The sequence below is a fragment of the Seriola dumerili genome, unplaced genomic scaffold (genome assembly GCF_002260705.1).
Source record: "Seriola dumerili isolate Sdu_G_001 unplaced genomic scaffold, Sdu_1.0 BDQW01000047.1, whole genome shotgun sequence".
Taxonomy (NCBI): Eukaryota; Metazoa; Chordata; class Actinopteri; order Carangiformes; family Carangidae; genus Seriola; species Seriola dumerili.
Window position 1 is genome coordinate 42993 of NW_019174302.1, and position 70019 is coordinate 113011.

The 70019-nt window shown below is 40.5% G+C and overlaps 3 protein-coding genes across 6 annotated transcripts; 2 read left to right on the forward strand and 1 right to left on the reverse strand.

The window, feature by feature from the left end:
* Window positions 1–27781: 27781 nt before the first annotated feature.
* LOC111217811 (collagen type IV alpha-3-binding protein-like) lies at window positions 27782–47713 on the forward strand. Of its 2 annotated transcripts, XM_022739788.1 has the most exons (18): window positions 27782–28441; window positions 29981–30115; window positions 37309–37425; window positions 40155–40262; window positions 40474–40612; window positions 41616–41699; window positions 41872–42029; window positions 42323–42415; window positions 42510–42596; window positions 42733–42825; window positions 43017–43085; window positions 43792–43887; window positions 44086–44218; window positions 44314–44384; window positions 44476–44604; window positions 44696–44825; window positions 45509–45645; window positions 45732–47713. In XM_022739788.1, exons 1-17 carry the CDS (start codon window positions 28331–28333, stop codon window positions 45634–45636), a joined length of 1881 nt encoding a protein of 626 aa, XP_022595509.1. In that variant the 5' UTR covers window positions 27782–28330; the 3' UTR covers window positions 45637–45645; window positions 45732–47713. The 2 variants fall into 2 exon arrangements, with proteins under 2 accessions (XP_022595509.1, XP_022595508.1); XM_022739787.1 differs by lacking the exon at window positions 43017–43085.
* Window positions 47714–48070: 357 nt separating this feature from the next.
* LOC111217813 (3-hydroxy-3-methylglutaryl-coenzyme A reductase-like) lies at window positions 48071–54930 on the reverse strand. Its single transcript, XM_022739789.1, has 20 exons — window positions 54829–54930; window positions 54138–54341; window positions 53931–54042; window positions 53737–53824; window positions 53341–53425; window positions 53122–53227; window positions 52913–53019; window positions 52699–52818; window positions 52463–52596; window positions 52087–52373; window positions 51836–51987; window positions 51545–51739; window positions 50989–51147; window positions 50757–50914; window positions 50559–50664; window positions 50295–50465; window positions 50048–50188; window positions 49680–49838; window positions 49045–49199; window positions 48071–48955 (listed from the first exon to the last, which is right to left on the reverse strand). The coding sequence occupies exons 2-20, from the start codon at window positions 54297–54299 to the stop codon at window positions 48901–48903; spliced, it is 2652 nt and encodes an 883-aa protein (XP_022595510.1). The 5' UTR covers window positions 54300–54341; window positions 54829–54930; the 3' UTR covers window positions 48071–48900.
* Window positions 54931–57843: 2913 nt separating this feature from the next.
* On the forward strand, window positions 57844–60267 carry LOC111217846 (beta-1,3-galactosyl-O-glycosyl-glycoprotein beta-1,6-N-acetylglucosaminyltransferase 4-like). Of its 3 annotated transcripts, none has more exons than XM_022739843.1 (3): window positions 57844–58002; window positions 58096–58163; window positions 58260–60267. In XM_022739843.1, the coding sequence occupies exon 3, from the start codon at window positions 58261–58263 to the stop codon at window positions 59572–59574; it is 1314 nt and encodes a 437-aa protein (XP_022595564.1). In that variant the 5' UTR covers window positions 57844–58002; window positions 58096–58163; window position 58260; the 3' UTR covers window positions 59575–60267. The 3 variants fall into 3 exon arrangements, with proteins under 3 accessions (XP_022595564.1, XP_022595563.1, XP_022595562.1); XM_022739842.1 differs by having other exon boundaries at window positions 58096–58139; XM_022739841.1 differs by having other exon boundaries at window positions 58096–58131.
* The last annotated feature ends 9752 nt before the right edge of the window (window positions 60268–70019 follow it).

The following is a 70019-nucleotide window of genomic DNA, read 5'->3' on the forward strand; positions in this document are numbered from 1 at the left end:
AGATGCACGCACACACACACACACACACACTCACTCACGCACACACACACTCTGCAGGTGCATAGTCCGGGAGCTCGGTAGATGCACTCATACTGCGCAGAGGGAAAATGGAGAAAATGTTTTCTGCAGGACATTAAAAAAGAAAAAGGAAAAAAACTTTCTCAGAACAAAACCGAACACATTGTACATGTGAAGTGATGAAGGGATGAACAGCGCAGGAACATGCAAGTCAGACAAACAAGATCCAGTCTCTTCATGCGACATACTGGTTGACAATATGTAAATGCAAGCGGTGTGTGCAGAGCCCTACAGGCTTTCTGCGGTGCCCACAGATGGCTGCAGTGAGCATTTGCTAATGCACATCGTGTGAATGAAGCCACACGCCAAGATCTGCAGATGCTACACAAGAGAGGTTTAGTTTCTGACAGAGAGGAAGCAGGATGAGCACAATATGAGTTCAAGTCAAATGGAAAAGCTTCATCAGCTTTTTGTCTGTCAAAGTAAGAACTACCATTAAAAGACCGTTAGAAGAAGAATGGTGTTCCTTCAGTTCTTTGTCATTTTAATAAACCGATTGGAAACAGCAGAGTCAGATACCTTAACACAAACTAGCAGATCATCTTCTTCTTTTCTGTCTTTCATTTTTTTTTTCATCACTGTGAGGTCAGGTGAGGCCATTTGATTGGCTCCAGACAAAAAAAAAATGCAGGGCCAACCATCCAAAAAATTGAACCTGACCCAGTGTTTGTCGGGCCGCAATGCGTCATCATCCAGCGCCGCACTGTATTGGCCACTCAAACACAACGAGGTGCACATTCCTGGTATCTTAGTTTGTAACACAGTGATTTATAACTACTGTGCACCTCATGATTGTCCCGATGAAAGATAAAATAATTGCTGCTAAGATCTGAAAAGTCTGACAGGCCTCCAAAACTCTTGGACCTCTGACTTCCTGGGTCACATTTCATCTTCTCACTGGGACCTACCAGTGAAGCTTAGCCTTGTTTATCTTCACACAACCTGTGGAAAATCATTCTGTCAGCCCAAGTTGACCGCAACGTCTGCGAGATCATGAGCGCTGCAAAACCACTGCTGGAAAATGGCGAATAAAAAATAAAAAAAACATTTCTTGATTTTTTTTCCCCCTAAGGCTGGCACGGGTGACTCAATGAGATCAAACCAGTACAGATGGTGATTTGACTGACAGCTTTTCACAAATAACTAAAGACATGCCAGTAAAGTAAAGAGGAACTTTTTAAAAAGGCACCGGAAACGTGTTCTCTGCTTTCCCAAAGGGAGAAACAGGCTGGTGAACAAGCGCTTTAAAACACACAGCCTCGAGGGGCCGTTGAAGTTGCACGACTGCTGGGGGAGCAGTGGAGAGGAGCTTCAGAGTAAAAGTAGCTAATGAGCACACACCACATTATACAGCAGCGTCGTGCCTCACAGCGCCGACATCCACCCAACACAAATGAAGAGCACAAACGCATGAATTCATAACTTTGCAAAAAGCACTGCTGCAGAGGGAACCACCAAACGACGCAGCACTTAACTTGGGTTTCTCCTCCTGATGCACGCACACACACACACACACACACACACACACACACACACACACACACACACACACACACACACACACACACACAGCTGCCTGATTGCTTGTATATAATAATGGCTGTGAGGGTTTACAGACTGCTGGAGCTTAGCCAGCTGCTGTGGGGGTCCCTGTGTTGATGCCCAGAACATGTGTCATCAGTGCAATGTTAAATGTTAAAATGACATTTTGTGTATTTTTAAATGTTGTCGAATCTCGTCTGTATTTCCTTTTTTTTTTGTTTGTGGGAAAATTATGATTATTTATTTTACAGATAAAATTACACCTACATTTTTATTTTTGCTTCTTTTTTTTTTACACTTATTCATTTTTTTCTTAGATGTGAAGATCATACAAAGCTACAGCCAGTTGCTGGTTAGCTTAGCTTAGCATAAAGACTGGAAACAAGGGGAAACAGCTAGCCTGGTTGTGTTAAAAGATAGTATGTGTGTTCAGACAGAAAGCAGCTGCACCTTTGAGTGGCTTGATATTGTTCACCCCTCTGTTCTTCCCAGGCTTTCTGCCCCTCATCATGAAATGTGATGCAGACCTATTCAAGCCAAACCCTCTATTCTTTTTCTATCAAATATATGAAGCTGAGATAACACACACAATAGAAGATGGTTAAACAGACTGAATAGATGCCTGGGATTCTCATCTGCTGAGCTAAAGCAAACACTGAGGTACACAGGCATAAGGCAAACATGAATCTACTGATTATTAAAACTGAACCTTTGTCCAGTCAGAGCACTGCCCTGGAGCAAACACCTGCCTGCTCAGAATTTCGACACGTTTGATCCCATCAAACTCTCCATTCAGCCTGCTGGGACACCTTTATGCAAAACTCATCTGTCACTTTCCTCCTCTTTGTTCCACTTGCACCATTTACTACTGCAGCCTTATTCACAGCGGCTCCACAGGCTGAGCACAGACCACGCACAGGAAGAGAGCATCAATCACCGCGGAGTCTTTTGACGCAAGTCGCGTCCCATAATTAGATTTCGGGCTGTCCTGCTGCCTGGGAATCAATGCTGCGAAGCGGCAGCGGCGGCACAGTGCGCTATACAGTTTGATGACTCTCCCCTCACTGCATCGAGCAACCGACTCCCTGAGTAATGGACGGATCTGCCGCCTCTCTGCGCAGCTCACTGCAGATTCACTCTGACCGCATGTGCGCGCTCCGAGGGGACGGGAAAGCTCCGGGGTTGCCTCCGCCGTGCGTGTGTACCAACTCATCTTACCACGACCATTGATCACGTCAGGACGGTCACACCCCCGCCTCGGCACCATCACCACCAACACCACACACACACACACGCGCGCACACACACATACACACACGTTAGACCCCAGAAGTCACAACATAGCTGCTTACAATGTGCACACACTCATTTTTTCCCCCTTTTCTCTATAAACTTTACCAAAAGAACAAAGAACAAACGAAGCAGGTGCACGATTCAGACTCTGCTGATTAAAATGCACGAGGACCCTCAGATCAAACATAGTTCATGTGGTGTGAATTTATTATTCTGATCACACTCGGGTGATGCTCGTGCTGGACAAGTTAGAAAGTTCCCCAACTTTTCCGTCAATCACGCGCACACAGGCTTTATTCGTGATTTCATTAGCACATTTTCAATCAGCAGGTGCATCAGACAGCTCCTTGTTTCCATTTTGCGTATGAAATGCTCCAAACAGGCGGATAATGATAAGATCTATGTTACACTAAAGCGGAGTGCGGAGGGAGATGAAGTTACAGTTTGGCACATGTAATACTAATAAAAAAAAAAGAGAGAGAGAAATACTTACAATCTACCAGAGAGGATCAGATCCGTCATATTGTGCTCGATCAGTCTGGAGTGTCTGTTTTTCCGATTCCCTCCTCTACACAGCAACAGAGGCAGGAGGCATCGCGCCGAGGGTTTTTTTTTTTTTTTTTTTCTTCTTCTTGTTTCTTGTCTTCTTCGATGCAGCGGTTTCTCTGCTGCAGTCCAAGGAAGACGAGAGAGAGGCTGAAGGGAGGCTGAGGGGAGGTGGGAAGCGTGAGTGTGTTAGGAGGGGGAGGAGGGAGGGAGGGAGGGAGGGAGGGAGAGGAGAGGAGGGAGGGGAGGGGGGAGCTGGAGTAATAGGCCAGACTGAAATCAAATAGTATAGGCCCTGAATGCCAGGGACAATAGTGAAGCATTTCCGTGTAGTGCAACAGTATCTGTGTGCAAAGGCTCCGGTGATGCAGGGAGGTTGGCAGAATCACAGGCGGCTGAGTGAGACTGTAGGAGGAGAAGAAAGAGGAGCAGGAGTGAGGGCTGGAATCAGAAGTTCACTGAGTGGAGCAGGAAACCAGCTGCTGCTTCTGCTGATGCTGATGCTGCTGCTGCTGCTGATGCTGATGCTGATGCTGCTGATGCTGCTGATGCTGCTGCTGCTCAGAGTTCAGTTCAACCGGATCATATCATCTCACCTGTTATCAATGTATCAATTACACTTTATGATCTCAATCTATCATCTTAAAGGTCCCACAATTTACACTTCCCTGTGTTTTATTTGAAGTGTTGATCCTGAAGAAGATTTATTTGTGGTTTTAAGAACCGAAATCCAATCTCAGTGTAGTTTGACATCTCCTCTCTCAGGCTTCTCTCATGGAGCTCTTGTCACAACAGGTTGGTGAGCGAATCAGAAGAGAGGAGGCTCTGAGCCTCTCTTCTGATTGGCTCAAATAAAAAATAAAGCAGATTTCAGGTAAAACACTCAGAGAAACCAAATCCTGCAAGGTTTGGATGGTGGGTCCAGGTGGGCGGGGCTTGGGGCACAGCTGAGAGCGGTGACTGCTTTGTTGTGACATCACAAAGTTACAGACGGCTGGTTTTAAGGCTCAATTTCTTCTCTGTGGACTGAGGCTTTGATACTTTCACAGTATTAATACAGAACCTAGACCTGATCTATAATCAAACAACACCTGGACATCTACCTTCAGACTGTATGGGACCTTTAAAACCACTGGAGCACCAATAAAACTGCCAAAACCCAGAGCTCAGTTCAGCCAAATCAAATCATCTCGGCTGTTATCAATGTATCAGTTACACTTTATGATCTCAATCCATCGTTTTAATGGATTATCATCAAGATTTTATCATTGGCTTCTATGAGGGCTTCACTTAACACTCATTTTCATTATCAATCAATCTTTGTATCTATGTAGGTTTGTATCAGGCGGCGCCAAATGGTTCCCCAAAAAGTTCGAGTTCAGTGCGAACGTCTGGGCAGAGAGAGTAAGTCCCCCCCTCCCCCCCACATCCTATTCTGCATGGCTAGTGAAGGGCCATTATGAACTGCAGTGAATGAGCACTCCTCTCCTCTGCTCTCAGAAATAACCTTTAGGATCTCGAGGAGTGAGGAAGGAAGTCGGGAAGGACATCCCTCTTACTCATTCAATAAAAATGCAGATCCATTTGCATTTCTATCCAGCAGCTGTTGTTGAATTTGAGGGGCTGAAATGAATAAAACCCAAAACACCCACATACGCACACACACACACACACACACACATTATTCATATCAGGACATGCCTGCACACATATGCACGACACGAAAGTACTCGAACCGCCACTAATTTGTTCCTGCATTAACATAAGAGGAGATGTGCTCTTGATGTCAGGAATCACGATCTGGGCAGGCAAACGGATGAACTGCAACATAATGAAGATCTCTCTTTGTCCGTTATTGTCTCTCTTTCTTCCTTTTCCTTTTCATGAACCCTCGCTCGCAGACTTTGATCATGTACAGGATGCAGCGAGTGGGTGGACGCGGAGAATAATACTGGAGAGAAAGAGCAAGATTAAGAGATCTCAAAATTCTGTGTGCTCCTGTAAGACAAAGTCTTATTGTTGAACATGTAATGGACGTGGCTGTGGTAATATTAATGCAATAGATTGAATAATAGCAAATAAGCTGTGAAACTCACAATGAATGAAGTCTCCCCTGAAGGGTCCAGGTGGTGTTCAGTGTAGGAAACAGGGTGTTGCATCCAACTGGTCAGCCCCCACTTCTAATTTTACACGTGAACATCACTTTACTTGTCTTGAGGAGGACTACTCATTTGTACAATGTCTATAATGTTTACCATGATACTTGATGATCCCCTGAAACCCCAGATCATGTTCAGTAGCCATGTTTGGGACACATCATGGTTACGGCTAAATACACATGCGACTGTGACCAACTCTCCTGCATGAAAGTCAGGTATGTTACACGACTGTCAGTTTACAATGTCTTCCCAGTTCTCTTCGCTTCACTATAAAAAGGTCACATTACTTCCTGCACTGACTCAGAGCATTGGCATTGGATGTACAGTACACTGTGAGGTATTGGCTTCATACAGGTCCTACAGGTATGACTTTATGGTGGATGATGGATATGATGGATATTGTAGGATCCACCATCTTTGGTTCCTGGCCATCTCCACTCCTGACACACACACACACACACACACACACACACACACACACACACACACATCACTATTGCATATACATTTTTTGCACAGTATCAACTTCAACTCACACACCTCTGTCTGTCTGACAGTCTTTGTAATGTAATGCTTGTCCAACTGTATAAATATGAATTTAAAAAAAAAGAAGAAGATATTACATGAAAGATTATGTGTGCTTCTGTGTGGCAACTGACTGTTGCACAAGTATCCACACAAACACTTTGTAATATGACTGTAAACACACCACATCATCGCTACTTTAAACTCTCATTTACAGCTGCATCAGTACATGCGCACAACCGTCCTCGTATCCTGTTCAATACTCATGAATAAACTTGACATTTTTTGCACTCTTCTCCAGACCTCTCAATATTACAGCCTTCGGGGAGTACACTTAGATAATATACTGCAAAATTGTTTTGAGCAATTTAGTTGGATGTGTGATATGGAGTTTAATTGATTTCTAATTATATGCCCTGGTGGGCCCATAATTTCATGCGTAAAAAAAACAAAGGGGGTTGTTAGCAAGGTCTGCTTTAGAATCGGGATGCACTACTTTGTTTTCCCTGTAATTACACACTCCACTCATCTTCCTGCTCATACTTTGCACACACACACACACACACACACACACACACACACACACAAACACCTTCGAAAAATGTATTTTTTAGAGGAAGGTAATTACTTCTTTTTACCATAACTTCCAAACCACTGAGTAAATACTTTGGAACAAGACTGACTCATACAAAGTAATGGACAAACTCTATTCCAGGTAGAAATAAACATTACTAAACTTTACTAAAATCATTATCTACACAGAATTTGCTTGAATGAATGAATGATGTCAAAATAGCAAACTTCATTTAAACTGTTTAAGATGATAGTGAACGGAGCTGCTTATTCAGCCAACCACACTACAGTGGACTCATCTCTGGCTTCTGTCTCCGCCCTCTCGTAAAGCTACATAAAAGGGCTTGTGAGGATTGAGATACTGTTGAGTGGTGTGTTAAGTAACAAGACAAATGGCCTCTGGAATATCCCGGCAGGTTAAAGCAAGGTTAATTACATTTCTCAACACATAGGGGCGAAGGGTTACAGAGGAAGAGGCTGCAGGAGGATGAGAGGAGGGGGAGTGGCAACGTTCGAACACAGAGAGGAGGAGTTAAGAGAAGTGACTGTAGCAGAAACCTTGAAAGAAACGGTCAGACATTTTTCGGAGATGTGCGTATTTACTTTCTTGTCAAGAGTAAGTTGAAAGGAGTGATACCACTCTCAGGTTTGTGCATCAACTTTGAAGCAAGACCCAGGGGTTGATTAGCTTTCCTTAGCTTAGTTTAGCTTAGCATACTTAGCTTAGTTTAGCTTCTCTTAGCTTAGCATACTTCGCTTATCTTAGCTTACTTAGCTTATACTATTTTAGTTAAACTAAGCTTAGTTCATCTTAGCATAATTTATCTTAGTTTACTTATATTATCTTAGCTTTGTTTATTTTAGCATAGCTTAGATTGGCTTACATTAGTCTTATCTGAGTTTACTTAGCTTATCTTACTTTGACTAAGCTTAATTTATTTTAGCATAGTTTAGCTTATTTTCACTTACCTTAGATTAGTTTACTTAGCTTATATTATCTTAGTTTAAGTTAGTTTAGTTTAACTTAGCATAGCTTAGCTTAATTTATCTTAGTTTAGCTTGGCTTGGCTTCTCTTAGCTTAGAATATCCTAGCTTAGTTTATCTTATCTTAGTTTAACTTAGCTTACTTCATCTTACCATAGCTTAACTTATTTTACCTTAGCTTACTTAGTTTAGCGTAAAGAGTGCGGGACAGAGGCCAAATTATTATTATAATTATTGTATCATATATTATTATTATTATTATTATTATTATTATCATCACATATATTATGATTTGTATTTTTTATGTTGTTAGATACAACCAGGATTTAGAAGCAAAAGCACTCCTCTGTGGCTCTACTTGAATGTGTGTGTCTTGAGGTTTCAGTCACGTTACCATTGTCCTAATAATAGCAGCCTCAGTGCCATTCATTCTTATTATTACACTTTAATATGGCAGTGTTTTTTCCTGTGTCTGTGAATAAAATAGAGCAATAGTATAATGTTTGCTTTCGATCAGTGGTCACACCTGGGCTGCTCCGCCCGTAATGGAGGATAGAATAAATACAGTCAATGAGCCGGTGGAGATGATATTTTTGATATCTATTCATTTTCCGTAACCTGGGAGAGCTCCATGACAACAGCCTGATTTGCCTTTGCCCTGTGATCTTTTTATGTGTCACGTCTCCAAACCCCACTGAGAGCAGATACTTTTGTCCACAAACCTCCTGCAAATGTCAAAGTGTCAAGTCATTTTCCTCCTTGGAGAAAGAAAAATGACGCAAATGCTTATTTAGAGGCCTGAGAGTTTGTTTGTTTGTCTCTTATGTAAGATAACTGATGTGGAACCAGCTAATGGCAAGTTTACTCTTTGCATCTGTTTACTACCTGATGCTGACACCATATTTCTTTATACATTATGACACTCAACTGTTAAAGTGGCTTTATATTGTGGTTTAGTTGCATAGAAGAACTGAAAATCTGCAAGCAGAAAGCAATCACATTTTGTCTAAGTATAAGAAATTCCTTTTATTCTCCTGCTCACTATCATCTTAGTTTAATATCTTACCATTATCATTTTCTCAGTAATAACTGCATCTTCTTTATAAAAGGTACAAATATAATATCACAACAGACCAGCCTGTTTCCTGAGCATTAAAAGACCCACACAACCCTGTACGACATGAATCTGGTGATGCTGGAAAACGCCTCAGGGCAATAACCTATTCCTCTCTTCTTTCACTTTCTTTTCCCATCAGTTGAACAAATGGAGGGTTAGTAAAGAGAAAAATACCATCTTTGAAGGTCTCTACCCTTAAAAAAAAAAGAGCCACTGGTGTACTTATTACAAGCACTGCAAATGACATCTGTGTGTATGTGGGTGTATAGATGCTGTCAAGTGCATGCGTGAGTAAGTGTCATGTGAAACATAATGCAATGAGGCAAGTGTGGGCGGCGGTATAGCCAGGGCACATCAGTCAACGCAACATGTAATCACACTCAGGTTGCCGAGGTGACCTCTGGACTAGTAGGAGTTTTCATGAGCACGGACAAAAGCTGAATTGACATACAAGTGGTAATTCATAAAACTTCCAAGGAAAGGGATTGTTTGCGCAACATCCTCTGGAGTTGCTAAATGTGAAGTATAAGGAAAAGATATGGAGAGATTAGAGCAGTGAGAGGGAAGAGAGGGGGGGGGGGGGGCCTGGAGGTTGATGGTCCCAAAGATAAGAAACAACATTTGTGGCCCGCAGTGTGCCTAAGGTAAAGCAGAGGAAGACCTTTCTATTAGAGGGGAAATATACCCTCAGGTACAGTCAGTCATACATGTCAGTGTGTGGGGATAAAAAAAACCAGAAGTGGGGGAGGTGGGAAACAACTGGAAAAGAGTTGAGGAAGTGTCCTGAAGGAAGTGACTGTTGCACTAAGATGAGAGGATTGATACCACTCTCATGTTTGTGCATCAACTATGAAGCAAGACCCAGGAGACGATTAACTTAGCTTAGCTTCCCTTAGCTTAGCTAACAGCTCTGGATAATCCACAGTAATATGGATGAACCAAGCATTTAAATAGTTTATAATGACAGTGCTTGTTACTCAGATGATTGCAGAATATAACAGCAGCAAAGAATGTGTTGTACCGCTCATGGTGACCACATCGTAGCATCACTTCACCTGTCATTTATGACATTTATTATCTGTCCAGCAAGTTACTGTGTCCCTGTGATCCCCCTCTGATGCCTCAGATACTGTAACACAAAGCTGCACAGGCCTAGTTTAAATTCTTTCAATGCAAACTACATTGCCCCATTCTGTCCATCTCTCTCTCTCAAACACACACACGCACACACACACACACACACACACACACACACACACACACACAGGAGGGTTTAGGAGGTGGGCCATAGCATCCTATATCACACTCAATAATTTGTCATCTTCCATTAGGATGGAGGATAATAGATGGATAGTGACAGTGATGTTAATTGCTTTCCACCTCCTTGTCAGCCAGAGGTTGGGTGAAGAGAGAAAGAAAGAAAGAAAGAAAGAAAGAAAGAAAGAAAGAAAGAAAGAAAGAAAGAAAGAAAGAACTGACACAATTCGCCTTACCGTTTTCCCACCACTACACTCAGTTACATGTTCTGCTTTATTCTTCCATCTCTTGTTTTCTTCCACTCTCTGTTGCTGTGCCTGGTCGTCTGAAACCATCCTACATCAGTTCCTGTGTTTTTAATCACATTGTCTCATTACTGATCCTGTGCATGACTCCTCTGCTTTTCTGAAGAACTTATTGTTCCATTTCCAGACACACCTGATTACACTGCCATACTAACTGTATAACATTAAAGCCAAGGTTATATATGTGTCGGCTCACTCCGAAAACACGTCGTGCTACAAGAGAAGAACAAAACTTTCAGATGTTTTTTTTTAAGCACAAAAAGCTCTAAACAAAAAGCCTAAAAGCCTCTAAACAACATTAATTGTTTCCGTGTTACAATAGAAAGAAAGCCCATCATATCAAACAGACAACGAAATATGTGTCAAGCTAAATATGTGTGAGAGTTTAAAGAAACAGCACTGAACTACTTGTTTGCCAGTGGCCTAGTTGTTTTTTGCACCAGGAACATTTAGTGACACTGCAAAGTCTCTAATGAAAATAAAGGAAACTGTCTGTTTTATTTAATGGGGAATGTGTTTCTGAACTTGGTGCAGCCTTTTTAAAACTGTTGTGGAGCGTGATGCAGCAGCTTCTCCAAAAACACGACCAGAAGGGCTTTATAATATATATTTTTTATTGACTGGGAATCAATCTTACTAGCTTTCCCTTTCCTAGCAAAGGCGAGTTAGCCTAGTTTGATAACTTTTGCTTTCTTAGCAGAATAAAAAACTTAAAAGCACGAAGGGTAAAGGGAAAGTGTCCTGGCGTAATCAATGCAATCTCTCATTCAACATATCTTTCATCAGTCTGTCTAAAAAAATAATAATAATAATAATTTCTACAAATCTTAAAAAATGGAAAAGTACACCCACAATGGCTGCAGTATATTTACAGTTTATATTTCCAAACACAAAACATGAGGAGAATTCAAATTTAAGTTTGACTTTAAATACCGCTAACCCTACACCTTAATGTGTAGACTGATCTGTACTCATCTCACAAACACAAGAGCTTCATTTAATGCGATTACTGAACGTCAAAGACAATTGAATAGCACATTTCACAACCGAAAAGAATCAATTTCATTATTCGGGAAAGCTTGGTCAAGAAGGCTGCGCACCTTCGGGTGAAATATGAAGCGTGGAGTGACAGTGGCACTATGAAGTATTGACCGCTGCTCACGGGGATTCGTGTTAGATTTATTGTCCGGGGGAGACAAGAAGTGATAAGAGAAGCTAGAGTGAGGGTTAAAGAGGAGACTACAAATATTGATCAGTGGCAGAGTGGTAAACAAAGTGGGGGCAGAAAACGGAGCGATATATAACATCACGGGTGGAAACCGGTGGAAAAGGAGGGCGCTTGTCAATCCATTACTTACGTTTTCTTGTCAGACACTAACCTTCTAAAGAGGTTACAGCAGTGGTGTGTGAATGTCGTACGGACACTTTCGGTTTGGAAGAAAGAGTGTTTGTGGTGGTGTGGGAGTTTTTATACATAATATACAGTATGTAATTGAATCAACGCACAGGGGCCAGTATTACAGTGCAGAGCTTTCCCAGAAATAACTGCATATGACAAGGCTAATCCTATTACAATGCTATTCAAGCCCTGCTCTAACAACCTCACGGTCTACTGATGTCATATGGCAGCAGCTTAGAGGAACAACAGGCGAAAAGCAATCTGCAGTCATATTTCGCGGGAATCACTGACCAGTTTCCTGGTGAGTGTCAAAGACATTGTACCACTGCTGTCAGTGTGACTCAGCAAGAGTTTAGATATAAAAACAGCAGAGTCATGTCTGAAGAGGACAGTGAAGACGGAGACAGAGGAGGTTTGTGATCGTGAGAATCATCGCCATACGTCAGTCCTCATCGTCACTGGAGAAATGAGGCATTGTAAAAGCGATGAGAGACAAGTCATGACAAAATAAACGGATCGCAGGTGAAGTTGACCATTTCCTAAGCCTTGTCCACCCCATACTGCCACGTCTGTAGAGCTTTCTACTGTAGTTCTTGCACACAAGCAGTTCAACGTTGACTTAATGGTTGCAAACAGAGACGTCCTGTCAAAAATGTCAAGGATTCACAGTGACATAAAGGAATCGCTGATCAATGGAGGATTTTCACGGAGTAGAAGTGAAAGCCCACATTGCTCCTGAGAGCCCAACATGTTGCCCACAGTCACTCAGGGAACCTTATCACACAGGCCGCTGATATCGCCGAAGGGAAGCATCTTTGGCTCACCTGTCGAAAATAAAACCTTAATACTTCTCAGGCTCGGCTCTAATGTGCTTTGAGCTTTAACACTCCTTTTATTTACTGCAAGCCATATGGGCTGTGACAATATTGCCGGTGCAGTGACTCCCAAACCATGATAAAAACTGCTCACCTCATGAACACATTCTCATTGTTCAGTGTTCCTTCTAGTTTCCTCCTGTACGCACAATGCCATAAAAGCCAGTTGCATTTGTGAAGGTCACTGGGGTGTTGAGGAAGTTACCCGAACTCCCCCCCCCCCAAAGGCAATGAGCTGGGGGTGGCCATAACTGCTGGAGGGGGTGCTGAGGCCCGAAATGGAATGGATACGTGATCTAAGTGCACAAGTAGCAGCTGGGGCTATTCAGAACAGAAGTGCATTTCTACACGGTCCAATAGTCAATGCACAATACCTCAAGAAGGCTGTATTTATAGTGTCCTTCTACAGCTGAGGGGTCGTCATCACCCCAAGCCTTTGAAATTGTCAAAAAATTGTTAAAAAAATGCTGTCATGTGACTAAACCGGATCCATCAACTCCTCTGTTGAAAGAAGGTTTGAAAACGTACAGGGAATATATTGTATGCATTATATTTGATGTCAAATAAATGTGAAACAGAATACTTGGAAATGTTGGCTGTTCGCTCATTCAGTACCAATGTCACCATGAACCTTTCCAAGATTTCAAAGTGCTGCTGACAACAGCAGGGTAAGCTAGGTGTACTAACACAGAAGGAAAAGGCAAAACGGAGAAACAAAATCAGGTCATATGGTTAAAAGGAGCTTGTACTAGACTTCAAAATGCACGGTTAGACATGTGAAAGATGGAAATACTGTGAACTGTCTTTGCTTTGTGTCATCATGTCTTCACTGACATTGATCAGAGCTGATTTGCATTACACTGAGGATCCCACTTTCATAAACTGAGGCAGATGAGCAGTGAAGGGAATCAAAGATTTCCGCAGGGCGGCTTCCCTCCCACTCCCTAATGTCTCATACAACAATAAAGCGTTGTGTGACTCACAGCTGGGGATTCCTCGGCTGGTGAATCTGGCTGCTACAGTGCATCCTTGGCTCAGCACTTTCATCTGGATTGAGCTGACAGGTTAAAGCCATCAATGAATCCTTCTCTTAATTACTTCCATAATGAGCAGCCATTAGTTTGAGCAAGGGAAGGAGAGGACACTGGTTTGTTACATCCATGAGGGCTGTTTTTGCAGCGGCCATTACAGACCCAGCATAATCATCCAGACCTCCAGTTTCCTACTCACCCACACGCGCAAACTCTTCACTGATTGCTGCAGAGTGTGGAGGAGAAAGGACACTAACAGTGGCATCCTGTGCAGCTCTATACGTATTATAGGGTTGTTTTTATCCTTTCAAATATATCCAGAAGGTGCTAGAAATGCCTGCCACGAGCTCGAAAACAAAATGGCTAAATGAACACAGCTGGAATCCACCATAAAACAACAAGTTCAGCAGGTTTTTAGCCATTATCCGCCAATCTATTTCACATTTCAACCCAAACACGACTTAAACATTGTAACTGTGAACCTTTCTCTCTGAAATAGTCTGGAATCAGCTGGAGTCAGTTTCCACTTTCGAGGAGACAATTATTTTGTATACAGCAAGATAACAACACTGCACAAATTTTATTGGCTACACAATATTTTTTATAGTAACAATGGATCAAATTATAGTGTGGAAAGGGGCTGCTGAGACTAATAAACCCACAGAAAACTATCACCTACTTCAGTTTCTTGCGGCGTTTTAGTGTCTTTTGTTTTTTTTTTTTTGTTCAGGAGTTGGTGGAGACCAAAACAGAGCTTAAAGGTGAACGAATATTAGATTCATCATCAGGTGGACACAAACATGACCCATGCTCCCTTTATCAGCTTTTAAATGTTCCGTAAACGATCGTCACTGCCACTAGGTGTCGCACTATTCAACCAGCATCTCAGACCAAAACAACTGCTCCGTCTGCCTTTTCTCTTTACTGGGAAAATGTACCGTTTGGTATCTTCAATAATAGTATTAACAATCTAGAATCAATTTGGTGATTATTTTAGAGAAATTTCTTATCAATAAATCTGAATTTAGCCATTCTAAACCTTTATTTATGGTATTTGAAAATTAAACCAAACATCTCTAATCTTGATAGACAAAAATATGTAAAATTTTCTATTTGGCCATTTAATTTTGAGCCATACATTTTAAAATATGAGCATATTAGTGGGAAAAGGACAAAAACAGGTCATTATAGCAACAACTTGACAAAAAAATGTTGTGTAAAAATTAATTGTGATTTCATAAACAATGATTGTGTGTTTAAGATTGGAGTGACCATTGGAAAGAAACAGACAAGTGGACATGGCAGCACTTTGGAAGGTCAGGATTTCAGTTTTCCTCACACCTTAGATAAACGGACCATTCTCCCTGAAACCAGGTTATTAACAGTAACTGAATGCAAGGATTTATGACCATCCAGGTAACAACCCAGCACAATGCCATGAAAGTGACAGCCTCTGCCCCCAAGCTATTTTTCTTGGTCCTGTGTGTAATTTAATTAAGATTAAACTGAAAAGGTCTATCTGCCGACTGAAGAAAGGCCTGTACAGCAGATCTTATAGCATCTCTCAGGCTGTTCTGAGTGAACACAGCTCACAGTCAGGGGCGTGTTCATGCGCTCATTCACACACTTTTCTGTATGACTGCATATGAGCTGCGGATCTGTAAATGCAGACTTTATTTTCAGTCCTGCTCTCCTCTTATCAACTGTCAGCGGCCCTCAGAAGGTTAAGTGGTTTCTTCAGTACACACTCCTGTGACTGATTCAGTGACTGACGATGGAAGAGAATCATTAGACAATTCATTAATGAGAGGAGTCATTGTCATGATACATTTCAGACAGTTCCCTTTTTTCAGTCAGTCAGCATTTCCCACAGGTTTCCTCAAACTCAGTGTGCCGTGGAAGCTTGTGCGCAGACATACTTATAGGACTTATTAATATTCACAGCCTGTGTCATCCACAGACACAGAGTTTTAAGAATGCTGTTTCTCTGAGAAAATCTATAGCTTGTCTTCTATCAGAATATACAATGAGTTAGGGTCACTTATCTCATGTTCACAACAGTGCGTCATCTTATATAAGCAGCTCTCCTCCAGTGAGTTAAAGCAGGTTCATAAATCATTCCTGGACCACTCATACACCTGACTGATAAAGTTTGACTACACCCTTACTCACTGACTTTACCATTTTTACCCTGATCTGTTAACTGTCCTGGAGAGTCATGGGTTAAATGTCAGCCTTCCAACAGATTCAAATCTATTGATTATGAACATTTATTCATTTATCAAGTAAATCTGACAGATTTCTCTGTCCATAAAGCACCAAACCTCATTCTTCCACCACTACTTCCAACTTCTGATGAAAATAATAATAATATAATAATAATAATCCTTATTTATAGAGCACTTCTATGTCAAATCTATGTTACAAAGTGCTTAACAAAGCCACAAAGGCAGCAATAAAATTGAATCAATGAAATCAATTGATTTCAAATAGAAGAAAAACAGGCCCTGACTAAACTCTGGAGAGAGCTTTAAAAGTAATCCGAAAAATCTTAAAATCTATTCTAAAACATATTGGGAGCCAGTGTAGACAGGCTAAAACATCGGTTGTGGTTAAAAGCCTGGCAGCAGAGTTCTGTACAGTCTAAAAATACACTCTACATTATGAAATCTAAATACTGTCAGCTATAAATCAGTGATACCTTTAAGAATTTGTTACATAGCCTATTATAACACAGTTAATCTGCAAACCTTTTTCACATTTTGCAGCAGAAAAAGCACCAATGTCATGAGTCTATTTTTGCCAGTCGCAGGTCCCTGGTGTTGTACATGATGATGTCACACTTGCATGACTTTTCAGGACACTTTAATGCAACAAAGCAACTGCTAATGTTATTAGTCTCTATGCTAAGTAACTACAAAAAATGTATGAAATTGCAATTGTTTAATGCGTTTTTTGATGTTTTAAAATATTCAGCACCATGAAGAGAGATAGTCTGTCCCAATAGGCCTTTCTCATGGCAGACATCTTGACTTTGTCAAACGCAGGTGCACATTAACGACATTAATGGAGGCTGCACTTCCACGCCCAGGATTGACTTATGTCTAGCTCAGGCAGCGTGGGACACTTAAGTGGAGCAGATGCATCCTTAATGTTAGTAACACCTGTGCATTCTTTGCTCTGAATATTAAAATGTCTTCAGCAAAAAATTCAAAAATTCAAATGCTTTAATTTGAACTGTCAGCTTGCATTTCTTTTTGGTTTGTTCACATACTGCACTGTATAGTTTCCTTGTTTTATCAGTATTAACACTGACCCAGTGCAAAAGCAGCCTGAGATGAGTAACAATAATAATACATTTAAAAATAACAATTTTTGGTGCATTAACTGCAGATGAGTTTCCAGATCAGCAGTAGTGATTATAGCTTCATCAGTAAACCTGATGAAATCATAACTGCTGTTAGTGTTGTTACAGGAGGAAAAACAAACAGACACAGAGAGAGGAAGAAAGGAACATCATATCTGAGGACAGTGCAGCAGTGTAGCCTACTGGTTGTTTGCTCACAGTCCTGTATGATCATGCAGGGTTTTTTTTTTTTTAATAGAGACTGAAAGCTCATTATGCACACCTGTCACCTGTTATTTATTCAACTTTAGGTTTCAGTCAACCCACTTACAGTCTGCACATTCGCTCCAGTGCTGCCAACAACTATGCATAACACAAACACCATGTCAAAAGCTAGTAAATACACAAAAGTACCAAGTAAAAGGAAGACAAAAGTGACATTACACTCACAGACACACACACCCAAATTAATAAATAAATAAATAATGCGTCATGGTTAAGCTGTGTGTTGTGTCTGCCGCGCTTCTCGGCTGTATAAACGAGGGGAGCCATTCTCGCTCATGCGAATGACGACTGTAATTCGACTAGAAAGAGAAACTGCTGAGTTGGCGATGCCTGCCTGTCTTGGGAAGGTCAAAGCATTCCCGTGTCACTGACAAATGAGCTGTATTTCAGGCTGCCACTCGCTGCCGTTCTGCTCTGTTGTCTTTCAAACAGGGATGGAGGGAGGAGAGCATAGGCGGAGCAAAGTGGCGGCTTATGAGGCTCCAGCCATGGATGTTTTCCCAAAATAATCTTTTATTAAGTTTATTATAACATTATTTATATTTACACCTTAAACTTGGTTTCATTTCCTCTTAGTCTCTCTGACTGGACCAGAAAATCAATGGAGCTCTATTAGTACTGTACTGGGGAATTAGCCATTTATATTATTATTTATTTTTGGCAAGCTGGGCTAGCCATGAGGGGAAATGAGTAAAAGAACGCGGGGACAGGACAGGACAACCTGTGGACCAGGAGAGGAAGCAGGAATAGAAAGGAAGAACCAGGAGGAGAGGGGTGGAGAACAGGTGAGAAGAAGACAGAAGAGGAAGTCTGGATTTGAAGAGTGAAGAAGAGAGTAGAAAGGGAGGATGGTGGGAAAGAGGGATGGGTATGGAGGTAGATTTTGTCTCAATATTTATTTGAACTGATTGACAATCAGTGAGTAAACGTGTGATCTGCAGATATAAAACACCTTCCACAAATACAAAAAATACATCTGTAAACTCTCAAAAGTATCTTGCAAATATAGAACGGATCTACAAACAAATTTCACAAATAAAAACATACCTGTGAATACATTCAATTAATTTACAAATAAATGAAAAACATGAGTGAATATCTTCCTAATATTTACAACTTTCAAACATTTTTGACTCAATCTTTTTTTCTCTACGCTTGTGGATTTGCGTTTTGAGACAAACCTTCTGCCGGTCTGAACGAAAATCAATTTGTATCGGAAAACAAGTGATCGCTTGCTGACGCCGCCATTTCCGCTTTTCAAAGTAAGAGCACACAGTCTTCCTTGAGCTGTTTCACTTCCTCAAATAATCGGCGACAAGTAACGTGCGCTACGTTAACGGTTGTAAGATATTAAGTGACAAAACCTGGTTAAGGTCTTTGATAGTTTGGCTTTTGGTTTTGATATTTGTTTTGTTAAGAAATTACATATTACAATTTCATTGTTCATTGTTAATACGCAGGCTACTAACGTTAACTACTTACCTGGACCTCGTTGCCAGGGTGACAGTAAACAGTCATGTTGAAGACTGAGGGAAGCAGGGTTCGGACAGTCCATACTGATGAAGACTCATTGTAAATAGACCACATTTCATACCCATACAACCTGTAAAGAGATAACTAGTGTCATTTCTTTACCATTGAGTTTATTGTAATCATTCAGTCCATTTGCTGTTTACAGCATAATTGGTATTTTTATTTTTAGGCTATAATCAGTTGGCAGTTATCTTCACTTGTCCTGCATATTCACTAGAACAGCCAACTCATCGTTTACAGGTGGTAATAATAAGGAATATGTCATAATGCAAAATATATACTAAATAAGTGAAAGAAAGGTTACACGGATCATGTATTTATCATTTGACAAAGGGTTGTATAACAAGATGAGACTCCACCACATCTTACTTATTCACTCATTTACAGTATATAATTTTATTTTGTTGGGGTGTAGTCATGCCAATGGCTTACCATTTCTTGCTGGTTGTGGCACTGGCCTGAGGTGGATTCTGGTATCCCTGTGAAAACACATGAATATACAAAATAAAACTTTCCATCGCAGGGAAAACCAGGTCAATTTAGGCAGCTGTTCACAATACATTATGGAGTAACATTTAACTAAAATTCATTACACTTACCATTATTAACTCAAGTCAGGTGCAAGTTATGCAGGAAGCTCCTATCAGTTTCAAATGAGGTAGCCACACAGCTCCAACTGCAGGTACTGTTAACAGGAATCCTGGAAAGATTTTAAAAAGTTGGACTCTGTAATTGGACTGTCATTGTCAAATCAGATTCACGTGTAAAAACATGGTCAAAATTTGTACTTGTAACTACGGTGTTAAAGCAGTTCATCTTTCACAGTGTCTTTGTGGAACCTCATCACTGATACACATTTTAATCACACCATTTTTTAACACAAACATAAATCTCTTTGCTATAAGCACAATTGTTTCTCATGCAGATTTATTTTACAGGATTAAAAAGGTTAATTTACAATTACCAACTTCAGAATTATTTGTGAACATCACTCTACAAGCTCAAAATCATTAGGACCCTAACTTGAGCCTATATGGGAATGGGGTGTAGACTGAGAACTAGGCCTACTTTCAGTCCTGACAAATTAACCGTACTAGAAGAACTAATGCTGTCTGCACTCAAATCAGGCCGCCGCTTCCTTCCACAGGCAGAAAATCCAGCGCGTTCGTATTCTTCTTCTTTGCCAATTTCGGATGGCTGCGCCTGATGCACAGATTGCGATACAGCGCCACTACATTACCATAGCGGCGTACAGACGCAATTGCAGTTACGAACGTCAAATCCACCGAGTTCCGAGAAAACAAGTATTATAAATTTGAATTCTCTATGCAGGAAAAAACCTGATATATATTGGTACTAAGCACTTGTACATACATGCATACAACCATGTATATACATACACAAAGTTATGCATGTACATACATACATACATATGCTATATATATATATATTCATAAACACGTAGGTAAATATGCATGCATAATGTGAGAATAAGTGTATGAGTAAATACTAAAAATTTGTATCGGATTAGATACTCATTTGCAACCTTATCGACATCAAGGGTGCTGTCTTAACCTGCTCCAGTTGACACACAACTTCATACAGCACCACTGCAGACAGGCACACAATCCCTCCCCAACGCTTGTTGATTTTCACAACACTGAGCATAAAACTAAATTAACATGGCAAGTGCTGCTGCTGAAGGACCTTCTCAACCTGTTTTAGTTGAAAATGAAAAAAGCAAAAGTGCCGTTTGGAATTATTTTCCATTATCATTTTACCTGGCCGGCAGCACAGGTTAACGTTAGCCGTTTAACTATTAGCAATTAGCCTGGTACCAAGTCACCAGAAGCTCAGAAAATAAACACTGGTCCACTCCACTGGTCAAAAAACCGGCTAAGACCCGTTAACATCGGACATCACAATTTTTTTACACTGAAGTTTCTGAAACACTGAGCAATGGAGAGAGAAGCCATCACTAACTGCTAAGCTTAAGTAATTAGCAGATGAATAGCATGTGTACGTGTGATCAACCAGATCACCTCATCAGTGAGGAACAGAAAGCTAGCCGGCTAGCCAATATTACTAACAACCTTAAGACAGGAAATACAACTGCTCACATCTCAAACCCATGACAAACTGTTAACTAACATGTTGTTTACAGACAGTTTTAACAGACAGACTGGAAGTGTGATTTAAATGAAGCTATTTAAAGATGATGCACGCAACTGTTTACCTTGTACCGTGAGCGAAAAAAACATTAAACCAAGATGGTGTCCCGCACGGAACGGGATTCCCGGGATTCACCTGGGAAAAAACTGCGACACCCAGTGGCTTATTTAGGCTACTGCCCTACACATGCATAACTGTATGTATACATGTACAGTATATGCCTGATAGTATGCATGTATGTGCAAGTGTTTAGTATCAGTATATTTGTAAGTGCAAGTGAAGTATTCAGTTTTGGTCTAGCAGCTTCTCATAGAATTGACTAAAACTGAGTGACACACATTGATATTGTGGATAATGGCAAACTGCTGTGGCAGCCATGAAAGGGTTTCTCCATTAGGAAGCTTCGCACAGTTCAGTGGCTCAGTGTTTCCTCTGTCAGGAGACAAGTCTGATTCTGTAAATCAATTATGGAAATAGCTCAGCAAGTGTAGCATGACAGAGTACTTTGATGGGGGACTGCAGGTGTGAACGAGTGTGTGTCATGGTCTGCGGTGATGCACACTGTAATCATTGCCATTAGAAACAGCTACTTCTCACAGCGTTGTTGATGCTAAACTACACACATTGACATTCTTTATTATTCTACTGTTTTTTGATTCATATCTCCTTCTAGACGCTTGAACAAAGAAATTCTATTCAATCTTTAAAATGTTCACCTCAATTAGGACATTATGGGATGTATTCAGTTTTTTATATTTTCATACTTTCCAATAATATTCAATGTTTTTTCTTTTCAGACATTTCTTCCTCCCATGATTCTTCAAGATTCAATACAGTAAGATGTCCTGATGGAAGGCTAAGGTTTGCAAAATTTAATTCACTGTGAGGGAAACAAGGCAAAACAGCTTTAGATCCTCATCTGGGTTTTACCAGACCCAGTCAATGTATCATAAATAAACTAAAAGTGTAAAAATAACTAAAATAAATAACTTTTTCCAACTTTTCTCATTTCCACATGAATGAACATGCATCATACACACATGCATCATACACACATACAGTATACATATACTTGGTTTTGACCAGAGGCGGAGCCAGACGTTAATCTACAATGAACCAGAATACCACACTGCCTCCTACTGGTCATACTGGGCACAGAGAGGTGCACTAGTTTCCCTCCCTGTGATTTTGGATTATTCTAGTGACGTATGAACTTACTGAAGGAGCCACACAAACTATCTATCATTAGCACAGTTTATCATGACCATCCATCAGGAAACCTTTAAGTTTAGTTACACACAAAACTACTGTTTCTGCTGAGAGTCATAAACATTCAATTTGCAGGTTGACTCTCTGTTTTCTTATCACATCACATGATTGAAGTTGAGCACGTTTAACTATTTGTTTTCATTCTTCAGTTTGCAGCAGTCCATGTCGTTTCATAGAGTCGTTTACACACATTTTGTTCTTGAAGGCCTGTCTGTTCAGCTGAGCTTTGGGAAGCCTTAACAATGACACTTGGATTATACTGTGAGGAGAAATGACCCTGAGTGTCTGAGGACTGAAACAGATAATACAGACAATACCTGTGGTAAGACACAGAACATGCACAGTCTTGTAATCACATGAAAATAGTCTATCAAAAGAATAAAAGACAGTGATAAGGATCCCTCTGTTTAAAAAGAAAAGTAGATTAATAACATACAGTATGTTATCAGCACACTCACTGGGTATCACTGTAATACAATGACACTGCCATACTTTGAATTATGCATGTGAAATGGTGTTGAGAGGAACATTGATTATGTGAGAACATGGAATAGTTCCATAACTCACCTTTAGTAGCAATAAAAACACTTTAGGAATCTGTTCCTTTATTCCTATTTCTCTGTTTTGTATATGCAGACTGACTACTAATCATAAATATATAATAAAAAATATGTATCAATTCATAGAAATCTCAAAATTGGAGGCTCTTTTATTAATCAAATAAAAAACAACTGTGCAGAATTTGGGCATTGAGAGGTTTAACCTGCAAAGCCCAAAAGAAATTAAAAACGTTACTGTTCTGCAACCCTTTTGATTACAGTCATAATCCTGGTCTCCTTTGAAAGATAACTCTTTAAACTTTATAGCTAGAAAGTCAGAATGAGTAAAAAGTGATACTGAATCAAAGTTAAAGAGGCACAAACATGATAGAAATGTAAGTTAGTTTGCCTCGCTTGTTTCAGTGGCATAACAAAGGGAATAAAAGGCCTGTAGTAAACGCTGTGGAGCCACAGCTACAAGTCTGAACCACCTCTGTGTCAACAGCTGTTGCACTGATATGATATAGTGATAAGAATCAAGAGACTTAGAGCTTTCAAACAATGTATTATTTGTCATGGTTTTATGAAGACTGAGTTCAGTACAGAACAAAACAAAACACGTTCTACCAAGGCCAAAGCATCACACAGATGGGACTGTGTATTCAGGTCATGTGAACAGCAGAGCTCCTATAAAAAGATGATTAATTCATTTATGATATTATAAAGTTACCTACTCAAACAAAGACTAAGTCTGTATTAAGAGGGTGTGTTAAGTGAGAGCTCCTGTTGCTGAGGAGGAAACTGGAGCCACTCTGGGTAAATATTTCTCATCTGTCCAGCAGCAAGGACAGAAATACAACTAGTATCCATAATGCATGAGTCCACACTGATCTATGTGACGGGAACCATATTTTTTAGTGTTCCTTTTGCTTCTCTGCCACTGAAACTCCCCAGTTCCTTGAAACAGTTTATTTTCTCCTTTCTCACCTGTCTGTGCTCCACAGACATCAAAGACAGACTGTGTAGGAATAACAAACCTCAGGCGATGTATAAAGTATCTAAATGTAAAGCAGGCAATTTATTTTTTTATTTCCATAGGAAAAAGGTTTAGACTTTATCTACTGACATCAGCCCACAGAGAGAGGCATTTCCTCACTCTGCTCTTTGTTTTTTGTAACTTTGTGAAATATGTTATTATTATCATAAGGAAATACAGAGGGACTTATTTATTTGCCACTGTATATTCACTGTAACAAATTGCTGAACTAAATACTAAAACAAAATGAAATAAATTACATTGTAATCAGACTGTCACAGTGAAAAAGTACAAAACTTGTTTTACTTTTATTTTTAGTTTATTTTTATTTTTTTGGGTGAAATTCAAAACAACATTCACAGAATGAAATATTTTACAAAATAAAATCTTATTGGTTATCATTACACTAACTGCTATAATTTACATATAATGTATATAATGTATATAATGTTTTTCTGTCCCACTCTGTGTCCTCAAATCAAATCAAGCCTCACGTACAGTATGTACCAGGTCATACGCAGCCAGTAAACATTTTAACACTTCCTCCTGGTTTCCTGGCAACTCGTTCCAAGTCGGCAAATAAGGCACGTCATGATGTCAGGATCGGTGTCACAGCTGTTGCACCTTAATGAGATAAAACCACACAAACACCTTTATAATTGTCTACAGTGTGTGTCTAATAGCAGCGGCCACCAGCAGAGGGCAGAGTGAGCTCGTGAGGCAGGTCACACTCTGCTCCTCCAACCTTTACTGAGGTTTCTTATGTAAAGCTCCTCCAGTGGCTGTGCTCCATGAGTCACGTCCACAAGCAGCTGGTGTAAAACAGCCTGTTGCTAATAAATATCTTTAGAAAAAAGTACTCTGAGGCTTAACTGCTGTAATCAGAGAAAACTACAATGAGTGCAACCCATTTGAAGGAGTGGCTGCCGGGATGTGAATTTAAAAGAATGATATTTCCTCTGAACTGAATAGTTATATTCCTGTCCACAAGGAAGTGCTTGACACAGAGGAAAAATAAAAATAACAATCCATCCTGGTGAACCAGCTGCTTCCTTTCCTTTTCGCCCACTTGGAGCTGCTGACCCATGAGGAATCTGCAGCTCAGAAGAGGATGTGATTTAATCACATTACTGCTTGATCAGCCCTGCCTGAGTCATGGTCCTTGACTCCTGGCCTCTAAATGAATCACAGAGCCACTAAGTCAGGAGCGATTTGTATGTCACTGTGATTGAATCAACTGCTGAAAGCTTATCCATCCAAACAACAGGTTATCTACGAGCCCTTCCCCGTGGCATTATACCACCACGTTGCCAAGTGACTGTTAGTGTTTTCTGGGACTCAATCTGAAATGAGGGGATTGGCTGTGAGGCTGAATCAGAGCTGATTTCACTGGAAAAGGCTGAGAGATAAGACCCATGTCTCGTCTCACCCTCTTTTACTGTACTGTACTTTCTTCTCCTGTGCAGTGTGGTTATCACATGTAGTGTGCAGATTAAACTGTCACACCCGAAAGCCTGAAAATAAAAGATTTGAAGAGCGAATAATCTGTCAAACAGACAATAACTCCAGAAACCACTGATAAAGCTATTCTACCAAATATAATTTGGATTAGTGAGTTGACTTTTGTGGTGGATACAGCTTTCAAAAACCTGTCAACTGTCTGAAGTCTCAGCATCCTGCCACTCAGACTTTTCCCTTTAATGGAAGAGAAGAGTTGGATTTTGCAGCTAATGGAAGTCTTGTGGTTTCTTCCTTTCCAGGTCTCATGATTTCATGGAACTGAATCAGACTCACAAAACCCATGACATGGCTAAAGGCTCTCCTCTCCGCTCCTCTCCTCTCCTGTTACTGTACTGTGTGTGTGTGTGTGTGTGTGTGTGTGTGTGTGTGTGTGTGTGTGTGTGTGTGTGTGTGTCGCAAATCGCATAAAGATTATCACATGACTCATGGTGAACATAAGCACAGGCCTGGTACAGGCTTATGTGAAGGAAGGAGACAGAGAAAGGGAACATTCTTCATGAATGACTGTATTATGTCATTTAGCATCATGAGGTTAAATATTTTACTGTTAACCTGGAATTATGCCTTATGTGCTTTTTCCCCCTATCCTTAAGTGACTTTATGTGTTTTATCATTTTTCTTTATTGGGCTGTTTATTTCATCAAATCAGAGAAACATCATTATTTTAAACCCTGACCCCATGATAAAAGGATTTATGCTACAGTTAATTTAATACTTTTTACTACCCAGGTACTGTAGCTCCATTGACCTCATAAACAACCTAAAAACAAGTGGTAAAGTAAAGTGGTTGTTTATTCTGAATTATAATGGGAGCTCAAATATCTTTGGTTATTATTTCCACTATCATTTTCTATCCCATCAGAAATAATGGACATGCGTGCCGGCAGATTGTATAGCCATTAAATACACACGTGTATATGGATGTATGAATAGATTTTTCATTTCCTTGCAAATGAACCCTTCTAATAATTTGACGTCATATATATTTATATATGCTAATGTTTTACTGGACAGGCACTAATGTCGACACTAAGTGCTGATCCTGACTGCAGTCTTTGCTGGTTGTTAAAGGCACAATCCCAGGGGTGCTGGTGGAGCTCCAGAGGCCCTCATTATAAAGAAGTGTGTTATAAAGAAGATGTGTTCTTTCACCACGATTTAATTCACTAAAAATATTAACCCAGGTGTAAAGGAAACAGATGATCTCTAAGAGTTAATAGTCATTTACAAAACTGTTTTTTGGGATTAAAACTTAACCGTAGTGTAGACTAACATCTGTTATAAGAGTTTAGCATCAGTTTAATCAAAATGTGATGACAGTTAAACAACAAGCTCACAGTTTTGATGAATATGCAGTGTTGTAGAGAAATATATAAAATTAACTAACATCCTCCGTGGAGGATATGTTTTCACCTGTGTCTGTTTAATTCTCAGCAGGATCAAGTACAAGAAACAATTTCCACAGAACCTGGTGGAGGGATGGGACCTGGACTTGGGAGGAACCAATTAAATTTCGGGGCAGATCTGGATAATTTATTATGAATTTGATTTTTTTTCCTCTTAAGTCTTGTGTATGTTGGTTGACATCTCTGAGTGCCCTCATACAGTAGGTCACTATGTTATTGTGAATTGCTTATCATAATTGCGTGTAATTTACAAATACAAAACTGGGCAAAGTGGGCAAGAGGAACCTCAGTCCTTCAGAGGCCATGAATGCTCCATATTCACTGTGTGTGAGTTATTTATGATAATTTGATTGATTACAAAGTTGTACCTACAACACAAATGATACAAAACAGTTGTGCATTATAACCCATCTTTGACATGGTGCCAAAATTATGTCTAAATTTATTCTGGATTCTGGAATACACACCAAGAAAAAGGGGGTCAGTGGAGGCCCACAGAGAATTTTAGTCCCTGGACCTGCTGAAAAACAGCACTTATCTGAAAGTATAAATGATTGTTTGTTTTATTAAGAAAGCCATTGTAATGATAATTAATTAAAGTCCTGTCTTTCAGTGTAATAGACTAATAGTTGCACTTTCAGTAATCTGGAGCATCACACTTGTTACACCTCTGTACTCCTCAGTGTATTTTCAAATACTCCTTGGCCTAGTTTCAAATACTCCTCAGTCTATGCTCTAGTATTCGTCACTCTTTTCTGTAGTATTCCCCAGTCTATGTTCTAATACTCCTCAGTCTATGCTCCTTTACTCCTCAGCCTGTTCTGTAGTAGCCTACTCCTCTGCCTGCTCTGTACTACTCGGTCTATTTTCAGTGGCATAAACAGGAGGCGGAGCCTTGGTCCAAATTAGGAGTGGATTAGGTGACGTCACACGAGCCAGCGCCCCTGCGCACCACACAAGTTGAAACACGCGCTCACCCAGCAAGAAGAAGCAGCAGACGTCAGTTGAACATGGCGTTGAGCTGGAGAGCTGTCACCAGTCTACAGAGGTAAACAACTGTTGCCACAGCTGCAGCATTTCTCCGACAGTCAGCGCCGGATTACCTGTGACTGCTGAAGCCAGCCTGACCACATTAACCGTGTTTCTACCCTTTTCTGCCACTTTTGGGACTCAACGTACGCCGTCGAAAAGGGGCGGTAGCGCAGAGTTGACAGCTAACGTTTACCTGGATTATTCGACCACAGAATGTTTGCCGATCGTTTTAGCTAACTATCGTCTACCTAACGTCTATCTAACGTCTACCTACGCGGTTGGAGCTTGCTAGCCTCAGCTATTTGGGTTAACCCCTCTTGCACTGAGAGCTATTAGCCAGTCGATAACAATACAACATGATTCCGTGAACCGCTGCTCTTTATTTTTCTTCACACGCATCTCAGTTAATACTGTCAGTTTAAACGTAACTACCTTGGCGTCATATGCCAAGTCCATATTGTTTTCACTCTCGGTTTGTGAAGCGTTAGCCACAAAACGTTAAGGAAATGTCAGATAATCAGAGCTGGAACTCCTCCGGTTCCGAGGAAGATTTAGAGCCAAGAGAGGAGTCTGGACATCCTGTCAGTACCGGCCAGTTCAGTGGAGTCCTCAGCAAGGTAAGTCATGTTTTGACCAAACCGAATATCCTCTAAATGCACCGGTCAATGTCACTGCCAAGTGCTAAGGGCACAACTGTCAAGGAGGCGCCTGTGTTCATATCAGGGCGAAATGAGGCACTCGGCCAATGTTATGACAAATCATGGCATGTATGTTTGAGGGAAGGGTTATCCGGCATCCTGCAACCGTCCGTCAACGCTTCCACATTGGCGCCCAGTAATATTACATCAGTAATCCCCACTGAAGCAAAAGGAAAGCCCCTAGTGAAATTGAATAGTGGGGTATGTAATGCACAGCTAGCTACATTAGCTCATAAATCCATCAAAAATAGTTTCTCATTCATTTACTGCGGGAGTGGGTGACGTTGATAGTTGATACTAGGTTTACTGTGTAAGCATGTGGTGATCACAGTTGGTTCCACAAAGCTGTTACCAATGTAGATAATTGGGGCAGGTGTTATTTTTGCCTGGGGTACATTGTGCAGATATTGTGTTTGAATACAGACGAGTTCATTTCAGAGGTTGAAGCATTTTTACACATTTCTATGACAACAATGTGGATACAGCAAATGTTACTGTGTTAGTGTTATGAGCAAATGTCCAGTGATACTGTAAAAACTGCTTTGACAACAACATGCAAGGTGTAGGAAAACATTCGTTGGGGTACTAGTATGAGTAAACTGTGCTTAATTGAGTGCACTGTGTAAATAACAACTCTCCAGGCTATTGGTGACCTGTTTTGTTTTTCTTTGGTAAACAGACAGTTAAGTCTACTGCTAGACAAAGCCTTGGTAACCTATTTTGCCATCTGCTTCTGCTCACTTGGGCAAGACTTTGTTTTGGGCAAACTGACCGCCGTTTTAATTTGTTAAGCCCTTGGCAAGATAATGTGGTATTAATCCTACTGTAGACTGGTTGTTTCTAAACAGATTGCATGCTGACCTGCTAACCAAGCATATTGTGAGATTAAGCAGATTGGCATCCAGAAAAGCTCACCTGTTCAATCATACTAAACCCTTTACACGTCATAAGTCTTGTGAGGATTAATGAGTCTACACCTTACATAAAATCTCACGTGTCCTAACTCAGGTTTTCCCAGCAGTGTAAGCATCTCAGATTAGGGATATACATTTTTTGTTTGTAATTTCTGAGTTACCAGAAAAGTGGAAATGACTCTCTAATTTAACAATCTAATAAAGACTAGCTTTGTGTTACTTTTGTGTTGATTCAGCTCTGTGGTGATTGTTGAGGCTGTAGTTTGTGGTTTTGTTTTAGTAGACTAAATTATATTGTAAGATGTTTTCAAAGTTGAGAACATGAGGTGGACACCTTTCAACACAACACCACCACAAAGTACAACCTCTAAACATGCAATTTGAACCAACATACCAAGAACTAAAGTAGAAGGTCTCAGTGACGACTGAACATTTTAAGTAAGGTGGTGTTTATGCAAAGCCTCCATTGCATTGTGGAGGTTTTTCTATTTTACTTGTCCCCCAGTTTACAAAGATATTAATAAAAATACTTTTTTTTTTTCAGTGGACAAACTATATCCACGGCTGGCAGGACCGTTGGGTGGTGCTGAAAAACAACACTCTGAGCTACTACAAGTCTCAGGACGAGACCGAGTATGGCTGTCGAGGGTCCCTCTGCCTCAGTAAAGCTGTTATTACTGTAAGTAGCACTGAGACTCTTTCCTAGAAGTGTCACTCTTTTGTTGTTTGTGTTTTTCAAAATGTCTTAACAAGAGTGAACATCACTGTTTGTGTAAGAATTCTTCTGTATATTTTCTAAGAGGGAGGAAACAACGTTCTTGCTGTTTAAGCCACCAAAACCGCACAACTTACTGTGGCTGCTTTTCAAGACTCAAGAGGACATACTTTGTGTGTATATTTAAATTGCAAAGTAGAGACACAAACTACTTTTGTGTGTCACTTCACCTGCAGCTTCAGCTGATACCCTGTTGGCTATGTTTCGCTCTAGTTTGACCTTCCACCTATAAAAGCCAGACAGCCAGGCGGTGTGGTGTTCAGGCATTTTGGTTGCATGTCCATGATAAGCACAGTGGGTATATTCCCTCCACAATAAATGGTGTACAGTGTTGTTCATGAATGGAGTAGAGGTGTCTGACAGAGGAGCCATACTAAAAGAAAGGATTTTATGTCAATCTTGACCTTTTCTTTATATTGGTTGAATAGCTGTAATAAGTAGGGTCTGACCCAATTATTTTGATATTTAGGGTTAACATTGCTGTGTAAACATTTTGATAATCAGGTCAGAAATTTGTGAAAACAAGATTAAATCATCAGGAATAACAGTTGCCATCAGGTGAACTGGCTGGTAAATTTGTCTTGATAGTCTGTGTAGCCATTGACTAAATGGTGCCTATGATGCTTAGGCAGTTATTGTAGTAGTGGTGATCAGAAAGTAGGAGAAAGCTGATAGGATAATTGTACAATCATCTATGTGTGTTTTGGCCAGAAATCTGTGTAATATTCACTGGATTTCAGCTTTGGCCACACTTTCTTCTCCCACACTGTGTGCTTTGTTCTTGTCACAAGTGATGACAAAATGTGCTGGAGAAAAAGGAATTTGCTTCTTTATAGAAAATCAATTTTCGTTGTGTGTTGCACATTGCATTTGGTTTGGCTTGCCTGTGGGAACAGCTCCACTTGTGTGATTAAGGAGCTCAGAAGAACTTTTTCAGCAGGGATGAAAATGCTGTGTCATTGTTTCTGCAGTTGTTGCTGTCTTAACCTTTCAATATAAAATGGTGCTTTGACTTTACCTACAAAAGTATAAAAAGTTGTTTTACATTTACTCAAAGCCACACTGTAATATACTGTGAAATTCAACATGAATGGAACAAGTTGATCACCTGAGGAGCTCATGTGGTGAAATCTGAAGAGCAAAGTCAGATATTTCTGTTTCTGCTTCCAGAGGCCTTTTGTCCACCCCCAGTCTTTCTGCATTAGCCTCTCACATGGTTTTGAGCATTTTGTCACGTGATGTATAAGATATGATTCAGTTGTTTTGCATCCACCATATGTTTCTCTTAAATTCATGAAGGAAAGCCTCTGCTCTTTCCTGGATCCATATGTAGGCCTAAGGCTCGACTCTCTGTTGGCAACTCTAATGAGAAACTTTACCCTGGAGTTTCTCAAACCTGATCTTCACCTGCAGGTGTTACCCTATTTTGTTTTTTCAAAGAACTCCTGATTATGTCCCAAGCCCGCTTGAGGGTAACTGGCTTGTCAGGTGACTGTTCTAGTCCCAAAACAGCATGCTATGTGGTAACACTTCATCATGAGACTAGTAATGCTGTGCCACTGTATAGGATAGACCGTGAAATGCAGCTGAGATAGAGGTAGCAAATTATATCAAAGCAGACACTTCATACTTATCAGACTTTTAATAATATCCCGTCTCAAGGATTTAAAAGAACTCACACTTTGCTAAGCACAGATAAAATAAATCCAAATGTGTCAACAGTGTTTAATGACGGATGTTCACACTGTTTCACCTTTCATCATGTTTCAGTGGGAGCCCAGGTCAGTCATTGACTGAGGCTCAGTCTGTGTCTCTCTCCAAACAGTAACAAGGGAAATGAATAAGTTACTGTTCCCAGTCGGCATGAAACAGGCTTGGCTATTAGCTGTATTTGCTCAGCTTTATCCATTCCCAGCCTATGTAAATATTAACCTCCATGTGGTGCTCTAGTGTAGTCATTTCTCATTCCAATGGAAATACGCCTCAGAAGTTTATAGGGTAAATAATGAAGAGTTACAGCTGGTGATGGTCATCAACAGACAGTTATTGCCTTTTTTGAACTAAAATATTCTCTCTTTTTCATCAGTATTTCTTTCTTTGATTTCTCCATCTTGTTATTTTTCCTCATAGCTCTGATAATAACTATCAGACACACATGCACCAAAATGCAGTGTTCTCAGACACAGGACCAGTGATGTGTCCAGATGTATTTCTTCAGATAAATGTAAAGAAAAGAAACTAGGAATAGCTACTTTCACATGCATTGTGACACCATTTAAATATGGCTGTAAGATTAGAATTCTGGATCGGGTAAAAGAGTGTCCATATAAGACCTTGTCACACCATGTGAATACACTTGGGCAAATATAGTATATATTTAGCTCAGAGGGAAGTCAATTGTCTAAACTGCAATATGAGTCATTCAGAAACTGCACTGCACTAGTTGAGAAACTGTAAGATAACACTTGATTTCTTCATTGTAGAAGAGCAAGTTTTCAGAATCATTTCTCAGAGCTCAACACAATACAATAACAGACTGAGGAGGACTCCTGAAGCTCATTGCTGGTGGCCCACTCCTCTCTGCTTTGTTATGTTTCTTATGTTTGGTCTGGTGCAATGAAATTTCAACAGATTGGAAACAGCATCTGTTTGACACAGTCTCAACTAAAATTGGACAATGTAAACTTTGAAGACGGCAGTATTCATGCAGAGTAGCTTGGATTACATTAGTGATTATACACTGTTCATTTAATTGTGTCCACCAGCTGTCTTTATACAATAGTGTAGGTAGGTCATACGCACCCTCCTCACGTGTTCACAGCCACCTTCATTACAAGGGAACTTGATGACACTTATTGAATTTGATAACATTCGGCGTATCAGCCAACATACAGTAACTGTGAGTGTATTCATGTTAAAGATAAACAACATTAGCATTAGTAATAGACGCGCTTGTAGATTACAGTAGATTAGTAAACACAGGTTGACAGCAAATCAACATTATCATTGACTGGATTAAATAGAAACTATAACCAGTTTAGTTTGAAATACATTTGTACCATTTTCTAATGTTAACCATTTATCTCCCTTTGTTCTGTACATTCAGTGGCTCACCGTGAGGTAGAGGCTCATGCATATACCTCTTTAATATTTTGTGAATTACTCAGACTTTTAGCATTATTGAATACTCAGTACTACAGCATGTATTAGAGGCGGCCTGCTAACTGACCATATAAGGGTGGTAATACCCCTCTTGTTCCTGTTTCATGTATGACAAAGTCAAAATGGTGCAATGTCCTTGTTGCAGGTTTGCATCTGTACCCTACAAAAGCTGCTAACCACCAACACCATTTTTAGATCTGTGGTCAGTTAATAAGAGCACACTGGCCTACTTGTAAGTCCTTCTCTCACTGGAATTGGTGAGTAGTGCAGACTGGATCTGTAGTAGTTTATGGGCTGGATTGTTTTGAGTTCTGCAAGGCAGTGGAACTGGATGTGACGATTTGGATTTTTCATCATTACATCAAAGTGAGACTCTTGAGGTGGTGAAAGAGAGAGCAAGGGTCAAGTAGACGTCAAACATGCTGTTTGGGGGGGGTTGACGTAAGGCTTTGTGGAAATTACAAAGTTTCTTCTGCTAGGAAATGAGACTCTTCCTCATAGGATGTGACATTCTCTACACATTGGGGGTCATGAGGAGGGTCAAGAAACACCTTCCCCATTCTGTGTGTGTGTGTGTGTGCGTGTGCACGTGTGTGTTTCAAGGACAGGACAGAATGTTGTTCTTACTGTCCCCGTGTTGATTTAGCTTTCCTTTTCCCTGCCTTTCACTCTGACCACTTGGTGAGTCAGTGTTTCCTCCACTAGGGCAATGGGGATCCCGTTTTAGTGTCCAGTCTGCAGAAAGATGTTCCTGGCATCAGACCATAGTAGTAATGTTGCAAGAATACAGAAGACGCTGTATGTCTGAATGCCCAGAGAGGATAATTATGATGTTTAAATTTGCACAAATGAGTAATGAAATTCAGTTAGGTTTGGGGCAGCTTTGTAGGCTTTCTCAGTGTTTGCATTGGTTTCAGTCCCTGTATTTTTTTTTAGGCACTGAAAATCACAAGCTGTTTTAAAGGGAGCTCCCATCCCTTCACGTCTGGAGACTGTGACTGCAGACACGTACACCAGCTCAAAAGGGGTTGGAGGGGAGAGGACAGATTGGGAGTCTTTTTGAAGCTGAGTAGGAAGTTTATGTTTGAAGAGAACAGAGACAGAGTGAAACTGCTTTGTCTCATCATTTTAGATTTTGGCATTCATATTGTTTGATAGACAAAACATCATGAAATGTTTCTCTCCTCCCTAACATGCTCCCTTACAAGACCATACAGTTGAAAACTGTCTAAAAACAAACAAGACACACAAATACAAGCCCAACAAGGCTGACACTGATAACACAAGTGTCAGATATAATTGTGGTTGAGCTACTGCTGGGCCCCACAAAAAGGGAGGCCATTTGACAGACATCAGAAATAGTTGCTGGCAGAGACTCCTCACTGGCAAAAATAGGCAAAGATGACAATACAGTCGGCTGAATTAAAGACGGACAAAAAGCTCTGTGTCTGCTCTGGTATCTTGGAGGGAAAGATCATCTGTAGTGTTTATTTTGTTACATACACATAAACATTACTGCTAAGGCAGTGCATGTCCTTATGGTCACAGTGTACATTTTGTCATGGATATTTTTAAGAATTTATTGTGAAGCAACATTCTGGGTATGATAACAACTTACTACCTATTTGATTTATTGTCATACAGATCTAAATCTTCATTTGTAATGGTATGTAAAGTGCTTTTCTCCAATTAGATGTAAAATAGCCATCCATCTATCTATTTCTTTGTACCTGCTTGTCCTGAGCGTGGTCACAGGAGGCCGAAAGGTATTTCACCATGCACTGAGCTGCAGAAATTCTACACGTTGACTTTGCACAAGTAGACAGGCACACAAACTAAACACTCCATACATCTTTTACTGCTTTTTATGTCTGCTTGACTTTCACATTGGAGCCAGGCTGAGATCTTTTTCAGCACGTCATGCCATCTAGTGAAGTGCAAGGCTGCTGAGATGACCTTCCCGTGATGGATCACTGTTTACTGTAGCCTTGGATCCCTATAAACTTCTGAAACCTGGTGCAGGCTTTCATTCCTCAACCTCAGTATAACCATGACCCCATAGTCCAGGGGTTGTTGAGAGGAACTCATTTTCTCACTTTCCTAGCAACCAACTGGCATTAAAATTCCATTATCTCTATAATATCGTATGGTTTTAGTGCAGTAGATTTATATTCTTACCGACCTTAACAAGTGTGTTAAAATATTCAGAAGAAAAAAATCAGTTGTCTTTGTTAATGTTTTATGTTTATTTTATTTCACATGGTTTTTGCAGGTTTGATCTGGTAGTTATTAATCCAGTTGGTGGGTTGTTGAGGCTGTTTTTTGAAACGAGTTAGTGTGATCCTGGGTTTAAGAGAGAAGGAGGCTGCTGAAGTTGTTGCTTGCTGCTCTTTTGTCTTTCTTATGACTGATGGCAGATGCTACCGCTGGTTTCCTTCCTTGCTTGCTCTTCCTCTTTTTGTCCATCTCTGCTGCTGATGCTGATTTCATGCAAATGCTGCTGGTAACTTTTAAATGGGCATCTTATTTGGAAAGCTTTCAGCATTCATCCTCATGTTGTGCATTACTGACGCTGAGCATCTGGTCTTGGCCTCAGCGGCGTCCAGGTGTCAGGCAACATGGCCAAGTCACACTCCTGCAATGAAACCTCTTTAAAGGCACCGTAGTGGGCCATTTATTATTCTGCCAACTAACTAAAGTAATAGAATCTTCAGTAATGGTTTGGGCTCAGACTATCTCTATACATTCATATTAGATTGCAAGCTTGCAATTGTTAATGATCATATGTGCCTGCTTTATTATAGCTTGTCACAGTGAATATAAGATTTTGAAGCAGTGTTAATCTTGTATCGATTAATAGAATTGTTAGAAATGAATAATCAATATGGTATAATTATAATACTTAAACTCACAATACCATATTGATTAACTAAGCCAAATAATCGATAAATGGCTTAATTAAACAAACAGTTGTTTACTGCAATCACAAATTCCTCCTCAGTGAAATGAGTGGCTGTATTGGTTCTTGCAAAATTGCAGATTCTTGGCCCTCCATAGTAAATGATTGCACTTATTGTGGCCAACATTGGAATGCAAAGGTCTCTTCTCTGTCCCTCTCTCTGTGTCCTCGACTATGCTTGATCAGGCTAGGCCCTCTCTCATAGACCGTTCTGTTCTCTCACTGCCATCAGACCTTTAGAATGATTTAGCACTAGGACTCATTGTAGAATCCTGGAGAAGACTGCACAGGTAAATACCATTGCTGTCACCACTGCTCCCTCTACCTCCGCCCTCTCCCAGCACACACACACACACACACACAGTCTTTGGTTGCTAGCCATGCCAGCGCAGCACTTTTACAACGCTGACAGTACACTGGAGGGCTATTAGGAATATGCTCCGTGCTGCAAGTTGCCTTAAAAGGCCAGTTATCTGCCACTTCTCCTCCTATGGGACAGTGTCTGAAAGTGGAGACTGCTGTGCCTCTGGTACTCATCTTAGTCTTCTATCCCTTTGAGATAGGCCTACACTGAAACATTTGACTCACATCACTGTAACTGTGGTGGATTGCCATCAAGAGCAGATTGTCTCCCACCATATAAGGCACAGGAGAGAGATTAGCAGTTTGCTTTTTCTGAGTCATTTTAATAGTTATTTGCATGAATCAAAGACTCTCACATATGTCCCTCTCTGCACGTCCTGGGCAAGAAAGAGATTGGCTTTTCCTCTTTTACGACAGTGTTATCATATTTGTGAAGCCAGCTGGCTTCGAAAAACAGGGATCATTTCACAGAACCCTCCAATATCTAATCCTGTCTCAGCTTCTGTCAGAAGTCGAGAGCATTTTAATATAATCATTGATGCAGTACATTTTCAGTGTACACTGATTAATCTAACAGTTTGTTTTATATCCTCTTCCTGTGTGTATTTTTTAGCTTCATGCGTTTGATGAATGCCGGCTGGACATAAGCGTAAACGACAGTGTGTGGTACCTAAGAGCACAAGACCCAGAGCACAGACACCAGTGGATTGACTCCATTGAGCTGCACATGGTAAGTCATGCACACTCTAACACCTGCTGTGTTATGAACTGCTGGAATCAAAAGAAACCAAATCATTGTCACTTTTGCAACAAATAACTATCATCTTTGTATGCATGTGTGTACGTTTCTGTTAGAAAGTCAGTGAGAGGTGGTGGCAGACGGGAGGAGTCCAGGGAACAATAATGCTCTTTCAACAACTGCTGTTTGTGTTGGCAAGTCTATAAGACTTAAGGACTTACTTGCCTCAAAGCACAGTAAACTGTAATGGCAAAATAAACCTGAAACCTTGTCAGAGCAAGCGTTTGCATTAGCACAACAACTAACACTGTCAGCAAATGCCAGTTACAAGCTAACAAACAACATAAGCAAATAAAAGATGCTAACTACGCTTACTGTTCGAAATGTCTGCTAGTCGATTTCAGCATCTGAGTCTGGGTCTGATTTAGTCTCTGCGATGTTTCCTCCACTAACCATATTGTTACACACTGCTCTTATACCAGTCAACCTAGTGTAAGCAGCAGTGGTGGGTGAAGCACAAGGCCCGATCCAGAATTTGTCAATTAGCAAAATAGTAATCATAGCAGAGTATTTTTACACTGTTCAAAGAGTGTCTGGAGAAAAACTTTAATCGTAATTGGTTCACTGCTGGTGCATGATTTGTGGAAGGGCTAGCTTTGCTTTGCTAACCCTGAGAAGGGTTACAAGACTTACTGACAATGCTGTTTGGAAAACACAGCCAAAAGATAACCCTGTTTGAATGAATTTTCTAGGAACAGACCTGAAAAGTTGAGGTTAACCTGTCCCAGATAAGAGTCAGCTAGTCCTGGACTTTAGACGTGCTTTGTTGTTTGCCTAAAACACCAGTACAATGTGAATTTACACAGGGCTGAAATACAAATTGAACTTTTAAGTGCTGTGTGAAAAGCTGTGTAATGCAGGGTGAGCGTAAGTAGCACCCATTGTGCACATTCAGTGTGTGTGTGAAAAGAATCCCATGTGACCTGTGTAACCCTGTGTGTATTAGTCATTCCAGCCAGAGGGAAGATTAGAAGGATTTCCAAGTGCATAATTTCAAGAAAATTTTTTTACATACTGATTTGTATGTTTGTAAGCCATAATCTCCAGAGTGGAGCCACAGTTGTGAGTTTGTCTGATATAGTGGAGAAGAAAGCAGCCTCCACACCTTCAGTCTATTTGCAAAAACACATGCTGCTCACTTGTGGACCTCAGTTTGGGAAACCCCCCTCCCTCCTCCCTCTGGCTTCCCTCCCCACTCATTCCAGCACCAGGGAGCCACCATGACTCAGACAAAGCAGGAGGGGAGTCGGCCTTGCACACATAACATGCACACCCAGCCATCATCCCACCCACAATGAGTCACCACTGAAAACTCTTCTTCCTAGAAGGTCCTGCTTCCCGGTCTAACCCACATTACTCACAACACTCACAGCCTAGCGTCTCCAAGGAGACACAACACACCACAACTAACACATCAGTCCTCCTATAGTTTGGGAAAGTGAAACATCTAAATATGAAAACAACACTTGTTTCTAGGATACTGTCTCTATTACAGTGAGCTGTGATTGTTGTTGAATATTTTGCACGTGTGGTGACAGTCATATGACACATATTCTGTTAATGTAAGGTCATCTTTTATTGCTTTATGTCCTCTGTTGTAAGTGTGTGCATTGAGGCTTTAATCACCAGACACACTTACACAACAGTTACACAGTATTGCTCTGCTGCATGCAGCTTAAAAGCATGTCCAGGTACGTAGGTATTATAGTTAACAGTTGGGATTGTTGACAGGAGACCCAACAGCTGATAAATTTTACTTTTACTGCTCTTTTATGTTGTATTTTCTGATTTTTATCTAATACTTTAGCCACAACAAAGCCTCTGCTTGCTTAGATGCATTTGTTTTTCTTTTCTGTCAACAAACAGATTAAGCGGCACAGTTAGATAGCACTATCTGTGCTGATGAAGTCAGTGGGGTAGCAGTATGTTGGCTAAAGGGTGAACAGCAGTGACTGAAATCCATGTGAACTCAGGCGGAGTTACTTTTGGTCGTTGACCGACAGTAACCCTAAGCTCTTACAAATGCCAGTCACGTGTGTTTACATGTCCTGCCCTCCTGTGGTTGAAACTGGAAGTGTCTCTTAAAGGGACATGCACCTCTACCAGTATCTGTCAACCGTCCCTCTCCACCGTCACCCACCATCTATCGACAGGCTGTTGCGTAACACGAAAGGGGAACCAGTTAGGTTTACAGGAAGTCACTTGATCATTTCGGTGGTTTTGTCATGGTTACTGAATCTGTATCATGTGCTGATGTTGATGTCACTATGTTGTGTCAAAAATGATTCATTACAACACTAAGAGTATTATTATGAGGGTTTTCTTGGGCTGTTTTTGTAGTTTCTAATGGAATCCCTGCTAAATAAAAACATTAATGAAAGTAGTTGGAGCACTTCAGGTCAGATGGACAGTTCTCAGATCAGTTAAAGTGAATAATTAGTCATTACTGCTTTTTTGTTTTGTGTCACTGTGTTTGTTTAATACGTCGCTAATGAATTGTGGCTGTTTTTTGAATCATGGTCTCCTTTTCTCCCACTCTGTCTTTTATTTTGATTAAATTTTTGGCTTAAATGAATAATGATAATGTATTTTTTTAAGTGAAGCTGCTTTGGCTTACTTGTTTCCCTTTGTCATGTCTGTTTTTCCTTCTTTTTCTACAGTCTGATTCTGGATATGGCTCAGAGTCCAGTCTGCGGAGACATGGCTCCATGCTGTCTCTCACATCAGCCACCAGTGGCTACTCTGCCACCTCCACATCCTCCTTTAAGGTGAGCTTTCTGGTTCATGTTTACTCTTGCTGAAGAAGTCACTGGTTTCAGTTTTGTAACTGCACACATGAGGGGTGTTTGGATATTTGTAGAAGCACACACACACAAGCGGTGAATTTTGTCAGCAGACACACACTGGAATGATTGCATAGTGGTCCAATGGAAATATAAACATAAGCCGAACCACTCTGACGCTTTATTGTTTCTTCAGAAGGGTCACAGCCTGAGGGAGAAGCTGGCAGAGATGGAGACCTTCAGAGATATTTTGTGCAGGCAGGTGGACACACTTCAGAAATACTTTGATAGCTGCTCAGATGCCGTGTCCAAGGATGAGCTGCAGAGAGATAAAAGTAAGAATCACACACACCTACACTCCTGTTGACCAGTTCTTTTGTTTCTCAGTTGTCTGTGTTTTTTTTTTTTTTTTTTTTTTTTGGGGGGGGGGGGGGTTCTGACAAGAACTGAAGATTATTTAATTGTGAAAATACCATTTTATTATATAGCTGAAATTATTAGTCAATGAATCCATTAGTTGATTCCATTTTTAGTTATTTTTCATTCACTGGTCCCAGCTTCTAAAAGTTAAGGATTGATAATAGTAAACTGAATATCTTTTTGTTTTGTTAATACTTAATAGATAATTTGAGGAATTGTACAGAGCATTTTCACTATTCTCTGGAATCTTATAGACAAAAAGATTAATCAAGAAATTAAGAAAATACCAATAGATTAGTCTATACTTAAGCTAATTGTTAGTTGAAGCACTATATGGACAGAATTGAATGATACAGTGTGTGTGTACGGCTAAGGGAATCTTTAGTTTGAATATTCCATCCACAGATTATGAAAATATTTGTGGTTTAAAGAAACATGTAGTGAGTGTCGTGAGGAATGTTCCTGTGCATCTGTTGTGACTCAGAAAGCAGTTATTCTATAAGCCCCCTCACCCTCACCCTGTCTTGGCTGGCTGAACATTTGTTCATGGCAGCCTGCGCTGAGCGTCTGTGGATGACTACAGTGAATGAAGCCCTGCTTTTGTTCTCCTCACCTCCCTCTATCTGCCCCTCGCTCTCTCTCCCTTCCTCTCTCACCCTCTCTCTATTCTGAAGATGAAACCGGACTATTGTCATGCTGTCCAGCACAGCAGAGTTCTGTCAGTCTGATGGTGTGCTGTGTGTGTGGTGTAGTTTGAGTTGTGAGTGGGCCACAAGGCGCTACCCTGTCCTGGAACCCTGGTTGATTCTCAGTAGGGTGCTACAAGAAAAGGCTTGTGTGCAGCAACTACCTGTTTTGTTGTTTTTGTGTTTACCTTCCCTCTCTGAGTCTACTCTACTTGTTCCTTTTTTGTTTTAGTTGTGGAGGACGATGAAGATGACTTCCCCAACACCCGGCCTGATGGAGACTTTCTGCACAACAACAATGGCAGCAAAGAAAAATGTGAGTGGTGCAGAATTCTTCCTGAAAACCTGGTTTCCAATCTTGAGTATTTCTCTGTAACATTAAATATTCATGACTAAACAAGCAACAATCAAAGCTGTGCGATCAAAGCTGTGATGCTTGTTAAAACAAGTAGCATTTACTGTAGTCCCTGTGCTCCTCTTTTGTGCAGTGTTCCAGTCATTGACTCCCAAGGGAATCAATGGCATAGACTTTAAGGGTGAAGCCATCACATTCAAGGCCACCACAGCTGGGATCCTAGCCACTCTGTCCCACTGTATCGACCTCATGGTGAAGAGAGAGGACAGCTGGCAAAAGAGACTGGACAAGGTGTGTAACATTTGGATCACTGCAGTGTCCAGATGGACATGTTTCATCCATTATTTAAACAGGGACTTCTTCTTAGAAAGCCCATATGACATGCATTATTTGTCAGACAATTGTGATTGTTTTTCTTGCTTGAAAAAGATCAATTGATGGTGTAAAATTGAGAATGCAGGAGAGAAGTGTGAGAAGTTAGTGTGTTATTTGGTACTTGGTCAGCAGACTGTCCATACTGTCTCCTTCCAACTTCTGCTCCGCTGTTGTGGTCGTGACTTGATTTTGGATGTTTGTGTGTGTAGGAGATGGAGAAGAGGCGAAGAATAGAGGAAAGCTACAAATCTGCCCTCAACGAGTTGAAGAAAAAGTCTCACTTTGGAGGTCCAGACTATGAGGTGAAGTAATCATAAAATTCTTCCATTAAACAACATGAACTTTGGGTTGTGTAAGATCCTTTAGAGTAACATTCCCTCTCGTCTTTATTTGCAGGAGGGTCCAAACAGCCTCATTAATGAGGATGAGTTTTTTGATGCAGTTGAAGCTGCTCTCGACAGACAAGACAAAATTGAGGAACAGGTGAACATAAACTCGATTAGTGTTAAGTTACAGAATGAGAACTGCTAAGGTGATGTTAAATAGTGAAACACATTGTGAAATGAAATGATTTTTGGTGTCGAGTATGATCAAACTGCCTGTGTTTGATTGTTTGTAGTCTCAAACTGAGAAGACAAGGATACAGAGGTCCAGCCCTGTTCCCCTTGGAGACGTCTACTCCAGCCCCGGCTCACACAGATTCTCTGACAAGGTTGTTAAATCCTTCACTCCCTGAAACTACACCAGCTACTCTCATCATTCCACCTGCTCCACCTACAGTTCTGCCTGTTCTTTATTTTTCTCATTTCACACGTTTCATTTTTACATCTCACATCAGTTTTGCGTAACTTTGACTCTTCGTCCCTTCATTTTGTTTGTCCATCATCGTATCATCACCTGTAGCCTCATAGTCAGCCCTCCCCAGCTCTGATAGTCAGTGCTCCTCATGATGTCCACAGATTCAGCGCAGAGGTAACTCACTGCCAAGCCTCAGCCAGTCACCCCACCCCTGTGTTTCACCTGTAAAGACTAAACACCACGTCTGCATGAATCTCCAGTAACTGCATAAGCTCCTTGAAGAAAATGCTGCAGGAGCCTCTAACTCACTGTGGCAGCATGAAGCATGAGTGTGTGGTGTGAAATAATAAATTGTTCTTGTTTATAGACGATGTGCTACCAGGTCCAGACAAAAAAGTTTTAGTCTAGTGTTCATCAGGGAAACTTTAGTCTCATTTTGTTGATTCATTTTCAGTTTTTCTGAGGATTGTCACTGTCTTTGATGTCTGTCTCATAGTTGGTAAAGACTGGAAATAAGTCACTGGAAGTAACAGTACAATGTTCCATCCACAGCCCTTGATAATGTCATGTTAACGTTAGCTTGCCTGCATGGGTGTGTGGTTTGTCCCGGCTGTTTTGTTGTCGCTCTAAGTCTTCGGGGGATTGTTGGATGTGTCCTGTTACTTTATTCCTTCCGAGAACTAGTGACATTAGCATTACAAGTCAAGCAGCTTCTGAAGAAGAGATATAAGACATGAGATACGTGTTTGATTTGATGTCTTTGTCTGGTTTTCTCTGCACATTGACTCCTTTATGCCCTGGTCATATCTGAGGACCTTTTCAAGTTGTCGTTACATAATCGATATAACCGCCTTGTTCTGTCCCTGGCCCTGTGTTACAGGTGGAGGAGATGGTGCAGAGTCACATGACCTACTCCCTGCAGGATGTTGGTGGAGATGCCAACTGGCAGCTGGTTGTAGAAGAGGGAGAAATGAAGGTATGATTAGATATGGAAGTACATCTTCTCTGACTGGCACAGGAAATTATGAAGTTATTTTAAAAAGTCTGAAGTACATTGAATTAGTTCTTAAAATACATTAATCTGGAATGTATGATTGGACCAGAGCCTACTAGATTTATACAAGTACTCCATTAGGAAATGTGGTTATGTATTGTTTTGCTTGTGTGTGGGCAGGTGTACAGGAGAGAGGTGGAGGAAAATGGGATTGTTTTGGACCCGCTGAAGGCCACCCATTCAGTAAAGGGGGTGACTGGTCACGAGGTCTGCCACTACTTTTGGGACACCGCCTATCGCAACGACTGGGAGAGTAAGTCTTTTAACTCTAACTCAGAGTTTAGAGACAATTCACTGTTAAAATACCGTGAAAACCTCGTAACCCTCCATGTTCTCTGCTTCCTTTAGCCACCATTGAAAACTTCAATGTTGTGGAGACATTGTCGGAAAACGCAGCAATTGTCTATCAAGCCCACAAGGTAAGAGCAGCAAGATCATAGATAAAAATCACCACGTTTGATCAGCAGTGAGATGGATCCGTTTGTCATAATCACCTCTTGTGCACGACAGCGGGTGTGGCCTGCGTCTCAGCGGGACGTCCTGTACCTGTCTGCCATGAGAAAGATCTTAGCCAACAACGAGAATGACCCCGACACCTGGCTGGTCTGCAATTTCTCTGTGGATCATGACGACGCTCAGGTGAGCCATCAGATCCAGTCAGGTCCACTTTACAGTGTTTATTTCTGATACCGCAGCTTTTCTTAATTCTACGTCCTGTCACTTTCCACAGCCGACCAACAAGTGTGTCCGAGCCAAAATCAACATCGCCATGATCTGTCAGACCCTGGTCAGTCCACCGGAGGGAGATAAAGAAATCAGCAGAGACAACATCCTGTGTAAAATCACCTATGTGGCAAATGGTGAGAGTGCGTCTGTGCTGCTGGCTTTAGCTGACATATGATCAGTGTGTGTGCAGATCTTAGGAGGTATTAAAAGTCTTAGATGTCATTTACAAAAGACTTTCCTGTTATAGGTCGTAATGTTAGTCAGGAAGAATTTGTGTTTCCGACTGCAGGCTGTCAGGAGACGTTACACCCCTAGAAACTACACTGGGATTGTTGCCACGGTGATCAAACCTGTAGCAAATATTGTCACGACTACTAGCTATAGCAACCAGGAAGCTCAGACTCTCGTAATGAGCGTCATAAGTGTCAGTTTTGGGAAAAAAACATTTTAACTTGGTTTTCAGTCATGCTGTTATACTTTTTATTAAATTGTTTCTATGTGGTATTAAAAAGCTCTGAAACGTTTGTTCTAAACTCTGGAGCTCTTCCACTGTCTCTTGCAGGAGAGAAACACTCAAACAGGGAAAAGGCTTTTTATTATCAACCATCCACTTAAGCGTCATTGGCTGTTTCATGCCAACACCCTGCCGGTGGCTGGGGGAATATTTTTCCCTCTGTAAACTGATATTATGTGATGTTCATCTTGAAAGAACAAACTAATGGAAACCTGCTCTGACAAACTATAAAGTGCAATTGCTGATTAGCTCAAACCTTCATGCTCAGTGACGTTGGTATCCTGTGTGTGTGTGTGCGTACAGTAAATCCAGGAGGCTGGGCTCCCGCCTCCGTGCTCAGGGCCGTTGCCAAGAGAGAGTACCCCAAGTTCCTGAAGCGCTTCACCTCCTACGTCCAGGAAAAAACTGAAGACAAACCCATCTTATTCTAAAGCTCACAGGTTGGTGTCAGGAGTTTACTCATGTGAGTTTATATTTTCATGTGTCGTCTCTGAATGTATACTCAGTACATCTTCCATGTTTCCAGTGTCGACACACACAAGGACAGAACTCCCCATGAAGCTCTGAGGACCCATTATCTTCAGACTGACGCCTGCTCTGCCGCCATGACGAGACAAGCACCTCACAGGGACTGTTTTCTTTCCCAGCTCTCGGCTACAAGTTAGTTCCAGTAGGGGAGGAAGGGTAATAACGGCGCCCTCTGGTGGCTGCAATCAAACACCTGCGAGACAACCCTAAACCCCTGAGAGACAGTCATGAAAAAAAAATTCTTGATTTAATTGAACCCAGACAGTGACATCATGATTTATCGTAATCATGTCAAGAGCAGTTACTGCTTGTTTTCTTCCCCTCATTGTGGTTCAGTTGATCAAATACTAAATTGCTGTTATTCAAAAGGATATTGTTTGTCTCCAGAATGAATGCACCCAGCAGTGGGCCGGTCACCTTCCCTCCCCAGACGTTCCTGCAGCAGTTTATTCCATCTTTCATGCTCATGTAGACGAGTGACTTGTCAGAGTAGCCGTCATGTCAGGTTGTGTCTATTTTCTGACAAATATATATTAATATTTAAATGTACGTATGTTCTATAAGAGGTTTGTAAAGATAAACAAAAAGATCTTCGCTAATAGATTGAAATGTTTAGTTTCTATTTTGTGTTGATTTTTCATATTTTTCCTAATTAGTTATTTCCCAGCTTTCTTTTGAAGCTGCTAACTTTTGTGAGTAAAACAACATGACTGATTGATTTGAGATGATTCTCATCTTGTCTGTATTAAGTCCAGAGGGCTGTCATCAACACGTGACCCCTATGAAATAAGACTTGACCTCTGACTCCGTGTCTCTCATGAAAACGCCTCGTCGGCGCTGATGGAGAAACGAGCCGAAGAGTTTTTGGTATATATAATGTACAAAACAGAGTTCATGTACATGATTTGCTTGGCTTTATATTTGTGTCATTGTTAATATGTTCTCGTGTCATAGCACATCCTGTATTTTGAATGTTAAATAAGTTGTAAATAGTGTAGCTAACATTTTCACTTAAGGTCTGCAAAGCATTTTTGTGACTGAGTCGAGCCCAAATGCCTTAGTTTAACAAGAAGATGTAGCTTCAGATGGGGAGAAGGTGCCGTTACTGCACCAATAAAATGACTAGTGAAGTGCCTCGTGGCTGAATTCCCCATAATATTGTATTTTCTCCATTTGGAGTCAATTTAAAATGTGTCCTACAATACATTTCCTGAGGGCTAGCAGGATATTTTTTACAAGTCCTACTGCTACAAAAACATCAGATTGATTTAAATTTAATTGCAGTATTGCCACCTCAACCTTCCTGTCAGTATTTCTTGTTTGTTACATGTGACGGTGACAGTACTGAAACCGTTCTGTTAACATAGTCCAGTCAGGTCTTTGTATTTTCTGTCTTAACATGTTGACACATGCAGGGCTGCAAAATCCAGAGTTTAGTAAGTACTTGAGTTGATATTTATAGGAACTCTTGCAGTAAAAATCCATAGTTCTATAGTTCACATTTTAAATGAACTATACAACTATGCAGTTGATTTTTATAGTAACTATGTACTTACAGGAAGTTTCATGTGCTCATCCTAATAAATTTCAATGTTTTTCTGTAAGAGTAAAACCCAAATCTGGACCTTTTTATAAGATGAAAAAAGTCAAAACACAAAATGTTGTTTCCTGGGTTATAATCAATGACAGTAGATTTGTAGCTGTGTCACCTGCTTCACTCTTAAGGCTTTTGATTTTAGAGCTTCTAGCTGAGGAATGTGGGTGAGAGACAGTGAAGCCAGATGAAACTCGACCTTTCAGCTAAGTGACGCCCGGCTGAAGCTCTTTCACCCAAACGCAGACGTTTCTAACAGCAAGTTTAGCAGGTTGTTCAAGCTGAATGTAATCAGAAATGCATTTTCGTAAATAATTGGTTCGTACTAATGTACTGTGACACTGGCACTTCTGCCCTGTTTTAAAAGAGAAATAAATAAGTCTATCCTCCAGTTTTCCATGTTTGGAGCCATTTGTTCATGTTACACAAAGACACATGAAACATCACTAAGAGGTAACATAATGTTATTTATTTATTAAATAAAACATTCAAGACAATCTTTTCACACTGATAGCTTGCAATTGAATATTCTAACTAGAACATGCTAAGGCTCAGCTTCTCTCTTACGTAAGGCCACTTCAGCATCACCGCTTCCCGGAAATGACGATACAAGAACCTGCGGTACCTGTAGTCAGTGATGCTTTAAACCCATCCGTTTACCTCCACCATGCCGATGAATCCATAATTCCACACATATAATAGTGTACCATAAAAGTTTATTAAATTAATTAATATGGCTTTGGTTTTCCTATGAGCCTTAAAAAAAAAAAAGAAAAGAAAAACAACCTGCCTCTTCAGTTCGTCCGGGTGGTTGATCAGAGTCTGGACAAACTGACGGCAGGTGCTTTTTTTTTTTTTTTCCATAGTCACTCTACAGTATACACAGTATACAGTAGCACCTTCATTCAGGAAAAGTTGTGCAAGTGATTTCCTACAACACGGATATAGTACAACATACATTCAGGCAGAGAGTTGGCATTTTAAACATCTAATGTTATTTGTTGCAGTAACTGAGCTGTCTCGAGCAAAGCTTTTGGCGAGTGCAAATGTTTCACAAAAACATGTTATAGCTGTCTGAAGGTCTGACCTCATGCATTTTAGATGGAGAGCTACACAGAGATTTACTGTATGTAGAAGCTGAGTGTTCCCATGTGTGACGGAGGGACGGCTTCTGGCTTCACGACTCCTGAGAGGCACAGGATACTGGTTCAAGACTGGTGGATTTTGTCGATCCAGGCCCCGTCATGATTCCCATTTGTCTGAAGGATCACTGTCGACAACAGCGAAGGTTTCCTCTGGTTTTACTGCAGCATTAAGATGCAGACCAATGGCACAAATAAGTAACGGCAACATAACAACGCAACCCAGGAAGTCTCTTTTCGCAGTCGGTTGGGCGACACACAAAGCAAGCACACGTTGGCTGTTTGATTCAGCATGTGTTGGTCTGTTCATCAGCTTGTTAGTCTTTAAGGATTTCCACAGCCCAGGTGATCAGGAGCCCCCCCCCCTCCATTCTCACAGTGACGTGTTGTGCCGGTATCCGGAGCGCTGGATGGACCGTAAACATTCAACGTCACGCGGCTGTCTCTGACTTCTGTGAAGGTGTTTCTGGCAAATTTGTTTTGGATCTAGAGGTGAAGAACAGAACACGTTCAGCACTCGCAGGGAAAACTACAACATTCACAGACCAGGGAGAAGCTGAGTGAAGACGTCTGACCTGTTGAGGCTCATGTGGCTCTTGACGAGGTGTCCGGCAGCCAGAGCAGCCATCAGGGAGAGCTCTCCAGCCAGGACGGTGGCACACACTACACGGGCCAGCTGACGGGCGTTCTCACCGGGCTGGTTGGGACTGGTTCCTTGGACACCGAGCATCTGAAGAGAGACAGAAACGGACACGGCTATTTACTGTGACACCGCAGATATGTTTCCTGTGTGATCCTGGCTGTGCAAGGTCAATGAAACGATGAGTTATGTTCCTCTACAAAGCACATTTCATCAGATCCTATATTAGTTCAGTTTATTATTTAGTATCTGCCTTAAAAACCTCCTGATTCATCACAGTCCCTGCAGAGTCATCACCCCTCTCCCCTCCTCTATCTCTTTACTTGCTGCAAAGCTGCATGTCCTTGCTGCATGTCATTTTTTGGTGAATTTACATTGAGGATGCATGTGCAAATATTTTATGGGAGTAAATTCTCTAATGATTTGCTACTATAATATCTTTCAAGAAATGTTTTATTAAGTTTTATTTGGTACTGAAATAAATCATTCATTCGTGCATTCATCTGAAGGATGAGTTATAAAGTGAAGTGGAGTTCAGAGACTTAAATAAATAAATAAAAAGTGCATTACCTGTAGACAGGCCTGCTGTGGCGGCAGGTTGGTGCCCCCTCCCACAGTCCCCAGCTCTATGGAGGGCATGGTGCAGCTGATGTACAGGTCTTCTCCATCTGGACCAGCAGGCTCCATCTGAGTGATGCAGTTGGAGCTGCCTATTGTCTGAGCAGGATCCTGAAACGCAGCAGTATTACTCAGTGAGTGTGATCACGTGATTCACGTCTCATTTTTCACAGCACGTCTCTGATTCCGAGCTGAATCAGTCTGACTGGTGAGAGCTAAAAGTTTCATAGATTTAATTTTTTCCATGCATGAGCTTGATTCAGGAAATAAGGTTCTGATATTACTATTTATATTTACTATTTATTACTAGTGATGATTACCTGTCCACAGGCGATGTATATGGCTGCTACGATGTTGGCAGCATGAGCATTAAAGCCCCCTATACTGCCCGCCATGGCCGAGCCCACCAGGTTCTTGTTGATGTTGAGCTCCACCAGAGCAGCTGTTCTGCTCTTCAGCACCTACAGACGTTACGTTACATTAGAAACACACTGATGATTGTGGCTGGTGAGCAGATTTTACACCGTCACATCTTCTAGTCTAAAGTTTAATTTCTGCTGTGTTTACCTCCCTGACCACCTTGGCGGGGACGGTGGCCTCGCACACAGCAGACTTGCCCCGGCCCAGAATCCAGTTTATGGCAGCAGACTTCTTGTCGGTGCAGTAGTTGCCGCTGAGCGACAGCACCTCAACATCTGGATACTGCTGCTGGAGTCTCTGCAGAGCCTGTTCAGTGCCCTGGGGAAAACACAGCGCACACACTGATCAGGATTCTTGGTCATGGAGATACAAGCGACAGGAGCACTGACAGCCGACTTCCTCACAACAGACCTTGGAGAGCATGTTCATGCCCATGGCGTCTCCTGTCTGCGACTGGAAGCGGATGTAAAGGTTCCTCCCAGCTAAACCCACCAACAGCTTCTCCAGGCGAGCAAACCTAGTGAGACCAAATATTTATATGTTCTGTGTGAACCTTCAAAAACACGTCACGTATGTGATTCTGTAGCCAGTCACAGCATTTCCTCTGACCTGCTGGTCTTGTCGAAGACCTCTTTGATCAGACTGAAACCCTCCGGGGTCTCGAGCCAGACTTTGACCTCTGCAGCCCGGCACGCCGAGGGCAGTCTCACCACGGGACCCCTGGTCATACTGTCAGCTAGGATCCTGCTGCGGCAACCCCCGCTCAGCTGGACAGGAAGGAAGACAGAGTCAGCACACGCACACACACACACACACACTGACCACAGCTAGAGTCACTTACAGAAAGCGCCCTGCATCCCCTGTTAGTGCTGGCGACCAGGCAGCCCTCTGTGGTCGCCATGGGAACGTAAAACTGCTTCTCGTCCAACAGAAGAGGACCAGCCACTCCCACCGGCACCGGCATGTACCCAATGACATTCTCACAGCAAGTGCCCATCACCTACAGGATCATAAATACAGGCTGAATATCAGTCGCGCTCCAGCAACATGAACACAGAAACTAAAGGAATCCAGCAGCAGAGAATCATTTTCCAATACAGAGGTGTTTGTAAGTTTACAGCACAAAGGGAAAGGAGATGTATTTCTATAGTTGGGGTCAAATTATGGAACAACGCTAATTTAAATTTTAAAATGTATAATTCACTTTAGGTTGAAGAGTGATCTGTAAAAGATATTTTTGAGGATTACAAATGTAAATTACTTTTTTTGTTTTAGTTTTTTCTGTCCAAATTGTTTATATTTACTGTATCATGTGCGACTATATGACTGAATCAAAAACTACTACTAAACTAAAAGAATAAATCCAACTTCTCATTTTACAAATACGCTCCCGATACCTTGGAGTAGTCGTAGTCCTTGTAGGGCAGACAGGACAAGGCTGAGGGAACGGGCAGTTTGGGTGATAACATTTCCCTCCGGACGGCCACGCCCCTCTCTGGAGTCTCAAGGACCGCTTCCAGCTTATAGTTCAGGATGTTACGCGAGGTCACCAGGTTTATCACCTCGGCGTCGCTGAGGAAACGGGCGCCTCTCTGGGAAGCATCAAGGACAAACCAGTAGACTTATTAAACCTTCAGAGACACACACAGAACTTGTGATGTTTGTGTGCATAGAGGATTTTCTATTACCTGAGGATCTGAGAGGATGGCCACACATTCCTCCAGCGAACGAGGCTCTGAATCACAGCTACTTAAAGGGAGAGGTGTCAGAGCAGGAGGCTCCTCAGGACATGAAACACAGGCGCTGCTTTCCAATGAGACTGCTGGAGCCTGAGTCACTTCTATTGAAATGAATCAGGACAAACACACGGTCGTGTTAAGCACCGACATCAGTGAACACAGACATTATTAAAGCTAGCAGGGCCCATTGTAAGTCTCACCCTTCTCTCTGATCGCTGTATCGGCTTCAGCGGAAAGTTTGGGGTCCGAGACAGCCGCGGGGGTGGGGTTGGTTGTTGAGACACAATTCCCGCTCTTCTGGAATTTCTGGGCTGGGAGGTCCCTCCTGCAACAGTCGTCTGCCACCCGGGGCTTCTGGGGTGGAGAGGAGCTGATAATGGGGGTCTTCAGCGAGAGGGAAGACTCAGTCTCCGTTTGCTCAAAGAGGACGTACTTCACAGCCAGGAGCAGGGCCAGACCGAGGGTTATCACCTGCTCCAGGTCCATACTGGCAGGGGGTGAACAGAGGACAGGAAGTCATGCATCGGGTCAAACGTAGTTACAGTACGAGTGATAGTCCTTCTCTGATGTTTTTACCTGGTGAGCTTCAGAGGCCACACGGTTCCATCGGAGTCCAGTCTCTTTGCTACGGGCCCGTCCACTGCCCGGCTCTGACCTGGATTCTCAGCTGCTAGTCGAGTCTGAGCGTGAACCAAGGCTAGACCCAGAGACTGAGGAGGAGATCGTGAAATATTCCAATTAGACCACACGCCGCCGCGCTTTCAAGTATATTGTTCACATCTGTGGTAACAAAGCTGGATACAGTTTCTCACCATGATGATTTTAACCCTCTGGGTCACAGGGTTGGGCTTGTTGTCCTCTTCTTCGGCCAGCACGCGGGCGAAGTGGCCCAGCTGCCAGATTGGACGACCCTCACGACTTTCCCTGGACAGCTGTAAAGCATACACACAGATTAACTGTCAGGTGCAATAACTCATTTTGAGTTCCTGTCAGACTCAACTATAACTGCCAACAAATCATCCTTACCTCCAGGACCAGTGAGACACATGCAGGGAAGAAGGTCATGAAGACAAAGTAATTGGCCAGGACAGACATGCAGCCAAAACAACACATGATCTCTAATTGAGGCACACCTGGAAAATGACAGAGATGATTTCTGCTCAGTTTATCATCAGTAAATAAACAGAACACAGCTGTCACTGTTTGGGAGGTGAAGAAATACCATCATTTCTTACCTGACATGGTGCCAATGCCAATGACCAGACACTCAACCAGAGCATCCAGGGTGAAGGTGGGGCCCAGGATGGCCATGCCCTGGGAAATATTCTCTCTCACCTCCTCCTATGAACAAGACACGTGGCCGAAGCACTACTCAGTGACACCTCAGCTACTTTTACCACATAGTTCAGCAGCTACAGCTTATATACATGCAAATACAGTGTGTGTGACATTACCTGAGAGTTCGAGCTGAGAGCAAATTTGGCCAATGCACAAGCTTTGGAGAGGTCGATGAGCAGGAGGAAGAACGGCAGGGCTTCACTGGAGGGAAAACAGTTCAATAACAATCAGGAATCAAAGATCAATTCAGTGTTATCTTTGATTTTACAACTGAATCAAATGACTCATGATGAAAGTGAAATGGCTGCACAGCTCTGAGTCTGAGTCTCAACCTGAATCTGTAAATCTTAGTCCAACTGCAGAGAACTGCAAACCATTATAATGGCACTTGTAACTTGTAACCTCAGCTATAAACAGCCCATAAGAAATCCTGAACTAGGATCTGAATTATTACAATTCTTCAATGATCTGGCTGCAGAACAACATGTTACATGTGCACATGAAACACTTACTTGAGACCCGTCAGCTCTTTCCCGAAGAAGTGGATGACCACAGTGCTGAACACAAAGCTGGAAAACACTGTAAATAAACCTGCAATACCTGTAAGAAGAGAAAAGACAGAAAGTTGGCAGTTTAAATATGCACAGTGTGGCATTTTTAAATCAGTGCTGGGCGATGTGAAGCAGTGCCAGCTCATAATACTGACCCAGTATATATTTGGAGCCCAGTTGTCGGAGATTCTTGAACTGGAAATAGATGTAAACGATGGCCATGCAGCGAGTGACTGTCAGGATGATTATGTCACTGCTGTGGACTTTCTGCAAGAAAACAGTCACAAGAAACATCTTCATGTTAGCATGTAGTCACAGTCTGAGCAGCAGAGACGACCTGCCACACCCACACCCTGACTCACCTCCTCGACTTTGGGGCACTCATTCCAGCTGCACATCTGGCTGCTCCCTGCCAGGCTGTTCATGGACACGAGGCAGACGGTGAGAGCCAGGGTGCCCACTATTACCTCCCATGGGTGGGAGGCCACCAACAGGCCGTGGAGCCTGAACAGACGTGCCAACATGGCCTAAGGATTCCTTCCTGCTGCCTAAGGTCACAGCCTCACCTGTATCAGAGAGGGAAAATAACATCATCCTATCGTTTCCAGTCCAACAAGACAACATGTAGTCCAGGCAATTTGCAAGGCTGTGAGACAGAAGATGTTGGCAGAAACTGTGGCTGCTGTATTTTGAGTGATGATGACAAACCCACAGTCTGTATGTTCACCGGACAGCTGTTAACACCACAATATACCTTCTTGTTAATGGCTAACTACCGCGAAAGATAAACTTTTGGCTCACAATTTGCCGACAGACTCAGGTGTTCCCTTTTGTCGTAGACAAAGACAAGTGCCACAAGTTATATCTATATGTAAACACGAGGCTCGTAGCTCCTGACTGTACGCTGAGTTACTGCTAGCGTTGGTTAGCATTAGCAACATTAGCCGTCACACCCGGACCAACCGACAGACCGTCGCCAAGGTCAGTTCGCCCCCCATCGTCACGACACTTTTTTCAGTTACTGTCTATAAACACAAAATTACATTCACGCACTTCCAGAGGTGAGTTTCTCCGTGATCACAGAGTCCTTTCCATCATAATAGTGTCTCTTCCACAAATCGCTTAGCTGGCTGGTTACTTCGATCTGATGTAACGAAACCAACATGGCGTTTGCGGAAACCCCAACGTCATGTTTACGTTATACGTAGGGGGGCGTGGCGAGAGGTGATGCAGAGGTGAAGGCTGTGGAAAGCATAGGAAAAAAATTACATTTAAAAAAGGGCAAATAATAATAGTTTTTTAAGCTTTTACTTATTTTGTTTTGGTTTCATAATGTATTTGTTCATACACTGTACGAGTGATGTGTATATTATCTTATTATTATACAATATGATAGATATTTGAATGATATTAAACCTGTTTGACCACTAGGGAGTTTCAGTGCAAGTTTTCTGCCATATGCAATGATAATGAATCTTAATAACACATGAAACAAAATCATATAAATGATTAATCTAAACAGTGCCTAGAACTTTTGCACATTACTGTACTTTATTGTCCCCTTGGAGAAACTTTTCTCGGGCTCAGCATCATTACATCACAGATCATTCATCTCATGAAAATACATAAAACAATATTAAAGAAAGCAAGTAAATGTTCATTCCATTATATATGTTACATATCTTGGGACCCCAAGATAGAGCTTTGTTGTCATTTGCTTTTTGTCCAAATGTGTAGTAAATATTAAAAACTTGCACCACTAAACACTAAAGTATTACTATGAATGGTCTTGATCTTTGTTTTGGTATCTGGCAGCGTGTGCACGTTAGCTTTTGTTTTAGTTTTGACCAGACCCGTCAGAGTCAATCCTGCAGCTAGGGCCCAGCAAATAAGTCCAAATGGAGGCGGGAGGTTGTGGTCAATGAAGCAGTTGTTTTGGTCTGAGATGCTGGTGGCGTAGTGCGACATCTAGTGGCAGTGACGATCATCTACAGAACCTTCAAGAACAGTATCAGCAACAGTTTGTAGAGACTGTAACACAGTCATTAAAATATTATTCTAATTGTAATGGATGAGTTATTGAGCCAAATTAAAGAGGCTCTTATTCTATTTTATGAAAATCATGTTGCCTTTCTGCAAATAGAATTTTCATATTTTAATTTGCATTGACTTATGCAAACCATAGCCTGTTTGTTTCACAGAAAAGAGTCAATAAGCTGCTCTGTGCTCCTTATGGCATGTGGACATTTGAATTATCAGTTTAATCAAATTGAACATGTCCTATTTCTGTGACGACAAAGTACATAATGAATTGGCTCCACAGTGTAATCTCCTACAGGTTACATCACACAAAACAGCCTGTTGGGATTTAATGCATGAATCATACTTCACACATTAATTGCTCATGATTTCATGCATCCAAATCTAGTAAAATACAGGACAAAACAGAGCATCATATACATCTAATCTTTCCCTTTGTGTTTTGGCTGATGTAACAACTTCTGAGTGCAACATGTAAGTGGCTATAGTCATTCATAGAAATGATATGACATCAATACAAGTAGTTTTATATAGTTTAAGTAGTAAATTAAAGCTCGGGGCCTGGAAGCCACTACAGGTCCTTTATGAGCCTACAGGTGTTCTTCTGTCCTGGTTATACATTACACATTTTATAAGCCACACTTTGCATTTATAGTGTCAATATTTACTTTGCCTGTTTATTTCTTTGCACACTATCTCTCTGAATGTTGCGTTTTCTTGGACACCTGTGGCTGACTTTGCGGCCTAACTTCTAACTTTTTTCAGTCTTTGCCTTTTAATGTACCTGAGTGAAAACCACTTCCTTAAATTGACCCTGCAGTTTTCACAGTAAATGTTGAAAATTGCTTCAACAGACTGTAACATCCGGTCTGGATGATGTGCAATGACATGTAGACTGTGGCTGTCTGCTGCTATTTTTAGACAGGCACACAGGGACTGAGGCTTAGGCACCACAACAATTCTGTTGGTGAAATTAAAACGTTTTTTTCATGCAATCCACAGCTCCATTAATCTTTTCCAGAACTAAGACCACCCATTCACTTCTACATGTTCCTTATGCAGGCTATATTGTGTTATATATAGTTAATTTCAGACAGCACATGACTCTTCCTTGTGTTAATGAGGTTTTACCTGCTTGGTAAGAACATAATGTCAAGCTTAAATCTCAGTGTCTCTTCGGTGCCAAGCCACATGTTCCATGCCGCAGAAGTTTGTTCAAACTAGTTGCAAACTGTACCTCCTAAAAACACAGAGGACATATCATTGCATAAACTCATAATGAAAGGATCAGCTTCTGTTGATTTACTGATCCAGAGGTGACACTGTAAGCTCTGCATCATTTTGAGTTGAGCCAGCAGAGCTTGTTTGAAGTCGTTGAGAAGAACTCTTCAGTTGGTATTTATCTTTCACATTTAATTAGTTTGTTAAAAAAAAAAAAAAGATTGTGCAACTGATTCTGAAAGAAAAGTTTAAGCCAACAGCTCAGTTATAAAATAGTTTTCTTTTTTGAAGCATCAGATTTGGGTTATTATAATCACAAATAACTTCGTGGGTGGGGACGTATTCTCTTCATTCCTGAAACAAGTAGATCTGGTTTAAACAGACGTTGTTCACCGTTAAACATTCTCAAAAAAACAAAACAAAACAAGTATGTTGCTTCCAGACACAGTTTCCTTGATCTTCTCTGTTTTTTCTCTCGCAGAGTTCAGATGACTCAAGCCACGAGGTTTTCATTTATCGTCTTTAATCAGCTGCAGCTCCACTATCATTTGCTCGGGATTGTCTGAAATTTACGCGCAGCTCTGCTTCTTTACTCGCACTCTTTATTCACTTTTACATTATGCTTCATGTAATATCCACATCTGATCAACGCGGTGGTGACATATGACACGCAGACAACCTTTCTTGCAGCTTTTATCTGTCATATTTCTTATTGGTGCATTTATTAGCGTCCCTGAGCCCCTCCCTCTTTCCGGGTTATTTTTTCCCTCTCCCCCTCAACAAGCCACGGAGACTCAGAGCGTGTTCTTGACCTCTTCATACGCTCCGGTTAACCATGTGGCGAAGTAACTCTGAGTGGAGAGATGTTTTCAAGCTGAAAGTGTCCACAGATGTCGGAGCGGTCATGCGTAAAAGTGGAGCGGCACGGAAGACAAATGTCCACTCTTGTTGTTTCTTCTGACATCGGTAAGTTGGTCATTATCAAATCGCTTTATTGATGTGAGCTGGGACAAACAGCTGATGGAAATCTGAATGTGTCCTCCTTCTTACAACTTTCAGGTTCTTGGTGAACCGGGTTGCAACGCGTGGACCAAGGTGAGAGTGTAAGAGTCAAAACTTCTGAGCGCGTCAGTTTCTCATGTTCTATAGGTTTGACTTCTATAAAAACGTTGCAGTCAGTTTTGGTTTCTGTTCCCTCACATCACGTTTCTCCTTCACCACAGAATGAATACAACATGTTCATGTGTGAGGCTAAGAAGAGGGCAGTTACTGCCACGCCTGTCATGCCTGTCATGCCTGGTACTGCTGACTCTGTGCTTCGTGCTCTTCTTGAAGTACAGCTACATCATCGAATCTCTACCTCCCCTGGCAGCTTTATATGACATCCAGATGTTTCAGAAGTACAACATCAGCTGCTCAGACATATATGACATGGACCCGGTGGAGGTGGGTAAATCTCTGATCATCCGCAGGAAACAAGTTGTGGAGGATGCGGATGAAAGTCTCGTTAACCTCACCTCGAACTGCCCTTTATTCATCAAGTCCAGGGGTTATGATGACGTGTGCGTCTCAGAGGAGGAGAGAGACTTCCCTCTTGCTTACTCTATGGTTGTGCATAAATCTGCATGGATGGTGGAGAGACTCCTCAAAGTGCTGTACTCACCGGGCAACATCTACTGTATTCACTACGATCAGAAGTCCTCCGCTCAGTTCATTGCAGCCATTGAGGGTTTGGCCCGCTGTTTGCCCAATGTCTTCATCGCCTCCAAGCGAGAGTCCGTCTACTATGCAAGCATCAGTCGACTGAAGGCTGACCTCAACTGTCTGTCCGACCTTTTGGGGTCACAGGTCAAGTGGAAGTATGTCATCAACCTCTGCGGCCAAGATTTCCCCCTCAGGTCCAATAAGGAGCTGGTGTCAGAGCTAAAGAAGTTAAATGGTGCAAACATGCTGGAGACAAGCCGACCCAGCGAGCAGAAGAAGAAGAGGTTCACCTTCCGCCACGAGCTGAGAGACGCCAGCTTTGAATATAAAAAACTGCCAGTGAAAACAGAGCAGATGAAAACGCCGCCGCCTCATGGTATCGAGATATTCTCTGGCAATGCCTATTTTGTCTTGTCACGGGACTTTGTTGTGCACATGGACTCGTCAGCCGTGGTGAAGGATTTTCTAGCGTGGTCAGAGGACACCTACTCTCCCGATGAGCACTTCTGGGCCACGCTCGTGCGGCTGCCAGGTGTACCCGGGGAGGTGCCCAGATCCCAGCCCGATGTCACTGACCTGAAGAGTAAGACCAGGCTGGTGAAGTGGCATTACCTGGAGGAGAGCCTGTACCCGCCCTGCTCAGGGCAACACGTTCGCAGCGTTTGTATTTATGGCGCCGCAGAAATGCGTTGGTTACTCAACTACGGTCACTGGTTCGCCAATAAGTTCGACCCCAAAGTGGACCCCATCATCATTCAGTGCCTGGAGGAGAAGCTGGAGGAGAATCAAAAGTCATTCCAATCAGCAGCCTGTCGTAAGGGTAAACCAACGTAGAGACGATGTTGATAGTCAATTAATCATTTAAGTTATTTTTCCAGGAAAAAACATCTTCAATGCGAAAACTTGCTTTTTTCTTGTCTTACATTCTGGGAAATTGATTCTCTATGAAGTTTGTACTGCTGGTCGAGCAAAACTAAGATATCTGATGATGTTATCTTGGGCTCTAAGGGAAGTGTTCAGAGTTTTTTGGTGCTTTATAACCAAATAATTAATTTATAATGAAAATAATCACCAGTTTCAGCTCTACCACAGTGACATTTGGTAGCAGTGCTGTGTTTATTAGAGAGAGATTCTTTCTCACAGACGTTCAGCTTCACTTCAGCCAGTTTCAAACACACAAACACCTGACAGCATTAAAGGACCAGTTCAGCCAAATTACTAAAAGACACTTTTTCACTCTCGTGGTGTGTGTGTCCACGCAGGTAGTTTTGCTTTTATATGGTCCGGGCTTTGAGATATTTGCCTCTTAGATTACTTCCACCAGCAAGTCAATGAAAGTGAAAGGAAATGTTAGTGGTCACAGCAAATTACAAATATGTTTTTTTGTAATTAGAGTGAATGAATTAAATGATGGGTATTAAGATTGTAATCAGTGGTTATGTTTGAGACATAACTCCCTCCGGTGTATGTGGTAAGATTTTAATCATAAGAGTTTCACAGCATGTCAATGTCGTTTAGAGGTGGCTTCAAAATACACAACCTTCTGAACAAATGATTAAATGTGACTTTAAATAAAACTGGTGGTTTGCACTGGTTTTTCTTTTTTCTTTTTTCTTTTTGTTCTTCCCACTTAAGGAAATGGAAGAAAAGTGAAGCGTAATATTACACAGCTCTGTGCTGTAAGTTCAAACTGCATTCTTTCTGCCAGAGAAGTATGTCAGCTCACCACACAACCAACCTACCATCTATGCATGTATATCTTTTATGTATATGCCACCATATTAAAAAAAACATCATAAAACAGAAATGCCAAAGAAAAAGGTAACAAAAAGGTCTTGGCCACAAAGACAGGAAAATATATTTTAGAGGAAGTGTTTAAAAGTCACCCATTGAAATATTTCCTGTAAAATATCTGCATTGTGCAGCTTACAAATCCAGACATGTTGTAAGACTTATTACCTAGTTTAAAATGATTAAATGATACCTACAGTCTTTATTTTCCCTCAATGAAAAATCCCGGCCGGTGAACATCTGCTGAGCACATACAGATTATATACTGTAGAAAACAGTGTCTTGTGAGAGTATTTTCTCTCTGATAGATGGTTTGTGTATTCATGTGGTTTGGGATGGGAGACATGCTGATCTGCAGTTTATGCTGTACACTAACTAATCCTTCTTGTTTTCACTAATAACAGCAGCAGGGAAACAATAGAGTCACTGCCCCCAGCTGAGCTTCTATCTCTTCTGTCTATTAGCGGTGTGCAGCATACATTTTCTACATGGCTGCATTTGGATGTGTCTGTCTGTGGTCGGTGCATGTGATGCACATGGGAGGAAGTAAAGTGACTCACCTCTATTTGTTGTTTTACTACATAATCAGCAACAACATTAACACTGGTAACTGGTTTTAATGTTGTGGCTGATCGGTGAAGCCTATGTTTAAAAAAACTTGGATCATTGTGATAATATGAACACTGTGTGAACTTATTTGCTGAGGTCAACAATGAAGTGACATATTGAATTACACAGTTATTACAACACTGAATGGGAATCCTTGGAAGAAAAAAAGAAGATGTGTCATTAGTGGTTATTTGGCATTACACATAAGCAGGAAAACAGGAAGTGCTCTGAAAATATTCACCAAAAGCTGAGGGAGAGTGGAGCAAGTGCTTTTCCCCCGTTCAGCTGTACAGTTCAACTTCCTCCTCTGTATTGTGAAATTGCGACCATGAACAACATTTTGCTAGTGAATGAAGGTGTGGCACAAGATAAGGATCTTTGAAGCCTCACTTCCAGTAACGCTAGAACAGGAAGAATTGTACATGTGTTATCACAGAGGTATAGTCAACACTGTTGGTTAGAAAACAAGTAAGTGGATCACAAAGTATTTTAGTCATTGAAAAGCAGAGCAAGGAAGAAAAACTGAGGACGGACTGAATATCTCCGCTGTGTTCAAGCGCAGCATACAGACATCAAACTGTTAGATATACTTGTCCCCTGATTACTATAAATCATGAGGAAATCTATACAAGCTGTAAGTATTAGCTCACACACATGGGTTTGTCTGTTAACACCTCTGTATCACAGTCAGAGTGTCACTAACTTCAGATCTGCATCTTTCCTCCTGCTATGAGCTGTGTAGTTACAGAACGCGGGGGGTGGGGTGTGGAGTCGAGAGGGTTTATTCGTTTCCAGTAAATGATTGATTTTAGTGGACGTTCAGGTTTGTGCATGTGTGTGCGAGTGAGCCAGATGACCTGGCGTGCGAACGCTACACCTGTAGGAGTGTCAGGTGTTCAGGTGTTCGAGGTGTGTTCGAGTTGGAGGGCAAAGGTCAGTGAATTGACATTGTATGGCAATCCCTCATTTATCATTTAATCTGATACTTACAGCCGCTATGAGAACTGAAAATCCAACAGTCACGTAATTGGATTTAACTTTGAGAGTAAAGGTGTGAAAATTGTGTTGTTTCTTCTCTTGCAATGATGTGATGATGATGAAGGAATCTCTGCTGACACCGGCTCAGTTGTATATAAAAAGGTTTATTACAAAAAGGCACAGCATCGTTGAACGAGCATCAAAAACAGCCTGTGAGAGGACCCAAAGCCAAAAAGGATCTTCTCCCGTTTGTCCCAAACCCATACAATTTATAGGCTGAATATTCTCTTAATACATCATAGCTAAATCCTAATAGCCTATAGAAGAGCAGAACCAACATTTATGTCCATACATGGTCATTCTCTGAGTACAGTTAGAGGATAACATAAAACTTGTCAAGTTATACAAATGTCAACATTGAACAATGTAGGGGAGAGAGGAACAGAAGAGGTACTCCCCCTCTTCTTGCACCTGGCCTTCACTCCTAGAGCATCCTCCATAGCATTTCCGTCCTGTACTCATATCTCAGCCAAGATACCACAATTGCACCACGATTATCTTGTTTTTTCTATAAACAAAAACTCATCAGTGCTTTGTAAGATGCTATAATCACAAAACTAGGGGCTTTAAAGGCCTTTAAATGTATTTGTAGGAGAATTATAAGGCTAGAGACGTATGATCTGATATCAACCGGTTGGACGCCAATAGGAGTTTAAGAGACAGTGTGGGAACAATAACAAAAGAAATGGTCAAGAAGTCAACCGAGCAGGCTAACATACTTAGGATTGGTGCGAAACATCTGGTAATAAGAGATTAGGTAAATAGGAATAGATATAATGCCAAGGCACACTGCCAATAAGAGAACAATGACCTGGGAGGGCGTTATGGTGTTGGCTTTCTTTCTTTCTCTCTCTCTCTCTCTCTCTCTCTCTCAGCTTTTAAGTATAAGTAATGGGAACCTAAATAAACATACAATTTCTGCCAAAGTCAGAACCGTTTTGGTTGTTTCATGCGAGAGATTTCCATATTTCTTTTTATCTCTGTGGAAAAAGGTGATGTCACATACACCTGTGCACCAATCGAGATTTAAGCAACTGACAGTTAGCATTTTTGCTGAAGTTGTTTAAATTCCACAAGCTCAACGGCATCTTGCACAGAGTTTGCAAAGTCACCGACCTTCTTGTTAACAACCCAGTTTTTCTTCTTAGTTTTGTTCTTCCTTGCAGTTAGTTGTGGTAAAGAGTCATTAATCAGCTTCAACACTAGTCTAAGCATAGCTACATGGTTAGACACAGTGTCACAACAGTAACTAAGTAGCATGTCAGACACTCCTGAAGAAAGGATGCATTTTCTAAGTAAACGTTATATCAAATTTTCATTAATGAAAAAAAAACCTCATTCACAAACAAGCAAAAGTTTGTATTTTATTGCTGAACTTCTAAATGTAAGCAGACAGGAATACAAGAGTAGGGGAAAACCAACTAGAGGTAATCTTAACCACGGTGTAAAATTGCAAGCTTTATTTAGTGCAAGCTGTGGTGCAGGCAAATGATGAACCAACCAAATATACATTTAATAAATAATATAATAAAAACAAATAGCTGGCGAGTACTGACACAACAGTTTTTGTTCATGGCAGCACTTAAGGCTTTCTGATTTACAGAGATGAGGCATGGGTATTAAACTGTGCACCTCCTCTTTTGTTCATCACTTTTTTATTAGGCTCTCTAGCTGTCTATTCTCTTCTGCAGAAAAAAATGGTGGTTTAGGAGAAAAAGATGAGTCATACCAAAAGCCATAAATATCTCTCGGTAGCCTTTGCTAACCTTGTGTCTCAAAGGTGTCAGGTTTCCTTCCAGGCTGCATTGCTCAGCAAGAGTTGATGTTAATGTTCATTGTGCACATTATAAGGAACATAAAAAGAGTTTGAATTCCGTGTCTCAGAACAACTGTACAGTGTCATCTGATTGTCTCTCCAGAGGAATATACAATATTTTAGTTTTTTCCATTTGGTTGCTTTGGTTTTACAGGTGCAAAGGTAAACCATTAACACTGTTAAATGCACATTTCCTAGCCTTACAGCTTGAATTTATCTGTGACCTCTGTGGTTTGTCTATGATCTCCTGCAACAGTGGGAAAGCACATTTCTTTTGCTTCACTTTAATGTTTTAATGTGATTTTTTTTCTTCCAAACACATATTATGAAGGATGTTTTCGTCTTTGTTAGGTTTTGCAGAACTTGTTCATGTGTTGACCACGACTTTGCAAGTCTGCTGTCTGCAAGAAAGGAGGACAACATCAAAGATGTCACATTCTTAAAAATCTAGAAATGAACAATTGTCGGTCAAAATAAGGTGAAAAACATTGGTTCATGAAATCTACAGCTGCCCTGTCAGGGCTGGAGCCTTAGTCATCAAGAGTTGGATCTCAGCAGCTGAGTAACACAACTAACAGACACTGGTGTTTAGCAATATTACATTCAGAGCTTCAAGATCGGCCTGAATTGTGACACCTGTTTTCCCACATTTATGATATTTACATAGGTTCCTAAAATGAGAACTGATACCTTGAGTTCACTTTACTCGAGTGATTTAGGCACACTGCCTCACCGTGGCCATAGTGTGAACTGCATTATTTTGCATATAGCTGCCTTCCCTGCCAAAACCATAGAGACTTGAAATACAGTCTGTGGCAAAAACCAACAAAAATGCACACAAATGATGATTTAATTTAAAATTTTATACATGCAAATGTTGATCTCTTATTATGTCTTTTATTTTATTGTATTGTTATGGTAGATATTTCGAATCCATATGTGATCAAATGATTTTCTATCAACCAAGTAAGTATCTTGGCCTTTTGTTGAGCATCTTAATCGATTCAAAATAGAATTCAAAAGATTCTAATTTATTGTGCTGCACAGAAAAGACAGACACATGAAAATGTCACCATAAATACTATGATGTTTTTTTTATACCTTACTATAATATTGATATCACTATATATATACTATTATATGACATTTTTATGCCTTCCTGTAATATTACATTTTATGCCTTACTATACTATGACTGTTACTAAGACTGAAGGAGTCCAGGGGTTGAGGGATGTAACAATGAATAAAGTAAACTGTGTAAAACAGAAAGACACAGGAAAACAGATTAATCCAAACAAATAAGTAATTTTATTCACAAAAGAAAAAGAAAACACAAAGGAAAACTGACACTAACACTGGGTAACTTCAATCACTAATTAAACACAAAACTTAGACAAACCAAATGAACAATAACAAATAGATAGGATCACTATCACTATCAGTGTAGATAACTAATGTAGATCCGTACAGCTATCTCCGAAAAGAGACACACACACAGAAAGTTCCACAGCTGCTGGATGGAACCTCTTCCCTCCGCCTTTATTACCTCCACCACTTGATTGGGGATCAGGGATACCCATGCCGGATCACCAGGCGGAGAAAAGGGTGGCCCAGAGGGCAGACCAGCACACATACACACATACACAATACTACGGACCATTACAATAACATTTTATACCTCAGTATACCATGAAGTTTTTTACACTTTGTGCCTTGCTATACTATGAGTTTTTTTGTTGACATTTTTATACCTTATTATACTATAACATTTTATACCTTGCTATACTATGACGTTTTACTATGACATTTTATGAAATTTTTTAAACTTACTATAACATGACATTTTATTCCTTACTATACTATGATGTTTTTGGGCATTTTTATGCCGTATTATACTGAGATGTTATTTTGGGATATTTATGCGTTACTATACTATGACATTTTGTGCCTTACCATACTATGATGTTTTACACATTTTTATGCCTTACTATACTATGATATTTTCTGCCATTCTATACTATGATGTATTTAAAATTTTTATGCCTTACTATACTATGTTTTTTCACATTTTTATGCCTTACTATACTTTGAAGTTTTTTTTCACATTTTTATGCCTTACTATACTATGACGTTTTTTCACATTTTTATGCCTTACTATACTATGACGTTTTTTTCACATTTTTTTGGCTTACTATACAATGACATTTTTTCACATTTTTAGGCCTTACTATACTATGTTTTTTCACATTTTTATGCCTTACTATACTATGACTTTTTATCCCTTACTATACTATGACGTTTTTTCAAATTTTTATGCCGTACTATAATATGACGTTTTTTCAAATTTTTTTGCCTTACTATACTATGATGTTTTTTCACATTTTTATGCCTTACTATACTATGACGTTTTATGCCTTACTATACTATGACGTTTTATGCCTTACTATACTATGACGTTTTATGCCTTACTATACTATGACGTTTTATGCCTTACTATACTATGACGTTTTATGCCTTACTATACTATGACGTTTTATGCCTTACTATACTATGACGTTTTATGCCTTACTATACTATGACGTTTTATGCCTTACTATACTATGACGTTTTATGCCTTACTATACTATGACGTTTTATGCCTTACTATACTATGACGTTTTATGCCTTACTATACTATGACGTTTTATGCCTTACTATACTATGACGTTTTATGCCTTACTATACTATGACGTTTTATGCCTTACTATACTATGACGTTTTATGCCTTACTATACTATGACGTTTTATGCCTTACTATACTATGACGTTTTATGCCTTACTATACTATGACGTTTTATGCCTTACTATACTATGACGTTTTATGCCTTACTATACTATGACGTTTTATGCCTTACTATACTATGACGTTTTATGCCTTACTATACTATGACGTTTTATGCCTTACTATACTATGACGTTTTATGCCTTACTATACTATGACGTTTTATGCCTTACTATACTATGACGTTTTATGCCTTACTATACTATGACGTTTTATGCCTTACTATACTATGACGTTTTATGCCTTACTATACTATGACGTTTTATGCCTTACTATACTATGACGTTTTATGCCTTACTATACTATGACGTTTTATGCCTTACTATACTATGACGTTTTATGCCTTACTATACTATGACGTTTTATGCCTTACTATACTATGACGTTTTATGCCTTACTATACTATGACGTTTTATGCCTTACTATACTATGACGTTTTATGCCTTACTATACTATGACGTTTTATGCCTTACTATACTATGACGTTTTATGCCTTACTATACTATGACGTTTTATGCCTTACTATACTATGACGTTTTATGCCTTACTATACTATGACGTTTTATGCCTTACTATACTATGACGTTTTATGCCTTACTATACTATGACGTTTTATGCCTTACTATACTATGACGTTTTATGCCTTACTATACTATGACGTTTTATGCCTTACTATACTATGACGTTTTATGCCTTACTATACTATGACGTTTTATGCCTTACTATACTATGACGTTTTATGCCTTACTATACTATGACGTTTTATGCCTTACTATACTATGACGTTTTATGCCTTACTATACTATGACGTTTTATGCCTTACTATACTATGACGTTTTATGCCTTACTATACTATGACGTTTTATGCCTTACTATACTATGACGTTTTATGCCTTACTATACTATGACGTTTTATGCCTTACTATACTATGACGTTTTATGCCTTACTATACTATGACGTTTTATGCCTTACTATACTATGACGTTTTATGCCTTACTATACTATGACGTTTTATGCCTTACTATACTATGACGTTTTATGCCTTACTATACTATGACGTTTTATGCCTTACTATACTATGACGTTTTATGCCTTACTATACTATGACGTTTTATGCCTTACTATACTATGACGTTTTATGCCTTACTATACTATGACGTTTTATGCCTTACTATACTATGACGTTTTATGCCTTACTATACTATGACGTTTTATGCCTTACTATACTATGACGTTTTATGCCTTACTATACTATGACGTTTTATGCCTTACTATACTATGACGTTTTATGCCTTACTATACTATGACGTTTTATGCCTTACTATACTATGACGTTTTATGCCTTACTATACTATGACGTTTTATGCCTTACTATACTATGACGTTTTATGCCTTACTATACTATGACGTTTTATGCCTTACTATACTATGACGTTTTATGCCTTACTATACTATGACGTTTTATGCCTTACTATACTATGACGTTTTATGCCTTACTATACTATGACGTTTTATGCCTTACTATACTATGACGTTTTATGCCTTACTATACTATGACGTTTTATGCCTTACTATACTATGACGTTTTATGCCTTACTATACTATGACGTTTTATGCCTTACTATACTATGACGTTTTATGCCTTACTATACTATGACGTTTTATGCCTTACTATACTATGACGTTTTATGCCTTACTATACTATGACGTTTTATGCCTTACTATACTATGACGTTTTATGCCTTACTATACTATGACGTTTTATGCCTTACTATACTATGACGTTTTATGCCTTACTATACTATGACGTTTTATGCCTTACTATACTATGACGTTTTATGCCTTACTATACTATGACGTTTTATGCCTTACTATACTATGACGTTTTATGCCTTACTATACTATGACGTTTTATGCCTTACTATACTATGACGTTTTATGCCTTACTATACTATGACGTTTTATGCCTTACTATACTATGACGTTTTATGCCTTACTATACTATGACGTTTTATGCCTTACTATACTATGACGTTTTATGCCTTACTATACTATGACGTTTTATGCCTTACTATACTATGACGTTTTATGCCTTACTATACTATGACGTTTTATGCCTTACTATACTATGACGTTTTATGCCTTACTATACTATGACGTTTTATGCCTTACTATACTATGACGTTTTATGCCTTACTATACTATGACGTTTTATGCCTTACTATACTATGACGTTTTATGCCTTACTATACTATGACGTTTTATGCCTTACTATACTATGACGTTTTATGCCTTACTATACTATGACGTTTTATGCCTTACTATACTATGACGTTTTATGCCTTACTATACTATGACGTTTTATGCCTTACTATACTATGACGTTTTATGCCTTACTATACTATGACGTTTTATGCCTTACTATACTATGACGTTTTATGCCTTACTATACTATGACGTTTTTTCACATTTTTATGCCTTACTATACTATGACATTTTTATGCCTTACGATACTATGACGTTTTTTCACATTTTAATGCCTTACTATACTATGATGTTTTATCACATTTTTATACCTTACTATACTATGACTTTTTATGCCTTACTATACTATGAAGTTTTATGACATTTTTATGCCGTACTATACTATGACGTTTTTTCACATTTTTATGCCTTACTATACTATGACGTTTTTTTCATATTTTTATGCTTTACTATACTATGAAGTTTTTTGACATTTTTATGCCTTACTATACTATGAAGTTTTATGCCTTACTATACTATGACGTTTTATGCCTTACTATACTATGACGTTTTTTCACATTTTTATGCCTTACTATACTATGACGTTTTTTCACATTTTTATGCCTTACTATACTATGACGTTTATTTCACATTTTTTTGGCTTACTATACTATGACGTTTTTTCACATTTTTATGCCTTACTATACTATGACATTTTTATGCCTTACTATACTATGACGTTTTTTCACATTTTAATGCCTTGCTATACTATGATGTTTTATCACATTTTTATGCCTTACTATACTATGACGTTTTTTCACATTTTTATGCCTTACTATACTATGACGTTTTCTCAAATTTTATGCCTTAATATACTATGAAGTTTTTTGACATTTTTATGCCTTACTATACTATGAAGTTTTATGACATTTTTATGCCTTACTATACTATGACGTTTT

What these genes read in the sequence shown, in the direction of transcription:
- LOC111217811 (XM_022739788.1), top strand. Translation starts at nt 28,331, where the DNA reads ATGTCAGATAATCAGAGCTGGAACTCCTCCGGTTCCGAGGAAGATTTA. An exon ending in CTATCGCAACGACTGGGAGA is followed by an intron (nt 44,219 to 44,313) that starts GTAAGTCTTTTA and finishes TGCTTCCTTTAG; the next exon opens with CCACCATTGAAAACTTCAAT. An exon ending in TTGTCTATCAAGCCCACAAG is followed by an intron (nt 44,385 to 44,475) that starts GTAAGAGCAGCA and finishes TGTGCACGACAG; the next exon opens with CGGGTGTGGCCTGCGTCTCA.
- LOC111217846 (XM_022739843.1), top strand. Translation starts at nt 58,261, where the DNA reads ATGAATACAACATGTTCATGTGTGAGGCTAAGAAGAGGGCAGTTACTG.
- LOC111217813 (XM_022739789.1), bottom strand. Translation starts at nt 54,299, where the DNA reads ATGTTGGCACGTCTGTTCAGGCTCCACGGCCTGTTGGTGGCCTCCCAC. An exon ending in GGGGATGCAGGGCGCTTTCT is followed by an intron (nt 50,915 to 50,988) that starts GTAAGTGACTCT and finishes CTTCCTGTCCAG; the next exon opens with CTGAGCGGGGGTTGCCGCAG. An exon ending in CACAGCAGGCCTGTCTACAG is followed by an intron (nt 49,200 to 49,679) that starts GTAATGCACTTT and finishes GTCTCTCTTCAG; the next exon opens with ATGCTCGGTGTCCAAGGAAC.